Source organism: Amblyomma mixtum, chromosome 1, assembly GCF_055824585.1.
Source record: "Amblyomma mixtum isolate Tamu chromosome 1, ASM5582458v1, whole genome shotgun sequence".
NCBI lineage: Eukaryota > Metazoa > Arthropoda > Arachnida > Ixodida > Ixodidae > Amblyomma > Amblyomma mixtum.
In genome coordinates, this window is record NC_143012.1 from 322,934,092 (window position 1) to 323,005,624 (window position 71,533).

The window sequence follows — 71,533 nt, forward strand, 5'->3', positions numbered from 1 at the left end:
CGCGGTGGCGCATGGTTATGGCGCTCGGCTGCTGAGATGAAATGCGCGGGTTCGATCCCGGCTGCGGTGGTCAAATTTCGACTTAGCCGGCTGCAAATGTTTAAGAAAGCACATCTATGGACCATTCTGACTCATATAACGTATTCCGATAGAGGTTTCTGTTTTAGAGCATTTATTGCTCACTTGCTTTATTCACGGCACGCACGCGCAAGAGCTAGGGCGAAAGAAGCACAGAAAAGGAAGAAGCATATGCGAAAGCCAGCCCCTTAATGTGCGAAGGTCTCTTCTTATCCTTTTTGTGAGAAACTTTTGCCCTTTTATAGACAAGCTCTTAACGATCGCGGTTTTGTTTTTGTTTTTGTTTTTTCAAGACGGGCCTAAGAAACAACTTTCGATATCAAGGTGGTGTTCTTAGAGTTTGAAACACCGGGAAAAAGTCGTCCTAACTTCCTAGCTGGCCAAACTTTCAGAGAGTTCATATAGTAAGGGAATGTCGGGCTCCATAATGTAAGTTTGAAAGTTCGGGTTTCTTTAACCGTATCTGTATGCATGCCGGGACAAGTATGCTTTTTTAGCCGCTTAGAAACCGGTTTTGACGGCTTCTAAGCTTTGGATTTCGTATCTAACGAGGTGATTTTACAAAGTAAAAGAGAGTTAGCATCCATGCCGAGGCTGCCGAGTTCAGTAGGTGTTTTAGTTGCTTCTGCAAATATCACTCAGGAAATCTCTTATTCCTTAATAAAACTGTTGAAAGAAGCGAGAGGAAAATCTCCTTAATACGGTACCTTTCTGCTACAGTCAGTGCGGCGACGTCAGCACTAAGGAGCTCCTACTTCGCGAAACTGGTGCTACTACTGCGTCGTCAGCCGCAGTTTTCGAGGTGTTCAAAGCGAAGTGCAAGAGTTGTTGCGCTTCACATCCCCAGGTGGACCAGGAAGGTCAGCATCAACGGTCAACAGAGATGCAGCCTGAGCACGTCTCACGAAGAGGACCTGCAAATCTACTTTTCACAGACGTATATTAGCCACGTGAAGAATTCTATCAAGTCAGACTACGAGGAGGAAGCGCCACGTCGTGTTTCTCCGATTTCTCTTAGTGGAACGGCGGATAAAACAGACTTTCAGTTTGGGCCGAGATTACATCGCAAAGTTCAGCCCCAAGTATCCTGCAATATCATACCCTAAGCGCACAGCTTACGCGAACTTTCCAATCCGTAATCGAAATCCAAAAAGTGAACATCGAAAGCGATGCGCGGCTAAGAGCCGCGCCCAGCGCAGGCGACGCGAGGCAAGAGCCAGCTCGCACCATTTGTGCAGCAAATTAGCCACGTGACCAAAAGCAGCCAATGCGTTGCGGCGGCGAAGAAGAAAAAAAAAAAATGCGGTACTGTCGCCGCCCGAGAGTTAACGCTTTCATCTATAGTTGAGATCAAAGCGGTGACAAAACGAACCCGTCACTTGAGAGCCAGTTTGCACACTGACTCTATCCAAAAAAGTTCATGTGGTGGTCCATATGTAGCCTGGGAAGCAGGCACGTGGTGATGGCGTCACGACGACGACTGTGGCTTGCCGCTCACATTGGAGTTGATGATAAAATGCGCATGCGTATTCGGCCGCGATTTCCTTACGCGTCGTTAGCTGTCTACCAAGCGCAAAGAAATAGCATGGACGTAGTTAGTTCCCTGCACAACGTGCCCCTTCCGACTGGACAATAATAATTAATAACGCAATAACCCGTAGCACTCTCATTGAAAGCCTGGAGCAAGCAGACTGGGAAACATAACATTTGCGCATGGTTTGCCTTTCAAACGGCAGGGCCGCAAAGTTTGCTAATGCCGCCTTCGCAGCTGCGACCTCGACCCGGTTTTACGGACGTCCGCAAGCTCGAATACCTTGCGAATGATTGCGTGCGCAAGTGTTCAGTATTCACGTCAGACTGTGAGAGTGCTTGGCGCGCACGCATGGCAGACTCTGGCAAGGCGCATTCTCATTACACGGCGATGTCGCTCACACCGTCGACCTTATTACTTGTGTTCGTCTTTGCTCGGCATTGGCTGGGACGCTCTTGCAACGCGCGCAGTGTGTCATGGGCACTGCTGTCGCTAAAACCGTTTGCTATACCCTGACAGTGTGGAACCACTTTTAGGAATTGCTCTTCTACTCAAGAACAGTGGCAAGATAGAAAGTTGGGCAAGTTCGTCTACGCTAAAACTGACACGATCATGCATACAGGGATGCTAAGAGAAATTAACATGCGCCAGTTTTTGTATCCACGGTCCTATCCGTCCCCAGCTAGTTTCAGTATGAAAGTATTCTCTATGTGGTCGCTCATAAACGCACAAGACATTTTTTTTTTGTGTGTGTGTGAAACCCCTGCTCTCCAAATGTTCTCGAAGCTCGCTTCGGTTATTTGTGCTTGACTTTTCCTGACTCAACTACCGCGGTGGCTCAGTGGTTAGAACGCTAGGCTGTTTAATCTAAGGTCGTGGTATCTAATCACTGCAACGGATGCTGCATTTAAGTTGAGTGAAATGTGAAAGCTGCCGTGTGCCCTGCGAAAGCAGTGCACGTTAAAGAATGTCAGGCAGCCAAAACTAATTCTGAGCATTCCACATGCAGTCTTACATAGCGCACGAGCATATTTGGGACGTTAAAACGCCGCACCGTTTCCCTGAAACTGCTACCACCTCCCCGGCTGTTAACAAAACATTAAAGGAAGACACTGTCTAAATAAATATTTTCAGGAACTAATATTGCAGCGAACCTTTGGACTATTGTTCAAGCTCAGTGCCGCCGACAATCAGTTTTACCATTTTATTTGTGACACGAGATACGGCTAGACTTGTCTCGGATGATCGCAGCCACGGGCAACTGCTTCCACATAGTTCCAAATTGTTGTAGATGCTTTGCCACGTTTTCTCGGCGGTTCCTTGCCAGTTTTAAATTGAGGGCAGCCGAGATCGGCAGGCATTCTGTTCGACGACCTCTTAACAGAGTGTTCCTCGTTGCCTATGTCTTCGTCTTTTGAGCAGTTTTATTCTTTCTGGAGCTATGAACCAACTAGCCCGCAGGAATGTCTTACTTGTAGCTTTCCCAGATAGCACATTAGTATTTGATTTGTTACAAAACATAAGCAGCTCAAGTATCGTTCTTGTTAAATACGACCAGTCTGACTGCTACAAACGTTGCAAGCTAAACGTGGACCTTTTAATTGAGCTGCAAGCTTGCTGTTTCTCCAATGAGCAGCGAGGTTAACTGCAGTTAACTTTCATGCCCTGCATGTTTTACGCAAACCACATGATCAACTGCAATTGAAAAGACTTTTTTTTCTTTCTGGGATTGCCATAAATTGAACTAGTTAAATATAACATTCATTTAATATGAATTTATGAGCAATACCTCACGCAGCTTAACATTTTGTGAACATATAACGCCGCTATGTCAGGAATAAAAAAGACGCGGAGAATCCACTCACCTCTGAGCCAGTGCATACAGTGCACGCTTCGTCTAAGTGCGGTGTTACATAACTGCTCGCAGTGTCTGGCGTTCATGTCAGTCTCTCGATCTCAAAGGACCTTGGGTCCAAGGTCTCGCCCCGTTCAGCCAGCTCACGCTGTTTAGGATTAGATCTTTTTTGTTTATTTTTCTATACACTTCCGTACGTGCTGTCCTTGGCCTACACTGTTCTCTCCTCGTCCTCGATCTCTCCACCAAAATTATACACGTTCCGTGTTGTCTGACTTCCAGCGCATGTAATGTCTACGTGGAAAGAACAGCGAAGTTGCTGTCCGATCTAAAGAAAATTTTGTTATACTGTCTACACAGTTCTGTCCATAAAGCCTATAGACTCTCTGTGGACAAATCCTAGAGAACAGTCTATAGACAATACAAATGCTATATACAGTCTTTAGACCATCTATGTATTTATGACCTTACACTTTTAGTAGATTTCTGTCCATAGAAAGTCTATAGACTATGAATAGACACGAATAAATATTAATAGGAAGGTAATGGAGTCTGTAATAAGTCTATGGATTGTCTGTAGACCATTTTTATAAGAGAAGAGGGCGCTCAGACAGATTCAGAGCAAGCGACGCCGTGTTCACGAATATTAGAAGTTTTGTACTGCACTGACAGAGTTCCGTTCTTCCTTCCAACGAATCCGGTTTTGTGCCCCAAAGTAATAGAACAGAACCGTCGAGAATTATCGCAGTTGACAAAACTTAAGATTGACGGTTGGCTTTCTTCGTTTTGGGGGGGAAGCGACGAGTTAAGATGGGTCGAGGCATGGAGTTTTTAACATGACCCAATGCTCCGCACATGAGCCGCAAATGTCACTTATCCGACACTCATCATAACCCTCTATCTTCTCCTCTTTTCCTTCGCAAAGTAGCAGACAAAAAAATCATTGCTCAATCTGGCCTCTCTGCCTTCTTCTAAATAAAACTCTCTCTTATTCCTGGAGAAGGAATAAAATCAGATATATTTTATCTTTAATCATAAGTAGTCGGGCACGGACACGCGTAAGAAATATTCATTTCTGATCTTTGCTGTTGTTCATCTTTATTCACCGTGCTCAATGATATCTTGATATCAACGAGTAAGATGTTGAAAAAGGAAAAAGCAACAGGTATGTTGGTTTATATTGTAGCGTGCAACGCCAAAAAGAACACCCGCGCAGAGACGAAAAACCTGCGGCGGACACCCAGTAGTTCGAGCGCGTGCGAGAGAGCCAACTAACTTCTTCCTCTTCTAGCGCATGCACTACTTCTGTCTCTTCTTCGAATGCATGTATCACTGCCCCCCTCTTCTGCAGCATCGACACGATGCGGCTAGGAGAGAAAAGTAAGCGAAAGGGTAGAACACAGCTGCAGTGGACCGCAGTTCAGTCAGGTAGCCGGTCGTGGTAAGGCTTCATGCGAACAACGTGTACGACTTCAGTTCGGTGCGACCGACGCGATGAACAAGCTGTCGGGGCGGGAGCAACTGCATAAGTCACATCACTGATGCGGCGCACTACTTCGTAAGGGCCGAAGTATCGGCGCAGCAGCTTTTCAGAGAGCCCGCGGCGACGAACAGGTATCCAAATCCACACAAGGTCGCCGGGAGCATAACTGACGAAACGGCGTCCACAGTTGTACTTAGTGGCGTCAGCCTCCTGTTGACGGTGGATGCGCAGGCGGGCCAGTTGACGCGCTTCCTCAGCACGCTGAACGAAGGTATCTACGTCGATGTCAGCGTCAGAGTCGCCGTAAGGGTCGACGGGCAACATAGCATCCAACGGAGTCGTCACCTGGCGACCGAAGACAAGCTGAAAGGGGGTCAGTCGGGTTGTTTCCTGCAGGGCGGTGTTGTACGCAAACGTTACGTACGGCAGAATGGCGTCCCAAGTTCGATGCTCGACGTCAACGTACATTGATAGCATGTCGGCTAGTGTGCGGTTGAGTCGCTCTACCAACCCGTTTGTCTGCGGGTGATACGCCGTAGCACGTCGGTGGCTCGTGTGCGTCAGAGTCATCACGGACTGGGTTAAGCGGGCCGTGAAAGCAGTTCCCCGGTCAGTAACAACAACGGCGGGTGCTCCATGACGCAAGACAATGTTGTGGACGAAGAACTGCGCCACTTCAGCAGCAGTGCCTTTGGCAAGAGACGTGGTCTCAGCGTACCGTGTGAGGTAGTCAGTCGCAACGACTATCCAACGCTTTCCAGACGAAGACTGCGGAAATGGGCCAAGGAGGTCCATGCCCACTTGATGGAAAGGGGTATTCGGTGGATCGACGGGGTGAAGAAATCCGGCCGGTTTCAATGGAGGAGTCTTCCGACGTTGGCATTCACGGCATGTTTTGACGTAGGCCCGCACCGATGGGAGTAACCTGGGCCAATAATACTTTTGCCTAATCCGCGCGAGTGTACGACTGACTCAAAGGTGGCCGGCGGATGGTGCATCATGACAGGCACTCAAGATCTCAGACCGCAGCTGTGATGGTACGACAAGTAGGAACACTTCTTCGCTGTTGGCAAAGTTGCGCTTGTAGAGAACACCAGACCGTAAAGTGAAGGTGTGAAGCCCTCGAAGAAAAACACGCGGAATGGGAGCTTCACTGCCTTCGAGGTAATCGATGAGCGGCGCCAACTTCGTGTCCGCCCTCTGAAGCTGCGCCATTTGGGTGGTACTAACAGAGCCCAGGAAAGGAAAATCATCGGTGGTTTCTTCGGTATTGATTGGGATAGGCGCGCGCGACAGACAATCCGCATCCTGATGCTTGCGGCCAGACTTGTAAACTACTGTTAAGTCGTATTCTTGCAAGCGTAAGCTCCATCTAGCCAAGCGTCCTGAGGGGTCTTTGAGGCTCGCCAGCCAGCATAAGGAGTGGTGGTCGCTTACCACACGGAAGGGTCGTCCGTAGAGGTACGGTCGGAACTTGCAGATGGCCCATATCACTGCAAGACATTCTTTCTCCGTCGTAGAATAATTGGTCTCGGAGCGCGTAAGTGTTCGACTAGCATAACTGATGACCCGTTCTGCACCGTCTTGCCACTGGATCAGTACTGCACCAAGGCCAACATTGCTGGCGTCAGTGTGGATGTCCGTGGCAGCATGCTCGTCGAAATGGCCGAGTATCGGAGTGCTTTGCAGACGGCTGCGAAGCTCGACAAATGCAGCCTCTTCGTCGGTCCCCCACAGGAAGGGCGTGTCGTCACGGGTCAGTGCGTTCAGCGGTTCCGCGATTTTCGAGAAATCTTGAATAAAGCGCCTATAATAGGAGCACAGGCCTAAAAACCGGCGAACGGCCTTCTTGTCAGTTGGGCGTGGAAAACCTGAGACGGCAGCGGTCTTGTCAGGGTCCGGGCGAACACCTTGTGCGCTGACAACGTGACCAAGAAAGCGAAGTTCCTCAAAGCCAAAATGGCATTTCTCGGCTTTGATGGTGAGTTGCGCGGATTTGAGCGCTTGTAGCACAATGCGCAACCGCTCCATGTGTTGGTCAAAGGTGGGCGAAAATATAACGACATCGTCCAGGTACACCAGGCAGGACTGCCATTTCAAGCCGGAGAGGACAGTGTCCATCATGCGTTGAAAAGTGGCCGGTGCTGAGCACAGACCAAATGGGAGCACTTTAAACTCATAGAGGCCGTCAGGCGTCACGAAAGCCGTCTTCTCCCGGTCTCTCTCGTCCACTTCGATTTGCCAGTACCCGCTTTTAAGATCCAATGACGAGAAGTATCTGGCGTTCCGCAATCGGTCGAGCGCGTCATCTATCCTGGGCAGCGGGTAAACGTCCTTTTTGGTCACGCTGTTAAGTTTCCTGTAGTCCACGCAGAAACGCAGAGTATTGTCCTTCTTTTTGACAAGAACCACAGGCGATGCCCACGGACTGGTGGACGGCTGAATGACATCGTCTGCAAGCATCTCGGCAACCTGATTCTGAATGGCTTCTCTCTCCACCGGGGAAACACGATATGGGCGCTGGCAGACGGGTCGCGTAGTCTCGTCAGTGATGATACGATGCTTGGCGAGTGGAGTTCGGCCGACCTTCGAGCACGTAGCGAAACAGTCCGCAAATTCTGCCAAGAGGGCCGACAGAAGATCCCTCTCAACCGACGGCAAGGCAGGATTTATTCTGACTGACTGAAGAACGTGATGTGGGCCAGCATACTCCGGAGAGGGTCCTCCCACGGTGCACAAACCTGGAACCTCAGCAACGTCGTGGAGGAAGGCAATAGCCATGCCTTTGGCCAGGTGCTGATATTCGTTGGCAAAGTTAGTCAGGAGGACGTGGGTGCGGCCGTCACGTAGTTGGACGAGACCTCTTGCAACGGCAAGTCCCCGCTTAAGCAGCAGTGGACTATGGCTGTCCGCTAGGCCCTCGTAGTCGTGAAAGAGGTCGTTCCGCACGAGCACCAGAACACTGCACCGCGGCGGCACCGTGACGTCGTTCTCGACAATGCGCAGAGCGTTGCTGCAGGGATCGCGGGAGTCAAAGCGCGCCACGGCCTGTTTGGTCGAGAACGTGACACGTGCCTCCTGAAAGTCAATCACAGCGCCGTTCGACTGCAGGAAGTCGATCCCCAGAATCAAGTCTCTGGAACACTCGGGGAGTACGACAAATTCACCAACGTACGTAAAACCACTAATCCCAACTCTAGCCGTGCACTTGCCCACAGGGGAAATTAGGTGGCCACCAGCGGTGCGAATGGGGGTCCCCGTCCACGGTGTCAGAACCTTCTTAAGTTCTCCAGCGAAGGCACGGCTCATAACAGAGTAATCAGCACCGGTATCGAGCAGCGCGGCAATGTCAGTGCCATCAATTGTCACACGCAAATCGGATGCAGCGTATCTGATACTGTCGCTGCCTCTCTCTGTCCGGGTATCGTCGGCTCGAGGGTTCCGCGATGGAGGATCTTGACACGTCCCGACGTCAGCGGCCTTGCCTCCAGAGGTCGCTGATGTTAGTTTTCCCGACGCGGACTCGGCGAGCGACGGCCAGCAGAGCTACTCTGGCGGCCAGGGCTGGAAGAGCGATAACGGAGAGGCGAAGGGGAACGGGACTCGCGCCTTCCAGAGTAGGCAGGGTTCTGGCGTGCCCAGAGATGCTGTGTAATCTCATGCGGTCGTTCGCCGTTCTGAGGGCAGGGTGCGTCGGGATGGAAACCGCGAAGACCCACTTGGCGGTACGGACAGGCGCGGTAGAGGTGACCAGGCTCCCCACAGTGGTAGCAGAGAGGCCTGCGGTCCGGTGTACGCCACAAATCCGACTTGCGAGGGCGTGGCCCAGCTGTAGCAGATGCGGTTGCAGAATACGTGGCGATGTTACTCACGGAGGTCGACGGGGTCACACCGTAGCCAGGCACGCTTGCGTGACATGCGCCGATGTTGCTCACGCCAGGCGTTGGGGTAATGGGACCGTAGCCTGTCGTGCGACGTACAACGGATGCGTACGTGGGTCGGTCATCGAACCGGGATGGTGCTTCGGGGACAGGAGGTGCCTGCGCAGCCTGTCGCACAAGAAAATTATTACAATTACAATTATTTATTACAAGAATTTATTACAAGAAAATAACCGAATTGTTTATGTAACATTCCCCGATTAAAACAAATGCCCCTATGACGCGATAAAATATCAAAATGTATGTATATCATCATCAACAGCAGCAGAAGACTACACCTACACCTACTGCATGGCAAAGACCTCTCCCATGTCTCTCCAATTAATCCTGTCCTATGCCAGCCGCGGCTGCTTTATCCCCGCAAAATTCGTAATCTCATCCGCCCACCCAACTTTCAGCTGCCCCGCACTGCGCTCGCTTTCTGTTGGAATCATAAACGTTGATCAAGTCCGTTAGCCTAAATGACCATAGGTTATCTTGCCTTAGCATTGCGTGCCCTGCTCGAGCCCATTTCTTCTTCTTAATTTCGACTAGGACGTCATTAACCCGCGTTTGTTCTCTTACCCACTCTGCCCACTTCCGGTCTTAACGTTGAACCATCATTTTCCTTTCCATAGCTCGCTGCGTTGTCCTTAACTTAAGCTGAACCATTTTCGGTAAGGTTAAGGTAGTGATTTCTTTTTCTCTTTCTCTCTTTTAGAGTGGCATGCAAGTTCCTCCTACCGGTTAGATGAATCAGTGTGAACTGAAATGTCAGTCAGATGGTGGTGGTGGTAAAACTTTATTTCCCACAGTAGGGGTCCTGAAGGACACTCGGCTAGTCGCCAGGTGTAGAGGGCAGCTCCCACGTAGGCACAGAGAGCCCGAAGCTCTCCGCCGCCTATGTACCACCTCCTTACGAAAAGCTACCACCAATGCTGTCTTCACCTACAGTTTCCAGGCCCCAAGAATGGATAGCGGGAAATTTAGGGCTCCCTCGAGAAGTTCCTGACATTTTTAGGCTGATGGGAATTCTCCTCCTTACACCTCCGGAGCTCTGACACCAGTGAATCACTGCCCCGTCACACGAGTGTACATACCAACACGAAACAAATTCTGATGAAACGGAAACGCGTTACTGGTCTTAATTGGTGCATTTCGCCGATATTTTTTTCACGAGATCTGCGACTCTTTTCACCGACACTATTTCGTCTATCGGAATGTTCGGGTAGTTTACCCGAGGGGCGTCAAATTTTCGTACACGGAGGCAGCGAATCCATAGCCACCTGCTGTGGCTTGATGATGGGACGATATCCAACGAAAAGAGAATGTGTGAGTAGTGGTATCGATATATGGGAACTTGTAATCAAAAAGATGGAGAAATGAAAGGCTACATGAAGCAGACAGCGAGCTAGTCATGGTCAGGGTCCGCAGCTCTATCAGTTTATATCCGTTGTCGAGCCCGGATATAAAGAACCCGAATATCTTGAAATATTGTCTTTATCAAACACTCAAAATGTCCTCTTGAAAATGGTGTCAAAAAAATATAGGACAGTCGCTTTGTCTACCCCATTCCAATTGGGCCAATCATTCGATACGTCGAACAACGCGCCGCACCCATGCAAGTAGCGCTTCTCCTAATGTCACACTTCGATGACTTTTCGCACGCGGAGACGGGTTAGCTATGTGGCCTTGTGCGCCTCCTGGCAACGACCGCGGGGCGAGGGGAACAAGGGGTATGCTTGGGGTGGCCTTTGGTTCCTTGTACTCATTATCCGCGCACATCGCTGTCATTATCTGCGGCCCTATAGCCTGGCGGGCTTCGCTGCTGAAAGCACCGCGGAAGCCCAGTGTACCTTAATTTTAACGATGTTATTCTATTTATAGTGTATGATATGTTATGATAGGCAGTCGCTAGTGCCAAATCACACTCAGCTGTGACTTCGCTGCGAAGCAAGTTAGGCCTAGTAGCACATAACCAGCAGTTCGCTCCCAGCACTCCGGCGGACGGCAGGTCGGTGCAAGAAGCGCATTGCTAGCGTCGGTTCAATGCATTCTTGCTTCTGCTCTACAGATAAGCTAATCTATTGCTATTTTTATATTTCTAACTATCGATATATCAAACTATTTCGGGGTCTCTTTCCAGTTCGATATATCCGGGTTCCACGATAAACACATCTACATCTGCTGCGATCGCTGACACGAACAGCTCCGCCAATGTGCTTTTCTCAAATCCAAGGAGGTCCTGTGTGCGGCTGATAAACTTGTCAGCTTAATCTCGAACCGCGGTGGAAGTAGTAACAGACTACACGACTGGAGATCCACAAGACAAGAAAGACTTAAACGCGGTTAGCTTATGGCATTGTTTCAAATATTCAAGCCCTCGAGTAGCGCCACAGGTGATTTAGCCCCGTTAGTTCTAAGCTTTCCCTGTGGTGACGGCTGGAGAATTGCCAAGCGCCTTCTGGTGTCTCAATTTCTAACCGACGTTTACTGTTAATGCCCACCGGAAACTTGCTTTGCCGCTTGAAAATAACTTTCGAGGCTACCACACACTATTATCACGTCAACGGGAACAGTTCGCTGTAATCGCTTTTCTTTCTGAGTGCAACCTCAAATTTTCGTTTTGCTTAAACGGGCTGACAAGTCGCTGGCGCTGGCCTTTTTGAAGTTCGCTCTTACCTTGATTTGCTCTTAGCTATGGTATGCTGCCTGTTCTGTCAACATATCAAAGCGAAAGTTCGTGACTCTTGGTAATGAGCATGAAAATTCAGGGGACCACTTCATCTCTGATTACCTGTAACATTGCAATAGCTTGAGCCTCGTTGTGCGCCTTTAGCTACTGCCCGATAGCAGACATTGCACTAAGACTTTACACCCTATAAATCATGTCCACGACTTGTGTAATCGTGATCTGTCTTCATTCCTTATCAGATGACGTAACATGGTCCCCTGTGCCTGATTCTACGCCTGAAAGGGCACCGACTCATAGGACCCAACGACTCCTATAGGCGCCCACGTATGTCTTGGTTGACGGTCTGACATTATATCATTTCTGACTCAAGTTACGACTAGTTGTTTTGTACTAGACCTCACGCAGATTTGAACGCAACCAGGCCCCTACTTGTCCGACAGTATGGTGGCCCGCTATCTTTCTTTGTGCCAAAAATTCCACACCGAGCAAGGGTTGTGCGTCACTTCTCGGAGTGTAGGTGTGTGCATATAATATAAATATACACGAGCAGCCCAAGTACTCTCCGAGTTCTTGTCGATCAAACCACCCGAACTCCACTTTCCAATTCTATTTTAATTACAGTTCTGTTTTACTTTTCCCACGAACCCGTTAAGGCGTGATGACGATGACAATGGCAGACGCCGGAGTTTTGCTCCAACGAGGCTTCTATGCTATCGCTTAATTACGCAGCTCGCTAAAAGAGATCCAATACAAATAGGAGTGAACTAAATCCCCACAGTAAATAAACTAAGGACATTAGGCATGCACATACAGAGCGGCGGTAAAAATAGTTTCTACACAAACTAAACAGCAGCGTTTCGCAAACGACGGGTCTCATTAGGCGAGTCTCCAACAACACAAGGGCATGAAAGAAGACTACACGAGACGCCTTGTGCAGGCCTTCGTCATAAGCCGAATAGTATGCACCACACCCGACGCACACCTCGATAAGCGGGAAGAGGAAATAGACAGCCTCATCTGTCAGCCTTTAAATTGCCAATAAGCGCCGCTACAAACAAGTTAAAGTTACTAGGGATGCAAAACACAGCGCCATTCAAAGAATCTAATCTCAATTTGCAAAAGGACAGATTATCTAAGACCAAGCATGAGAGCTATCCAAAGCAGGGTAGGCTCGAATACAAGGTTTGACAAACGAAGATATTATATAATCGTACCTAAATTTCGAAAATTCTAAACATCAAACCTATCGCGGAAAACAATCATATCGAACATCGCAAAGAGAGAAGTGCAGCGAGAGCCAAGGCTCTATGCAAACACTACGGAAACAAAAAAGGACTGGTTTACACCGACGAGACAGAACGCCTTGATATAGGTGCCTTTTCTGTAGGCATAGTCGATATATTTTTTTTTTTTACGGAGACTTTCCATGTGGCATAAAAAGAGGCTGCTGATAAGATGAAGTAGGTAATCGGGGTTGTTCTATTCCAGAAACCGGAATATGCTCCTGCTCTTAGCGTTGTCTGTTAGCCACAAGGAAAGGTGTTCCTCCCTTGTTGCCGAAAAGTCCAACTCCCAGCAATCGTCTTGTTCTTCAGTCCTGCGTTCCTGTGCACGTCCATAAACGGTGCCGAAGATCCACCTCAGTGGCCAATGTGGAACATATAGGACATGTGCTGGGCACTACTTCCTGATATCCCCATCGGCACGTCACCGACCGGGTAAGGGCTGCCACAGCCCTTATCTTTCTAAGAGAACCTCCTCCAATCTAGTTAAGTTATGAGGGAGAAGAAGTGCGCGGGAGAATTAGGTCCAACCCACATGCCCGGCCACGGTCCCCATAAGGAGACCGGAAGACGCAGAAACTGGCGCAATAGCTTTAGGGATCGCGTCCACGGAGGCTGAAATTATCTTTAGCGACGCAAAAACTGCTACGAGAAATTTCGTAAAAGGGATAATATGATCTAAAGCATACCGAGTCCTCGAAAGAAAGAGCGAAACCAGACCGCTCAGACAGATTGAAATCATTTCGTTGTCTGTGACACCACCGATCCGGGAAACGCAGCCGACCGCAACTATGCCTGAGGACTTATCCGCCAGGCAATCGGCGACCCGGATCTCAGATCGGCGAAGCACCGCACAGTCACTTACCGTGAGACGTGTATGCGTTATAGAAACCATAGGACGCGACACTTACGCCCTACCTTAAGGGTATGACACGATAGCTTAAATGTGCAGTGAAGTGGACTCTGAACTCGTCTTTTTGCCGCGGGAACTCGATCTACAGGTTCCGAGCATTCTTAGAAACTTCGATTTATTACCCTGTGTGGCCGATTTCCCTAATTAAATCGGATTAACGTCCGGCTCCCGCCTTTTTTTTTTTTGAATTCTCCCCCGTACGGTGGGCGGAGTCGACCAACGCGTGGGGTGCCTTTAATCCAGACCCGTGGCGGCTTGCTGCTCTGCCATCGGCGGAGTAATACGTAGTAATCCGTAGAAGCAAATAGTCCGCGCGTATTTCTATTTCTGCGGGCTTATTTTGCGGCTATATGCGAATAAAACTATTTATTCACTGAAACCTAAAAAACAAAATAAAGTGAAAGCAAAGTCTCCACGGAGCTGGCTGAAAGGCACTCCACGCGTTGGTCGACTCCGCCCACCGTACGGGGGCAATTCAAAAAATAAAGGCGGGAGCCGGACGTTAATTTGATTTAATTAGAGAAATAGGTCCCACAGGGCAATAAGTCGAAGTTTCTAAGAATGCTCGGAACGTGTAGATCGAGTTCCCGCGGCAAAAAGAGGAGTTCAGATTCCTCTTCAGTGCATCTTTAAATGGCTTAAGCCCATATATGCGGAATTGGTGATGCTCAACTTCTCGTTCGTTCGCAGGTCCCTGGGAGTCCTCGCACCATTTCTGGCACAGTGGTGTAGTGGTTAAGCTATGCGTCGCTTCCTTGCGGTGGAAGGTATTGCCCATGGTGGGGCTTGCGCGATCCAGGTTGCTGTGTCCGAGCAACTTTTTGCACCCAATCATTAATGTAACTGCCCCCTGCCACTGTGGTGAGCTTTCTCACAATCTCGTGGAGAGTTTCTGGTGACACCATAAGGTCACGTGATTTATGTAGCCACTTAGGTTGCCGGAGTGCTCGGTTGCTCCGGCCGCTCCGGCTGCGAAGCTTCAACCGGTCACCGGCCAATTCTTTCCGGCCAATTCCGGCCAATTCTTTCAATTTTCTCCAACATGGGGGTACTAACGCTGGCATGTTAAAACTAAACAGACAGGAACAGGTAAGTAAGGCATGTTGCCGGGTTAGTTGGTTTAGCATCTTGAAACTGGGCGCCTGTCCGTCGTCTCCTCGTCTCTTTTGCGTATGTGAATTTGTTTGCGCCAAGGTGTTTTTTCCAAGTTTCAGGAACAGGTAACATGGAGGCAACCCAGACACACTACCCACCCCTTATCAGTGTTGTATTATAACCAGACGTATATTCTCCCACATGCCAGCCGTCACCTCATCGAAAAGTGCACATATATTAAAGAAAAGGACTGTGCTGCGCGCTTTGGAGGTCACAGTGCACCACCTCATGGAATCTGAACTCCAGTACAAAACCAGTCCTTAAGGGTACAAAGAAGAAAGGGTTGGAGATATTCCGCAACCGCTCGGACTTTTCTAACAACTTTATTCTGCCGATAATGAAATCTTTCATTCATTCATTCATCCAACTCTTCTGAAGCCAGCTTCACATCACATATGCACAGGCGTGAGTGGCATAATTGCAGCTCGCTAGCTGCGGAAGCCGCAGCCATTTATGTACTCGAAATAGTCGGTCGCATTTTGCAGTTCCTTGTGCTGGCGGCGATAATCGAAGTTCTCGTGCGTACCACCGAACTCAGCTTGTATACAATCGGGCGGGGGCAGGCCATGGAACGTTCGTGGGTCACTTCCCAAAAATCGGACCTGGAATAAATTAACGTTTTTTTTTTTTAGTATTCCAAATCAAAGCTGGAATCAAGAAACACTATTTTCTCTTTGTTGGTCGCTTTTGTGTTAGTCGGCGCATTCTCTTTTTCTCATACTTCTCTGCTGGAGCGGGTACCTTCAAGAAGTGTCCAATAACTGCTTTCAAGAAATGCGGGGACGGAAACATGTAATTTCGCCTCACCTGTCTTTGCTTCAGAAAGCGCTGGAACATGTGTGCCGTGCTCCTTGCTTACATGGCTCGCACAGAACATGCACGGCTTCTCTTTCTTCACGACCTCTTTTAACCAAACACTTAAGCTTCTAGTTCAGTGTCATATTATTCTGTCCTCTGTCTTCCTCCCGTATTGCGCATAGTTTTACCAACTATGATCACCCGCTACTAGCTTGTCCAACTAGCTGTACAGGGGCCGAAAAAAGCAAAGCTGAGCATGCTGTTGCCTTATAATATTTTTCATGCTTTGCCTAATTGGAGTTGTCAACTATTGTGTGCACTGTCTGATAGAGGACAGCAGTGCGCCTTGACATGGACAGACACAGCTTCTTCATTTCCTATGGCAAAGGCATGATTGCAATTATAATGGAATCGCATGCTCCGTTTACTTACGTCCGTACCTGTTTTTCTATAGCCGCTGTCAAAGTTCGCAAGGCTAAGAGTTCAGAGTTAAAATCTGTATGCGCAAAGGAACTTAAGAACTTTATCGCTTTTGCGAGTTTTTTTTTCCCCAAATCGGGCAAAAATAGGAGCAATAAGGCAAACATCCTGTTCCTGTTGGGTACACATGCGCCAAACTTAACCCTTATACCTTTCTACCACATATTCATTACTGAAGCCAAGAGTCTGCACTGGTCTGGTTTGTATGTATGTCTCATATGCCACGAAACTGTAGAGTGGTGAAGAAAGGACATTACGCAAAAACAGTAATGTTACTCCTTGCGGCCGAAGTAGGTCTCTAATTGTACTTACCCGTTGCAAGAGCTTAGATTTCAGAAAAGGCTTAATGATGTGAAACAGAATTTTATATATTGGAGGATTATTCGTCACGTAGATGGCTTTCAACCGTATTGGGTAACAGTCCTGAAAGAGAAAAAGAAAAACGTCTTTGGAAGCAGTCTGTTGCAAAACCAAGCGACTGAACTTTATCTCGAACCAGCCAACTAATACATCACAGCTTATTATCAACAAAATAGAGAGTACGCTCGTTGAATACTTATTGGCCGCATATTGTGCTTGAAAGCGACAAGAAAGCGTCCCATGCTGTATAATTGTACTTATGCTCCAAAAAGGGCTTCTTAAAATCAACATCCCCCTAACTGATGAAATTCGGCTGCATAGTAATGACGCCCGAATTATTGTAGCGATGTAATTAATAATTATTATTATTTCTTGGCTTTAAATCTTCGCCTAAATGGGTCGACCTAAAGCTTTGACTAGTTGCCAGTTACCCTTTCATACTCTATGTAATACCTGTCATACAAACTGTAAAAATGCGCATAATTTTCATTCCTGAACACAGAACTACACTAATCGCTTATATACTTCAAGCAACGATGCCTTTTCCACCGTTTTTATCAGCTCAAGTTGAAAGGTTCAGCTGCTAGAAATGCAGGATGCCTCCGGAAACGAAATTTCCGTAGCCCTTCCATACGGCGTTCCTCATAGCCTGAGTCGATTTGGTACGTTAAGGCCCCATAAACCGTAAACCACCCTGCGGAAAGATTAATTCATGCAAAAGCTAATCCCAACGTCACAAAGGTCCCAAACTTTCTGCTTGGGAGAATTCTGCTTTGGGAGGTGTCGAGCACTTCTGAGTTTTACTCTTTGTTTACTGTATGCTCCTACTTATGCTCCTTAGACATTTATAAATCCTCAAAATTGGCTACGGTTAGGTATACTGTTCTCATCTTTCTTGGATTTTTCTTTTCATTTCTGCAATGAAGGAGCCATTAGTGATGAAATCATGTAAGCTCATCACTCAGCGGACATTTTAAATGCGGGAGAATTGCAGTGTTAAAGTGTTGTGTTGTCTTTAACGTTTAGTTTCGTATAGACAGCCTTAGAAGAGCGTGCGCGTTATGATTTAACCGCTTTTTAGTCTCGCGATCTACAAAAAGCATATAATCGTTAGAAATTCCCAGCAAACTTCTGAACAATATATGTCACGCATCAACTACCATTGTATTTTGTTTTACTCGCACCAGTATTTCGAGTGCCGTTGTGCAACATAAAGCAGCTCGTAAAATATTATCCTGCTCGTGCTTTGTGAGAACCTCACTGGCCTTTTATCTCGGCCTCACGTTTAATGCGGTTACGCCCCGAGAGCGACCAGCGGTGGTATATTGTGAGTTAAAAAACTACCTGTTATTCTCTCTTTGCTGTTTGGGACTCCTTCCTTGTATGCCAGGCTGCCATATGTTCAGCTATTTCCTACCAGGTGCATTTAGTTTTTTTTTTTTTTTTGCGAAATGTCATCTATCACGGCAGCTTTGCTGTCTTCCTGCGAAGCCAGTCGGACGTTTCAGTAACAGCTCCCAAATGGGGCGGGAGACGAGTTAAATAGGCTTCGCTCAAAAGCAGCTGCATACGCTTTTTGATACATACTGTAATCATTGACTGCAATTAAGACATTGCAATAGGCAACCTTGGACCAGCAGGAAAACGATGATTTCTGAAGAATGCTAAGTTTATTTTTTTAAGAAGAAAACCTTTATAGGCGCACAAGTTGTCCCACCCTGCTGTCAAACTGATGACGTCATCAACATGACGTAGTATGTCGGAAGACGAAATAGATCGTCATACCTTAGCTGCCAAATTATTAAAAACTGATAACGTCATTAACATGGGGTAGTATGTCTTAACACGGTATAAATAATTATACTTAATTTTTCAAAAATTAAGCAACATAATTAGTAACATAATTGGTAAAAACTGATGGAGTCATCGACATTGTGTGGTATGTCGTAACACCAAATTAATTACATTAATTAATTTAAAATTAATAACAATCGTTAACAAAAACTGATGGCGTCATCAAATGCCGTAGTATGTCGTAACCGGAAATGTACTGCGCATGCGCTTAACGTCACCTATGCCGTCATCACCGCATAGGTGATGACGGCTGTTGCTGCGTAACAGGGGCAGCAACAGCCTTTCGCCTCATTGCACTTTAGTTAGCGCAGAGTGCTTGCTCCCCAGAACTTTTTGTGCCAGTAATTCAGTGCTCTAAGGACTGAGCGACGTGGAGTCAGACAGCGTCCACCAGGAAGCCGCACAGCATGATGAGAGTGGTAGATGCCAAGTACGAGCTTGTGCATCTCTTTAAGTATCTTTAACAGACACACCAGAGGACGCCACTGCACAGTTTTGTGTAAAGTTCACTCTTGCCTGTACAATGTAGGCCCACTTCTTGACGAGGAAAGGTGTAACATTGGCAGTGTGAGACAGGCTCAGGCCCTTCAGGTCGACCACGCACACAAAGCCCCGGATCTGCGTCTCTTCGTCCAGCAGCATCCATTCCGCCATCACCAAAGCTACCCTGACGAGGTCAGTTATCGAACAGATGCCACTGTGCCATGATCCTTAAAAGAAGGGGAGAAAGCAGTTCACTGAAAAGCAAAGTATTTTCTTCGTCTGCGCATACTGTTGCTTATACCAGGCGTTTCAGGGACGGTGATCAGTAATATTTAAAAATAGGGTTTCAGAGGTAAAGGACAGCTTCCTGCGGCATAGTGATACCAGTGTTGGCGGACGTCAAAAAAAAACAGGCTAGTCATGTTAAATAGTAAAGTGGTTAAAAATTCTAATAGTTTACTTTTAATTTTACAGGCACCTGTCTGCAATTACAGATTTGTTGTCGGCCGTTTTTAATAGCCATATCAATTTTTATAATTTCGAAAACGCGATTCACCTCAGTCCTGTGGTTCAGTAAAGTTTGGCTATTTCGACTAGCTACGTGCACTAAAGTGGTTGCTTTGCCTGCATGCTTTTTGAAAGCGCATGTATTTTGGCACAATGTAGACAGATTTATGTTGATTCAGAGTGGCGAGGGTCATCATCGCGTTTTCTAAATTCTAAAAACTGATATGGTTATTACTAACGGCCAGCTACAAATCGCTGTTTGCAATTCGGTGCCTATCTGTCATAGTTAAAAAGTTAGCTATTAGAATTTAGTTAATCACTTTAGCAGTTAACATGATTCCCCTGTTTTTTGACGTCCGCCAACACTGGTTTGCTACGCCGCAGAAGGCTTCTATTTACCTCGAAACACATATCTTTTTTTAATTAGTAATCAAATTCTCTGAAACATCTGGTATGCTGGTATGTGCTGCGGTGAAACTGGTAGGTGAAACTGGTGGTTCAGTTATGCTTTATTTGGGGAATATTCCCTTGTTCAGAGAATTTCAGGAGTAAAATTTGACGAAAAGGGAATTTCCACTTAGTTTCACTTCAACAGCTAAAATTACCTCACTTTTTTTGAATTGATATGGCTTTCAAGCTGCTGCAGGAAAAAGTGCCTCAAATAAGAATTTTAGGGCCTAATTCAGGGATCACTTAAAGCCGGCAGCAGAGAAGAAACAGACACAAGGAAGAAACACACAGAACTGGACGAGGCGTTTTAAGTGATCATGCACCAACTAGCGCAACAATCCACCTTATTAATTCATTGAATTTTTGGTTACCGCATGGAACATCATTGGATTAGTTAGGTAGCAGCGGGTTGAAGAAGGAGATAATGATTGAGTAAGAAAAAAAGCAAGAAGAGACAAAAACAGTATTGCACTTACATTTTCGTTCGACGCATAGAAACCCGTAAGAACAGTTTTTTGCTACATTCTATCAGTTTTAAGGCGGAAGCCTTTAATGCCTCATCGTTGTAAGCAGGAGTTGTCGACAGAAATGTCGCGCTTTTCAATTGATCGAAATGGTCGTGATGTCACAGTGCGCGAGTTTCAAACGGCGTCAATTGTGTTTTGGCTCTTAACCATGCAACCAATTAAAGGTTGCATTCTCTTGAAAAGGCGTTCTGTGCACTCCCTGGCAGCGTTGCAAAACGCTCTCGCGTTCTACTCTTAGACGCGAAGCTTAACATCATAACCACACATGACACAAGCAGAACACCGCGCTTAAGGCTTAAGCCTCACCGCAGTTTGGGTCAACAAAGTGTCTCCCTGAATTTTTTTGCAAACAGTATCGAGCTTTGTGTTGATGCTCATGGTGCGGAAAAGGCTGTCTTTGCAAAGCTGCACTGTGCAACAGTACGTCGCCTTTCCATCAGAGTTTATGCACACAGTGCAGGTAAAGCTAAAACAGCGGCCAGTTGGTTCTGCATAATTGGTTTACTGCGCTCTAGTACACAACACTGCTGATTATGAGAACAAATAACAGGCCAGTTTTCGAGTATTTTATGTACTTGACTCTTTATCTCATCATCAATAGTGTCGTGTAGAAGCGCGCAGTAAATAGGAAAAAAAAACACTTTGTAGTATGTTGTATGTGAATCGAGCATTGAACTGGCGATGCACCGTTTCTGTAAGAGAGGACGGTTCTAAAGCATGTTCTAACATACTTCCTGCCTTTTGTTTTCAATATTAGCTTCTGAAGTAGGGCAGTCGAGGCTTTAAAAAGGAAGCTTGTGATTATTAAGCTGTCAAACGGGACCCACCAAATTTTAGCATAGCAACAGCCCTTCCATAGGCGTCTCTGTGCTTGGACACCATCGTGAGATGGTTGTCGAGGATGACAGTTTCATATGGCAGGTTCGAAGGAGTCAGATTCTCGAAGTATTCTGGCATGTTCTTCCTCACGCAGAAGTATTTACGAAGAGTCTTGTAGGCCGTCTCCACGTTGTACATTCGAGCCCGAAGAAACCGGACCAGAAACTTCTCGTCTGTTGGCCAGTCCAAGGCACTGTCGGCTGCGAGTCGCGTGCAAACGGCGGTTAACGTCAAAACACAATCTAAAGCTTTCCCAAAAATGTAATGCGATTAGATGATGACAGTTAGCCAAGCGTCCTGGATGCCAATTTTGAACCAGTTCTCTCTTCGCCGACAAAATGAACGAACATTTGCGATGCCAACTTTCGCTTACTTTTTGCCCCCAGCGACAAACTGAAAATTGCAAAGAAGTAGTGCAGTTGATTGCCGCATATATCAGCCGTCAGTCATTCAGCGACATGATTCAAGGGTTCATCTGCCCCATTACTGCGATCATAAGACACTGATTCATAAAAGTGGAAAACTGCATATAATGAATAACAACAGCAGACTCGGGCATTATTCGGCGCCATCCACCCGACACCGCGGAAACATACAGGCTTGCGCATTCGACGAGAGGAGGCAGTATTGCCTCAGAAGTGAAGTGAAGAAGATGGTAGCGAAAGTGGCAACTTGCGTCAAAATAGCAGGCCTCTCTCGCGGCTTGTTTGTTACCACATGGCGTGTCACAAACGAATTAAGAACTATCACTTTTTGTGCTGCGAACATTTGCTGTTTTTTTGGCAGCCAAGCGGACTTTCACTTCTCGTCCCAGCTCTAGTATTCTTTTTTTCTAATTAGCTACAGCAGCTGGTTGAGTACAGTTACACCTCAATTCACATTTCAAGTTAGTGGCTTTTGCGTCTTCCTCTGCTCTTCTGCCCTAGCAAATGGAATATCTGAGAAACAGCAGGCTGAAATACGAGTAAATGGCGGGTGGCGATGTCTCTTTTTTTACCTTCTGTAATAATTTGCGACTGGCAAAGGAACTCGCATAGTTTTAAGTGGACGTTCGCGTAGTCACATCTGCACAGTACTGTAATAGCCCAGTAGTTAAAATATGACACCTGCGCTGATTTGCATAATATTGACAGTCACAGTGTAACGAGTAAAACCGGCTGCTTTCAGCTAACGGTAGCGTGTACCGAAGAAGCCTCTACAGACTTACCGGCCATAAGTTCCCGCAACTGCAACAGACATCTCTGCTTGGTTTCCGCTGTCTCTCCGAGTTCCGTTCGCGCCACATGTTCCAAATCAGGCAGCGGTGCAACAGTCACATCCTGTGAGTTGGACATGATGTGTCTCGACTGCGCTGCGTTGGAAAAACAACGCAGATTTAAGCCTTCCAACTGAAAAAGTTGGTAGCAGCCGTGCGCGCGCCGTGTCCTGTCATGTGTCAACCATTCGTACGGCACACCGCACAAGCAGTCGGGCAGTCGGCCACTCAACCAGCGTGTCAACTGCACCGAAATGACTCCACGCGCGGTTGGTCGAAATTTAAGAATTATTTTCCGGTAATCAAATGCTCCCTTAAAAAAAATTCTTTAGACAGTCTATAGACTGTTCATAGAGTTTTTCTATAAAGTCTGTAGAATTTATATAGACACATCCTTTAGACTAGTCTATAGGCAATACAAATCCTATAGAGTGTCGATAGACAATATATAGGTTTATGTCCATGCACATTTAGTAGACTTTAATAGACTTTAGTAGACTTTTAGTAGATTATGAATATTCAAAAGTAAACATCTATAGCAAGGCAGTAGCGTCTATAAGAAGTCTACAGACAGTCTATAGATCATTTTTATAAAGGCTGTCTCACATGCCTGCGCAGGGCAAGAACTAAATGAAAACGCGTCGTCAGTACCTCTGTGCAAAGAAAAGGGCACCCTGTTCACAATTCGCCAAATAAAAGGCATAGAAGATGAAAAGTTTTCCGCTTCAATTCACGCATTCAGTGCCACAAATTTTTAATTAGTACTTGACTGAAACTGAAACAAAGGAGAGAGGAGCACACGTATCTACAGGATGCATCCAGAACATAGGAATATCGTCTGACAGGTCTGTATGGATATTTCTTGTATCAGTATATTTGTCTTCATCGCCTTGATTAAGTTTTAACATGTTTTAACAGTACCTCTGTGAAAAGAAAAGAACACCATGTTCCCTATTCGGCAAATAAAAAAAAGCCATAGAAGATGAAAAGTTTTCCACTTCAATTCACGCATTAGGGGCCACAAATTTTAATTTAGTACTGGACAAATACAACTGCAACAAAGGCGAGAGGAGCATACGTATCTACAGGATGCATCCAGAACATAGGAATATCGTCTGACAGGTCTGTGTGGATATTTCTTGTATCAGTATATTTGTCTTCATCGCCTTAAGTTTTAACATGTTGAGCAACATTGTCAAGGCACGAGCATTTCCCGATAAAACGTTCTTGCGATACTTCTACTCCACTTTACGTGGCTCAGAAAAGTACAGAGTACATTGCACTGGATTAATTAAGTAAATTCTTGTAGCCTGGCAGGATCACTCACTCGGGCGGTGTAGTGTGCGCTGCGTCACCTTCCGATGAGCTTTCAGCGGCAGTCCAGGTCTTCGAAGACCGGTGTTTTCAGCTCTCGCCACTGCGGCAAACAGAAAGAAAAGTGTTCAGTACGCTTCCCATCGTCAGCACCGCTTCAGCAATCGCCAGCTCTATAATATAGCACACGGCCTCTCGTCTTTGAACTCCGAGTTTGCTAGATAATATTCGATATGAGGACGGCTTTTCATAGGTATGAAAACTACATGTTTCAATATATCTAGAGAAGAAGTTGCTTATACCTGGCACACCTACCACAGGCCACCTATCATGATGCATGTCGAAAACGTTCACAAAGTTCGTTTTTGTTTCTCTAATTCTTTTGTGTAAAAACAGAACAAAATGTACATTGCCAGCAAACACAATATCACGTCCTCTACGTACGTTTCAGCCCAGTATCCGCAATCTTCTATAGAGACGATGCGCATATTTTTCGCTATCCTACAATGGCGCCGTACTATGTTGTCAGAGTAGAAATAAAGCACGCGAAAACCTGTAAGACTGTTCGAACGAAACGGCGACGCATAGGCGGTCGGCTTCGAACGGCATGGGCCTCCGGTGCTGAAGCCGCCAACGCGCAGCTTCATAGCCGAGAGAAACAACACTGTTTTCCTGCGTACGCGATGGAATGCACATGGGACGCACTCTTTTCTTTTTCTATTTCTGTAACTAACCTAGACGGTCGCGTACACCGTTTTGCGCACAAGTGCAGAGGGGCCGCCGCCTCGTTAGCTGCCGCCTTTCCGGACTGCATGCTAAGTGAAGGCGGTGCGCCGAACTTGCGTAAGCTGTGCTTCGGCCTTCATTAGGATCAGACTGCTTTGCGTCCGCCACTTAACGGCTGTCGTGCGCGCTTTCATTTTTTTATTTTTTTTCTGCGCTCACTTCTCTCGGTGAAGATTGGATATCGTCGGTCAAGGCCGGCTGTCCGGACTGCACGTGGAGCACAAATGCACACGTCTGTATAGAAGCACTTGTTTGCAATGAAGTTAGACGACGGGTATGCTGTACGCTTGGGAATTAACCTCTCCGTAAGAGGCGAGGCGCTTGAAGCCGAACGCAACGCACGGTAAGGAGAATAGCTGTAATGGAAAGAACACATCTTCATCTGGTGTTGGCGGGTTGAATTCTAAAGTACTAAAACATACCAATCGCAATGTAAGCGTCATCTAAGAGTCATCTCGTGCCACCTATTTCAGCAGTTATTGTCATCAGGCGTGCTTTGAAAGTTTGGTAATGTTATTCCAGTCCCAAAACAAGTTCGTTCTCCTCCTTTTAACTGAACGGACGAACAGAAGTAAACTGCGGCAGTTTGTTTGATATGCATGTTCTTTTAAATGCACCGTCCCATATCCCTCACCAACATCTGTTGCAAACTGATGACGCGTGTCATGTAAGCTATCATCGCCAAGTTCTTGTTTTGGACAAATTCTTTCATCTTAGCCAACATGGCTTTTTAAAAGGACTTTCCTGCAACACCCAACTAGCATTGTTAACCATCCAAACTTCAACCATGATCTAAATACCCCTGTTGTTGCTCTCTTTTAAAGTTCTTAAAATGCATTCGTTTATGTTACACATGAAAGATAACGGGCCAAATCATGAAATGCTCCTTGCTTTGAGGAAGACGCCTTAAATACTGCTCACTTTTCTGCGGTTAATTATTAAATGCGCCTTATTAAACAGCAATTAGCGAGGATTCACTCGGAGCGCCTTGTTCTTGGACTAGGCGCAGCGTTACCACCACGGTTCTTTACCTCGTTGCCTGAACTGTACGCATGCTTCACTGCACTGCTCTACGATTTGCTGCTACGGTGGCTACTCGGGCGCTCAGTCCAAAATGGCGACCTCTTCCATGCTAGATTGCTAGATTTCGTATCCGCAGCCTGTGCGTTCGGCGACTTCAACAGATTTGCTTTCAGTGCGTCTGAGTTTGCGTATGGCGATGTGTACGCGTACCCATTTGCGACAGTGATGCACGATCATTCATTTCTGCAACTGCATTCAAGGTAGATGTACAGTGGTAGCATGGCTTGCATAGCAATCCATGCGTTCCAAACATGACGGCTTGTGGTGCGGAGCGTACGCCAACTTCCACGTGTGTGGACAACAAAAAAACGACGTCATAGCGTACGCGTCGTTTTGAGTGGAAAATAGATGCTCGAGCGTGTCGACGTTCAGCACGACACAAGAAACAAGGACAAAGAAAGGAAACACGAGCGCAGACTACAAGAATAATTTTTAATAGTGCTCCTTACGTCTTCCTTCGTTCTCGCCTGGTGCTTTCGCTCTGATTTTTAAGGCCTAGCTATTTCTCTTAATCCCTGAGAGGTACACCCGGCAAACTTCTTTTTAAGAGAGGAATATGAGCAAAGTTGACCAAAATTAAGAACATATCCTCCAAACAGCATGCTTATATGAGCACTGGAGGACGTCTTGTGGTGGTTCAAACTACACCAATTCACTCTTTAAGGACAACTTGAGGCAGAATGCGTTTGCGTAGCTTCATTTTTTATTCAAAACAAAGAAAAGGTCTCCTAAAGTGTGTCTGCATTTTGTAAACTAGGCACAACATTCTGGGGGGAAAAAAAATCTACTTTAAATAGTTCTTTTTGTAGTACACTGACGCTGGTTATTAGCGTTAAGCCGCCATAATTTGTTTTGCTGGTCGTGCAGCCTACTCTTTAGAGTTGATTTTACAAAACCTGGCGGTCTCTTGATGCTTTCTGAATACATCGCAAAAGCATCGGTACTTCGTTTCTCTTGACAAAAGCGCGCGTTTTGAGCAAACCAGTTTGCTATATACATATACACCAGGTGCATTTTGCAATGAGGTGCTGACAGCCATTGGCTACAACCTGATAACAAGGGCATTCTTTCGTAGCTCTGCCGAATTAAAGAAGCTGTAGAAGGTGAAGGAATGTATTTGTAAAGGCTTTAATTAAACGATGCTGAATGCTTGGGACCATGCTAATTTTAGGATTGGTGCTGCGCGGCCAAAGTAAAAAGGGCAACTTTTAAAGCGCAGTTTTAATGCATTTCATAAATTTTTCATGTCTAGCTTTAGAAAAAAAATTAATAAAACCCACAGGAGTTTTAAAATTACGCTATCCGATCGACTTAACTAGCAGAATCAGCATAGAACTAAAGTTCTCCTTAATTAATATCTTTACCACCGAAAAGTGTGATAAACTGAAGATTAAAATTCAAAATCCCCCCCAGCAAAAAAAAAACATTAATGCACAATTCTTAATGCATTAATGAACAAAAACATTAACGCACAAATAACACTGAAGTGAAATTTTGGTGGATGTAACAAATTATTTTGCTCAAGCAACGCCGTACAGTTGCAAGGCTATGCTTGTATCACAAAATGTATCACAACTTTTCTGACAACTGTCCTATCCAGCCTGCTCATCGTCCTTCAGCCCGCACAAGCCACCAAAAGGCCGTTTACCCATCTCCTGCTCGCACCGTGACACATCTTCCTTCCTTCTTCATCCAAACAGCGCGTGACTGGAACAGTCTTCCCACTAGTACCATCCTTCATACAAACCCGGACCATTTCAGGAAAGTCATCGAGAGTCGAAACACTGTGTCATTAACACCAGGTTGCTAGCCCATCCCTCAAGTAAAGCCCTCACCCGAGGGCCCTTGAGGTATTTGTAATAATAAATATATAGATAACGTTTCTCAAAGCTCTGCAGCACGAATATTGTTTGTTCTTTGACTTCAAGCCGGCCAAATATTTTTTAGTAAAACTTACTGCCCTTCCCGGAGAATTACAGATCAAAGATCCGGGCAAGTTTCTTGTCACAACATAAAATAAGAAACATAAAAAAAACCTTACCCACTCCTCGCGAGGGTCTATTGCTCCTTAACGGTATCACGGATGGCCAGCGCTGTCTGACGAAGCAGTGCAGTGAAATAGGCTGCATACAACAAGCACTTTGGGCATATGCGAGTATTCTTGCCCGTTTCTCTTCCTCACCTCATCATACGCCTACTCGGCCAATCCTTCAACAGTATCGCGCGACAATCGGCCCGTCGCTTTGTCAGTGCCTTATCACGGCCTGGAGCGGCGAAACATGGCAGAATAAGCGCATACTTAATCGAGAATAAGTGCATGTGTAACACATGCGCTTATTATCGTTTTCGTCGCCACTCCGCGCCGTGATAAGGCGCTGACAAGCTGGCGGGTATAGAGTCACTGGAAAATGTTTCCAGTGAAGATAGGCGGGTTGATGGTCGCGCGATACTGTTAAAGAACACTCCGGGTGTACATTATTAGAGACTTATAAGCCTCAAACTCTGAAAACTTCCTTTCCTTCGACCGTTTCCAAACCTTTCATCAGGCTTCCTTACCGCGAACAGCGCATGCGACACATGGCGGCAGTAACAGGGTTTGAGATCTCTTGGTCAAAAGCGCCAAAAAGCGTGAATGCTGCGGCATTCGGGGCAGCTCGAGATACAGACCTGTGTGATTTATGAGTTGCGAGTACGGGCTCTCTATAGCCGCATTTGCATGAATGCGAATTTTTGGGCTTGAAAAACAATTTACAACTGCACATGGTGATGGTCATATGTTAAAAACATGTGAATAATGTAAAAACAAGCATGACAGGATGGAAATAAGAAGGAACAAGTGGTTTGGCTTGTTTGTTGGGTTTGACGTCCTGAGCGACTCGGGCTATGAGGGACGCCATAGTGGAGGGCTCTGAAAATTTCGACCACTTGGAGTTCTTTAACATCACAGACATCGCACAGTGCACGAGACTCAAGAATTTAACCTCCATCGAAATTCGACCGCTGCGGCCGGGATCGAACTAACGTTTTTTCAGGGTCAGCAGCCGAGCACCAAAGCCACTGAGCCACCGCGGCGGCTTATAAGAGTATAGGTGAACATTAAAAGCAAGTAAAAGGATGCATATCTGTGACCAAAAAATACTTTACAGCCAAGCATAGGACATTAAACACATATAAATATATAAGAAGGCTTCTAAAAAACGGTTTCTTTCTGTGAAAGGGAAATAGCTGGAGTGCTGGCACAGTTTTCACCAGTTTTCATAATCCGAAAACCGGGAGGAAGGTAGTCGAAGTTTTTCACATTATGAAAACTTGTGAAAACTGTGTCAGCACTCCTTCTATTTCACTTTCACATAAAGAAATCGTTATTTTTTTTTAGAGGGCCACTTATAACTTTTTTTTTTACGTTTCATGTCCATTGCTTGGCTCTAAACTTTTTTCAGTCACGCAAATGTATTTTTACCTGTTTTTAATGTTCACCTATTCACTTGCTCCTTGAGACCATGCTATTATCCTATGACCATCGCTATGCGCGTCTGTAACTTGTTTTTGAGGCCCGAAATTTATTTTTTATCTGGTTTAAATGGTATCGTTACAATTCTTCCTTGTTGTTTCCATCAGGGTATGCTTGTGTTTGCGCGCTTCACACCATGCTTTTATCCTTTCACCATCGCTTTTATTTTTGTTTGCTGTTGTTTTCCATTCTACCGTCTGCAATTTCGCCTCGCGTTTTATTTTTCCCCTTACTCGCATACAGGTGATTGTTACTTTCGAACCTTGTTTTTCTTTTCCTTATGTTCATTGGTTTGAAGCTCTTAGCGAAATGATGTCTGGTTGCCCACGTGTTTTCGATCTGGCCTTCACCAATGATGTCATTTTGTTTCTTTTGTTTTGTTCACCCCAGGAAAGAGAAGGAAAAAATATGATCAGTGTGTACCATCTAATATGAGCACATGTGCAAATTGCCAAAGGTGGTTCCGTTCCTAGGTTCCGCTCTTATATAGCATGTGGCTGCATTAATAAAAGAACAGTTGCAAGTCTGAGCTTGTGGTGTACTTTTCGTTCCTATGTCTACTGCCTTTGTCTTAATAGCGCAGTCCCACCTTTTAATGCGAAGAAACCATCTGCCTGCCCCCTCTCTACCATCAGACGAAACTATTAGTCCAAGAATGCGGATTCCTCTCGCTTGTTTGATATATTCAAACATTAAAAAGCTAATGTCGTTTCCTGTTGTGATTGGTCAGCGGAGTAAAGGAGGAGGCCGCAGACGATGGCACATTATTAAAAACGGATGTTTATTTTAGCTCCATCACATCATAGGAAGGAAGTACGAAAAATACATAGCAATAAAGATTTGCGGAAATTGAAATCAGCTATCCGAACTTCAGGTGCAAAATAAAATATACAGAAAAGTAGCCATAAAATCAAACATATACCCGTATGAAACTTCGAAGACAACAATATATCTATCATTGTAACGCAAAAAGCATAAAAAAAATGGTCGGCATTTCCGGAAATCGCTAAACCTGTGACCGCGGTAGCTGTGATGCATCGTTACGGTATTCCTATCAACCGTTTTATTTCCACAGAACTTCTGTATTGCTAGCAACCACAGAACTTCTGCGCCGTCATCCCCCCACGGGCATCCCATGAGCACACGTGGTTGAATAAGAGCGGCGGCGCCGCTGCTTATCGAGACTAGTCTCTTCTCGGCAGATGGCACCACTGGTTCGCGCAGCTTAAAGCCCCTTGATGTTTTTATCATAGAGGGACTTCAGCGCAGCTCCCTGAGATCGAACTATAGCGCCATTTCTTCCCTGAGGTCGTTCACGAGGCTGCTGCTACTGCATTCACTCGCGCTTTTCATGTTTACTACAAACCGCACGAAATCAATTAATTCCGCCCAGGGGTTTGTATGATCGTTTTATAGTAGTATTTGACTTTCCGATACTGATGATGATATTGGCAGTTACCTGACTTGAAGTCTTGCGTGAGCTATCCAGGCGTAGGTTACTATAAGAAGGAATGGCTCTGCAAAAGAGAGGGACTAGGAACTGACACGTCATCATGGCTTATTCTCGTGTCATATAATGCCAGAATAGCTCACTTCGGATCACATAAGAGCAACCGCGAATTCACGCTTTTTTTTAACTTGTCATCGAAACAATGCTACTCTTCGTTCAAGTGGCTTGGCTGGCTGTTAGCCATGTTGTGCTTTCGGCTCAGCTGAAAACAACGGGACAACAGCCTATTTCTTGGTCTGAACGAAGAGCATGAACCACGAAGTTCGCTCGCTGTCACAGTCGGTGAAGCCGCCTGAAGGAGGCAGTACTTCCCTACTGTTCAGGCATGAGCGGTTCAGTATCTGTTCACTCCATCTGGAAGCCGAAGCGGTTGACGTACTGGAAGTAGTCGCTCTTGTTTTTCACGTCTTCGTGCTGGCCGCGGTAATCGAAGTCTTCGTGCGAGCCTCCATACTCGGCTGGAATGCAATCGGGAGGAAGTAGGCCGTGGAAAGTTCTTGGGTCGTTCTCCAGAAACTGAAACTAAAAAAAAAAAACCGCGCTTTTGTTGATACACAGCCCAAAGCTGCTACTAGGAAATATTATTTCCTCGGCTACAGATAATAACTTTTTAAAATCCGCGAATATAACTCGTTACTGACTGTTGCTCAGGAGTGATTATGAAAGAAAGGAGTGATTTTCCAAGAAAGCAATGTAATACAAGAATGCAACAAAGACTCGCAATAACACCGGGAAGTTTCACTTATACACAGAACAAAAGTAGATTGCGTTACAATTAAATAAAGACAACCGTGTCTAGTTGATGATTTGACGGCATACCGTCTGGTCAGGAGTCATGGTTGATGAAGATCACTGGTCACTGACCATGGTTGACATATTAGGTTAGCCAAGCCGAACAAGATGCGTCGTCTTCCCCACATTCCCCCGGTGGCCGATGTGCTCTTTTTGAAATTCCCATAGACAGTGCGCCAGCTTTTTCTCTATGTAATATTGAGAAACCATGTGGTCTATACACACAAAGCTCGCAGAGTACTGCCACATCACTTATAATGCAATCCCGCACCTCCATCTCCGGAAAAGCTCAAGAATCATCAAGGAAGAAAATCTTTCTGTCGACGAACTTACAAGAAAGCTGACTGAAGCAGGGTGACTGCCTCTTTCAAATGAAATATGCTATCTCTTTTGTTACTTGATCGTACTGGCAGTGCAAGACAACGAAAGATACAAGAAGGCCATCATTTCTTACGTTCAACATGCAATGGAAAATTTGAAAAAACATGGAAAGATGTTTTCAGGTTGACGCCGTCTTCCCGTCGCCACACAAGTTGAATTTTTTGTGCCGTGTCCTAAGGGTTCGCCTTGGCAGGGCAGATCGCCGCAGCACAATTTAGATCCCAGTTTCATGCAGCTAGACTTGATGATTGCGAGTGTGTCTTTATTCCTGAGCTTCTTTTATCAGTAGAAAATGCGTGTGCCTTTATAAGCTAGCTTCTTTTTTCAGTATAAAACTCTACGTAGAGAAAAGCAGTCCTTGATTATTGGCCGGCGACAGCACGTGAAACTGCTGACGGCATCAGTGTACTCCCACCTGTCATACCATTGCCCGAATTGCAAGGAAAAGCTCAGCTCACTGTTTCCCAACAGAAATGTCTAGTTCCGCCACCGCGATTATGCAGCAATGAAAATGATGAAAGTATATTAAGAGACAGTCACATTACGTCATCTATGCATCTATGAGGCTCGTTGATGAAGATGTTTTCTACTTGGATGTGTCTTGGAGCTTTCCAATGGTGTGGGGGTGTTGAACAATGAGTTATATGACAGTAATTTATGAGCTTGGCATGTACCTCTGCGAGCACATTTGAGATAGGGAGACATGCAGCCCTGATGAGCTCAATAAAGGATGCACTATGACGACCAAAAGAACACAGGACGCAATGGTGCGGGTAAAAATATCCCGTCGCCTGAAATATATCAAAGTATGAGAGGACGTGCGTGCTCTATCCGGTGGTAAGCATACCATGTGCCCAGGTAGTGAGGAAGGGCTATAATGAACTTGTTTTCGGAGGACATGCGTCCCCTAAACTTTTGATAGCGATAGTACGTTAGCAATGCTCCCAGTCTCTTGAAAGATCGCATAGCCCGCGGAGTAAAACTTTTTTTTAATACCGTAAGTTCGTGGTAAGAACCTGGTAAGACTCAATCCTGGTAAGAACCAGGATTGAGTCAGCACTCTTGTCCAGCTAATCATGACCGACATGTAACTTCATCCTTAAAATGAAACACAGTGTGGCAAACCAGAAAATGCCTGAAAAAAAACTAGGTATAATTTCGACAATATATTTACCCGTTGTAAAAGTTTGGACTTTAGGAAAGGCTTGAAGGCATTGAACAGAAGTCTGCATATCGGAGGATGATTGATCACGTAGACGGCTTTGAGGCGAACCGGATAGCAGTCCTGCCAAATAAAACACGAAGACAAAAATTATGCACCGAGATAAAGGAAAAGTAAATGCAGCCGTGCGTAGTAGGGTAGGCTTCACTTTTTAGAATAATGTGCTGGAGTGTGCGTATCGCGACGAAAGTTTTTATAGAGGAGGTCTATCTCTTAAATAGTTAATGTGGGTTCCATCGTAATTGCAGCACTCCGTTAACTTCTATCACAGGCAATCAACCCCAACGCACTGTCCTGCCGTTCCTCATAAATAGCACACAACGCTTCATTGTTCGAAGAGCGCGCTTTATTCCTCTTTGCTGGCCACACGTAATACTTGAAAACATTATGGGACTGTAGTTGTCTCTAGTAAATATGGGCGGCTCGAATTATGGACAATTTTTCCGAGGTCCAAACTTTGTCAATACATTTTCGTCTCGTTAATATGAAAACTCGTTGTCCGGACAGTGAACAGGGTGAAAGTACTGAGAGCCAATTTGGACTCGTGTATTTGCCTCATTAATAAGGGAAGCGATGAAAACAAGCCTCGACTCCTCCAGCCAGATATTTATCTTTGATTTTTCCTGTATTTTATGTCTAGAACGCCAACGAAAGACAGTTCGAAAGGCTCGGTGCCTGCATAATAGCCTATTTTTCTGTTGTGGCTTCGCGCTCTACATTGCCGAGGTGTAGAAGTGGAGGCGCACCACCGTCTGTCGTGTTACATCAATGGGTGTGAAGAGAACGCTCTTTGCAGCTTGCGCCACGGTGACAGCCCATTATTATGCATATGTGATAGCGGTCCATGGGATCTGAGAAATCGAAGCAGGAGACAAGCCATCGCTCCGTGAAGCGCCACCATGCGTCTCATGGGCCACTAGGAACCCCGTACTGCATCAAATTATTTTAATTAAAGATATCTACTAGGATAATGGTATGGTACATAAGATTTAACGTCCTACGGCGACATGGGCTATGAGGAACGGTGTAGTGAGGGGCTCCGGATTAGCTGCGACCACCTGCGGTTCTTGAACGTGCGCTCGCTTCGCACAACTCTGCAGCCGCAGCCGAAATTGAACTCCCATCCTCGGGCCCAGCAATCGAGCGCCCTGTCCACTAAGGTACCACAACGTGGCTAGGATAATGATCTTGAAGCTCGCAAAAATTTCTCTCATTTCCACCTCACCGACGGCCAGTATGCTGACGACAGTATGCACGGAAGGAAAGCTTAATCATAAATTGTTTTGTAGTGATTTTTCTCTCTTTTTCTCCACGGTTGCTATTACCGACAACTTGCTTTAAGGACCGTTTTATAGACATATGACCTGTTCAATTAAAATTTCTTGCAAAAAATTCATTGGTTATCTCGGGTCCGTTACTTGAGATGAAGTTAATTTATTGTGTAAAAAAAGAAAGTGCATCTGAAAGCGTTAAACGAATGTAGTAGTAGTAGTAGTATGTTTATTTGGCCATATTATATACAATATGCCCTCGAGGTGAGGCTAAAGGAGGTAGACCAAGCATGCCTCCTGACAAGGCCTGCACCCCGATCACACATCATGGAAACGGGGGCCGAATGGACAAAAGATAAAAAACAATGAGCAAACATGATAACAATAGAAAATAGTTAATGATAGGCAATAATAAATATCAATTAACAATAAACAAAACATTTCATAATATGCACATTCAAAAAAAAGCAGAACACAAACACACACTCAAAAAAAAAAAACTAAGTATACAGAATTAGCTAAATTTAACCGAGGGGGAAAAGAATCGTCAGTTTTTTCTTGAATACAGACACACTATAACTTTCTAAAGCAATCTGAATAATAGACTGGTAGGCATTACACGATGTTATAATTTGATAATCGGTTGTTTGTTTACCATAATTTGTTCTGGGTCTTGCACTAGATAGGGTAACGGAACGTAGACCATACGCAACGTTTCTTGAATTATAAGTATTAAAAAAAGAGCTAAAGTCATGCTTGACTTTATAAAAAATGTGAAGAGCCAAACTAAAATTGTATGAATGAAAGAAATTGCGAACATGAAATGTTTCGAAAGGATTTGCTTCAACAGATGAACTTGAACTTAATAAACGTAGAGCTCTTTTCTGGAGCGAAAGCAATTTGTATGAATCAGTTTTGTTGCATGTACCCCAAACTAGGTTGCAATACACCAGGTGAGAATGAACAAGATCAAAATATAACTGTTTTTTAACTTGTAGTGGGAGGAGATGTCTAACACGATAAATGACATAAACAGATCTGGCCATTTTTAGTCTAATGTAGTTTATATGATCAGTCCAACCCAAATCGCTACGAAAAAACACACCAAGGAATATGCATCATCTTAAAAGCAGCTACACGGAAACAACTAGCACTGCTTAATATTAACCCTCTTGTCATTGCATGGGTTAAAGATTTTCTCTTTTCCAGGTCTCAATTTACAACTGTCAATAACCACAATTCGTCTTTCAGCCAAGTACACTCTGGCGTCCCACAAGGAAGTGTGCTTGGCCCCTTACTTTTCCTAATATTTATCAACGATTTACCGGATTCCATTTCTTCCCATATCAGACTTTTTGCTGATGATTGTGTAATTTATCGCAAAATTTATTCTAACACCGATTGCCAATCCCTTCAATCTGACCTGGATTCAGTAACAGCATGGTGCTCAACCTGGCTTATGCAACTTAATCATTCAAAAACTAAATTGATGTCTTTTACTAACCGAATGTCTCGAATTCAAACAGCATACTCCTTAAATAATACCTCACTCGAGCTAGTCACCACGTATAAGTACTTAGGACTTCACCTTCATTCAGACTTAGCATGGAACCACCATATTAACCTTATGCTTGCATCTGCTAATCGGTCATTAGGTCTCCTAAAACATAACCTAAAGCATGCTCCTCCTCACCTCCGTGCTCATGCCTATACCACTCTAATTCGACCTAAAATTGAATATGCCTCGGCTATTTGGGACCCTTACCAATCTTACCTAATAAATAACATTGAATCATTGCAGAACCGCGCCGTCCGTTTTATTTACTCCGATTATTCACGTAACACCAGCGTCACAGCCTTAAAGAAACGCGCAGGTCTCCAGGATTTATGTCTCCGCCGTAAAATTGCACGACTGTCACTTTTTCATAAACTTTATCATCATCCATCACTTCATAACGACTTTTTTTCTTTGCCTACTTCGATTTTTGACCGCCGCGATCATCCTTTTAAAGTTAGACGTTTCACGTGCAGAACATTTATCTATGCGCATTCATTCTTACCACGCACAATATCTGACTGGAACACTCTGCCTTCACATATCGCAACCACCACTGATCCTGATAAATATTTTAAACTTATATCTTCAATAACTACTGCTTAACTCTTCGCATACATTGTTATTTTATTTGTTCATGGCTTCCTTTTTTGCAGGGTTTGTGACTAAAAAGATTCATTGTATTAGTGTTCTGTTTGTATAATTTTAATAATGCAGTAATCTTCGTTCTTTGCCGCGCTGCCATTCTTTTGATTCTTTTGCTTACTTATATGTCATGCAAAGTGTCTTATTCGTGCTTTGGTTGATTCTTTTGCTTACTTATTTCATCCAGTGTGTCTTATTTGTGCTTTTGTTGTTTGTTTTATATTTGTGGTTTTTCTTTTATTCTGTTCAATTGCCTGTGCCCCCCCCCCCCCCTATGTAATACCCTCTCGAGGGCCTTTAGGGGTATTCTGTATAAAAAAAAAAAAAATTCTCAGGCTGCGGGTATCAGCGAACATACCAGGGCCGAAGAGAGTAAGCTGCGACCAGCGAGAAAAAAGCAATTCTGGAACCACCCCATATTCAAAAGCTTGTGCAGTGAGAGACAGAATAAGCAGAGAGTAAGGAGGCCTGAAAGTTGAGCGGGCATGTGTGCGGTTGGCTGCCACTGGAGGAAAATACAAAGAGCCGAAAAGATGAAGAGGAGGGACAACAGAGCACACAAAAAAGTAAACACGCAAGAGGTTCCATCGTACACTAACGCAAGCGCTGCCAAAAGCAGCTCCAAAAGCAGCGCCAAAAGAGGGCAGGTACCCAGATTTGGTGGGTACGTCTCCACAGTACTGCAATGCCTGTTATAAATTTTAACTGGCACTCTAGAAAATGTCCCTGGACATTTTCCAGAAGTGCGCTCTCTTACCTGCACAAGGTGGGCCACCTTCTTGAGGATAAAAGGTGTCAGGTGGGCAAGGTGGTATATGTTGAGGCCTTTCAGATCGTACACTGCCACGACGCCCCGAATCTGCGTCTCTTCGTCCAGCAATAACCATTCACTTGTGATCAAAACCGCACGGACCAGGTCGGTGACCGAACAGATGCCCGTGTTCCACGCTCCTTAAGGGGAAAAAGGAAACAACTGCGTCATCATCATGCTGGTCGTCATCATCATCATCATCATGACCAACAGGTAGAACAGGTAGAATACGTCGACTGCAGTACAAAGTCTTTTCCAGCTTATGATCAGTTATGCCTACGCACAGTGGTGAGCAGCCTTGTCTACAGCGCTCGGGCGGTGCACTTCCTTGCAAACAAATCCAGATTTTGTGGCAGCCTCTAGGGTCCAGCTGCAACGCTTGCACGGAAGTAGCGCCAGATAGCCTCGTAAACAAAGCAGGCACGAAAACTTTGCCCTGTAATGAGGGGCTGCTCTCTAATTTCGGTTTTTGTTACCAAGTGCGCACTGCTCAAGCGCTCTAGACAAGGCTGCTCACCACTGTACTTAGAAAAGACAAAAGACGAGGTCCTGTTTGGCGGCAGGGAAGGGAAAAAAAATATGATTCAAGAAAACAGATGCGAAGCAGTGTAGCGAGCCACGACAGCAGTAATGCGCATAGTATTCTCAAGAACCCATTAGTTCAGAAGGTGGATTAGTTCAGGAGACAGTCACCCTAAGCATGCACGCTAACAGTGCATGGACAGCTGTCCTGGGCGATCACCATCGCTAATGTGTAGATGGTAAGAGGTAAGATTTCATTCACTTGGACGCGACAGGGGTAAAATGATTCATTCTGATTTAACTCAGATTCCGCAGGCAACCGCGGCGTACTGGGCGCGCTGATGCTTGCCTCTGACTCCATGCTAATATGCACATAAATTATTGAAAATAAACGCGTTTCAAATACATAGAGTAATCCGTTTAGTAGAAGCTTCAAAGTCGGTTTCTGTTCTTTCTCTTTTTACCTCGGTAAGTAGTTTCTCTCCCGCTAGTGTTCGCTACGGCCTGCTACATCAGGGCTCGTGGGTAGCAAGCAATGTAAATCGCCCCCTTCAGGCGATACACGAGAGCTCCGCCATAGTTCTAACGCTACAGACGCGAGCGTCGAACAAGCTCAGCAAAAACTTCTCAGCGCCTGACAACCAGCTGTACTTTATTTTATTGTTGTTCTATAGAAGGGACACTATCGGCAAATATTACTTGTCCTGTGCTGATGGAGTACCTCGGTCTAATCACAAAAAGATCACTTACACCAAAAGCGGAGCTTTTAAACGCTAGAAAAGACCCAGGAACCAAATACAGGAAATGCAGGCGCGCGTCGGCCCCAATTTTTGGGCAAGGACTCCAGAAGCTACGCTACACCGCCATTAACTTCTAAACAGTGGTAACCGGTCTTTTTCGATAACCGCATCACGAGTTTGAATCGACCGGCGAGAATATTTTTAAATCCAATATTCTCGGCGAAAAGGCGTCCTTTACTGCTCCAAAAGCGTCAACATAGTCAGAGAGAGCCCGAGAATCATTTGTCATTGAAAACAATAACGGAGTTCTCCTCAGAGTCCCATTAATGTTAGGGTAAAGTGCGCTTCGCACTCTTTCTTGACGCTTTGTTCATCTAAATTCTGGACAAAGTACCGAGGCTGAGCCTATACGCCCTTAATGCCAACTATGCCAGAGTGCCACAAGTAGCACAGCGCAGTCAAATACCTCGAAAAGGTTTGATGACAATGTCAATGGTACGGCGACCTGCCTAGCTGAGCAAGCTATTCCGCTGCTATTCATATTTTCTGGCCCATTTTTGTGCTAACACAAACTGGATTTTATATCATTTTAATTTATTTTGGGGCTATCTTGGCTGCATTCATGGAACCGGTTTTAATAAGAGTATTTTTTTATCACTCCGAAGTCAGCAACAAGCAGAGAAAGTAAAACTTTCATTTATTACGCCTTCGGTCTGATATTACAAGGCTAAAAACAAAGATATTGCAAAGCAATCTCAGATGGTTCCTCAGAATCCTATTGGATTAAATGGTGAGATTCTCGTTCGTTCTGCAAAACTAAAAGTTCACTTAAAAGATGACAACATGCTTCAGAAGCGATTGCTAGCTCAGGCTAACATGAGATCTTGAATTTAGATATCTGCTCAGTACGACTGGTGGTTAGCAGCTGCCACCTACGAAGTTGGCAGCTGTGAGTTGCCCACTCGTAAAGCGTTCCGGAAAGCCTGAAACTTTTGGATTCAGAAATAGGTAAGCGGGCTGGCACTATCACTTCAGGCTGCCATGCGCTTATATTAAGCATGACATTAATACATGGCCCAAGGCGAGGAAGACTCAAGAAGCCACCGAGAGAACATAGGGCAAAGAGCACGCGCCACCAAGAAACTTCGTTCACATACTCGTCCTTCGTATTATTCGTCACGGCTTATTTCACTTCCCTTAATATCCCTTAGCCAAAGCAAGCAGTACATCCCTGAGTTTGAATTCACTTACTTCTCTTGCACATCTGTACGGCAAAAGCAAGTCTCACCTATTGACCAAATGTTTAGGGGAATCCCCCAAGGTGGAGTAGATTTCCAATAAGGGAGTAATTACTCATTGACGTGCACCCGAGCGCAGCCATACGGTCCCGGTTAGCTCAATTGGTAGAGTGACTGCTCCGGTGAAGCGGTTGTCCCGGGTTCGAATCCCGGACCAGGACGAATTTTTCTTTAACTGCGAGGTTTCTGAGAAATCTGTATAGCTTTCCTTTGTAGCCGTATGGCTGCGCTCGGGTGGATGTCAATGAGTAATTACTCCCTTATTATAAGTCTCACCTAGTTTCAGCATGCCAACAGCCCTTCCTTGGCGGTCTCTCTGCTTGGAGATCATGACGAGATGATTGTCGAGAACGGCAGTTTTGTAGCTTGCATTGGACGGTGAGAGATTCTCGAATAATTCAGGGGAGTTTTGCCTCACCCTGAAGTACTTTTGGATGGTTTTGAAGGCCAACTGCACGTTGTACTTCCGGGTGCGAAGAAATTTAACCAGGAACTTCTCGTCTGTCGGCCAGTCCAAAGAACTGTTTTCTGCAAATCACGTACAAAGGGCGGTTAGATGTGCACAGAACATGACTTAAAGCAACTGCTCTCCAGGATATGCAGGGCGATCAAACGGTGGCTTTCCTCCAAGCATCCGTAACCACTTTCCGAACTATTCAGCTCAGAGCCTCATTGAGACTAAGGAGATAAGAAATAAACCTTCGCAGCTCTTCAGATCAGAAACTTGGCGGCGGAAGACTTGTTCTTCGTATTATGCGCAGCGCCTAATCAAACGCTAAAAGAAGTATTACATTCCACAGCCGAACCGCAGCCGAAATTAACACGACGGTTTACATATGGGTATGTATCCCTACCTCTCATTTTTGTACATGACCCCACCCGCTGTATATGCGCGTGTTTGTGCAGAAGGGGGGGGGGGGGGGGGGATGGTGATCAATTTAAAAATGAAATGTACAAGCAATACTGCAAACGAATATTTGTCTACTGCTTTATGTTCTGCGTCAAATGTGCGTGAGCCAGTTACACTTCTCGAACGTGACCGTCCCACAACCACCTATTCCAATGTAATCCCTAAATCCCATCAGTACATCTGCTAGATTTCTACCACCCTCGAATTCGGCGTGCTTCCTGTGGTGTCCATGGCGTCGCTTGTCAGTCAACCAGTGATATGTTACATGCATTGCGTATGTCGTCCAAATATAAGTGACATTTTGGGACTTTATCTGAAATGGACCCGAATGACACAGCTACATTTCATATTCTCCACTGCGATCGCGTATGCTATCTGCGCCTCTTCTCAATAAATGGATGCACGATCGGTGTGCAGCCTTCGTCTTAAGCAGAAGCAGAAGCAAAGCGCACCTTAATTTATTGAGGTCATTCACCTTTTCGCCTGAGGAAACTTGCATAGTTCGTAGGGCATAGGTCAAGTAGCGTATTAGAACTTACTGCAGTAACTCACCTTTGATAAGCTGCCGCAACTCCGACAGACATCTCTCCTTGGTTTCCACCGTCTCTCCGAGTTCCGTTCGCGCCACATGTTCCAAATCTGGCAACGCTGTACCCATAACCTCCTCCGAGCTCGTCATGGTGAGTATCGGTCGCGGTGCGTTGTACGAGTGACCCCTGTGGGAAGCAACAGTAGCGAACGCAAAAGAGAGAATTAGTAAGCAAGCGAAAGCAACAACGTGACGGAAATGTAGATACCATTTTCAAGAGGCCGTTTGGTGCCTATCACCGTTCTCTGTTCTCGCTTAGATTTGTTTAGTTATTGTTGCTATGCCGTTAGCTGGCGCAACCGGCCTATCTCTGGAGTTCCCCCTCTTTCCATCTACATGTTTGCCCTCGCTCCCATTCTGGGTCACTGACACCCCGACAGCGGACGCAACTTCGAGCACAGAACAAGAAGCGGCTCTCGAAATCCGATATTAATTTCCGCTCTGAAACTTCAAGCTTGGCTGTCGCGACAAGAAGGGGTATCCATGCGCCGCTTTTGTTGATCAGATGGAGCGCGCAAGGCGAATGCTATAAGGAGAATAAATAAGAGTAAACATATATATCACCTCATTCGTAAGGCTGTTTAGGCCTGTTTCTGACCTTGGTTAAGCAGCTCGTGATGCAGCTCATGAAGCAGATTTTTGTTCTTATCCTTGCATTCATTTCTGTAGAGAAATAACTGCTAAATAAAGTATAAATAAAGTCTAAAAAATAAATAACAAGTAAACATGCAAGGCGATTACATCTCTATACAGCGACAAAGAACAATTTCAAACTATCAGAGGTTGGTTTTGACGAATTGACCGACGAATAGTGGAGGTAATAATGGAGCAATAGACGCGGAATACATTCGTTGTAATATTGAGATCCAGGTTCTCAGTTTGATCTGTGGCCCTGAAACTGTATCAGCCAGGGACGTCTTTCTGGAAGGATCGGTTACGAGTTTGTATGATGACAAAAAAAAAAGTTGAATATAAGTTAAACGCAAAAATGAAAATATATGCAAATAATACTGGAACAGTCGCAACGCCGATTCTGTGTAAGTGCGAAAGACAGAGAGCGATGTTCCATCATCAGTTATCCTGTAAATCAAAGATTTTAAAACTGTGCTCACAAATAAATCTGCCAGGTATGTACAGAGGGCAAAACGCATGTCTAGAGCACGCTCTGAGCGTGTTTCGGGCGTAACACGCGATAACTAGCCATAAGATTTGGTTAAAAATGGTCTGGATGTAAACATAGGCTGTTAAACTCGTAGAATTTCATCGTCATTTTTTGCTTTCTTGGTCGCAGCGGCTTTGGGAGCTCCGGAACACACAGTTTGGTTGTTCTAGGCATGCGTTTTGCCCTCTGTACAGATACTAACACACTGCCTGCTGCTCGTCAGAAGACTAAGGGGAATTCCACTTATGAAACAGCCGCCGCGGTGGCTCAGTGGCTATGGTGCTCGGCTGCTGGCCCGAAAGACGCGGGTTCGATCCCGGCCGCGGCGGCTGAATTTCTTTGGAGGAGAAATTCGAGGCCCGTGTACTGTGCGATGTCAGTGCACGTTAGAGAACGCCAGGTGGTCGAAATTTCCGGAGCCCTCCGATACGGCGTCTCTCATAGCCTTAGTCGCTTTGGGACGTTAAACCCCATAAACCAAAACAAACTTATGAAACAGGGATCCACAAAAAAAATGTTTCGAACACGTCTCGGTACAGGAAGTCGCGAAGGATAGTGTTCCTAAATTTTTGTCGACGTACTGTTTCCTCTCATCAGCTACACACCTGTTTATTAGAGTTCAATATTCAAAGTGGTGTGTTAAGTATTTCTGTCGCATTTCAAAGCTACTAGCCGAGGCTTAATCGACCGGTTCTACTACAGCACAGCAGTGGGATAGCTCATGCATGAGAAGTGCCTGCACAGCTAGATTTCTGCCGTTCTTGTAAGTTAGCTGAATGGGCACCTCTGACCCCCGAAACCCGAATCCTCCAATGACAGTGCCCGCCGCGCTTCTTATGTAGATAATAACCAACACCCAGCTAACTCGGCATGCAGCCTATCACAGCGCACCGAATCCAGGTGTTCAGAACGTGAGGATTACCCGCCGCGGTGGCACAGTGGTAAGGCGCTAGTCTGCCGAGCCGGAGTACCCGGGTTCGAACCCGACCGCGGCGGCCGCGTTTCGATGGAGGCGAAACGCAAGAGGCGCCCGTGTGCTGTGTGATGTCAGTGCACGTTAAAGATCCCCAGGTGGTCGAAATTAATCGGGAGGCCTCCACTACGGCACCTCTTTCTCTCTTTCTTCTTTCACTCCCACCTTCCATTACGGCGCGGTTCAGGTGTCCACCGAGATATGCGAGACCGATACTGCGCCATTTCCTTTCCTCCAAAACCAATTACAAAAAAAACGTGAGGACCTGATCACTGACACAGAGTACAACGCAACCAGTGGCATGGATGGCGCTGCCGGAGCCTGCCGTCTTCAAGGTGAATTTGCACGTGATGACGAATAGAGGGCCAGTCACATTGGAAAACAGCCTGAACGGCATGAGCGCAGCGTGGGACAGCGATGCCTCTCCTCTGCCCTCATTGCTCAAGATTCAGAGAACGAGGTTACACGTCTTGGTGGTGTTGCCGCTGGGAGGTACTTGCGAAAGCCGGATCTGGCATCAGTATGCAACGCCATTTAAATTCAACGGTAACCAACGTATAATGTGTCAGCTTAGAAGGTCATTCGCTGTATACTGGTCTATTAAAGAAATATCCCTTTACCATATGTTTGTACATATTTCCCTCCATGTAGCCGCACGTTTAGCTGTACAATATTCACTAATATGCTGTGAAGAAATACGTCCGATCAAAGCTAATACAGCTCAACATGACTGTTTTGGCTCTATTTGGTGAGTTTTACCCAACAAAGAAGCATTGAATTTTAAATTTGGAAGGAACATAAAGGAAGCGTTCAACAGACAACAAAAGTAACATATTCACATAAAGCTCCGCAGATTTATTTTTTTCTTGTTAAAAGCCTCGCGGGCACTAATGGCTTGACCAGAAGGTTCATTCATTCATTCATTCATTCATTCATTCATTCATTCATTCATTCATTCATTCATTCATTCATTCATTCATTCATTCATTCATTTCCAAATACTGTTAGCCCTTCCGGGCTGTTGTATGGTCGGGAGACTACATTCAATCAATACAACACAGTTCCAACTCTTTTTTTTAATGTTTCTAGGGAACTACTTTTATCATCCTGAACATGCAGTGCTGGCAGACGAGGGACAAAGGAGAGACGACAAACACAGGGCGCTGATGTCCAGCAACACACCAACTTGCCCAGCAACACACCCTGCTCTAGTTTTATCAAACTTGCCGATCAAGCTTATTCCGTTCTATAATTGTTTTAGGCAGAAAAGAAAATTTATAAGGCACAACTCTTGTCACTTACGACACAACTGCAAAGGGATGATTTGTACGAGATTAAAGTCTTCTAGGTGGCCGGGAATCCATGCTGGACCAAGACCTTAATTATTGCGATAGAGCTGGTAAAGATACTTAGCCCTGGCAATTTTTCTACGCATTGCAACTGCTGGTAAGTGTGCTCTTGAAAAAAGCTCTCTTACGGACTGCGTTCTTTGGTAAGAGGGTTGGGTTGAGGTTTGCGGATACTGCCTACTAAAAGGAGCCAACCTAACCTTCAGTTTAACAGTTTGCTTTAAAAGCTTGTAACAACTACATGGAAAGCTCTCTGCTTAGTGTGACTTCCATTCACAATCGAATTCAGGTGCTACGGCGCTCTGGGAAGTAGAAACGAGATTCCCCGCAGCATTAAGTTTTCATGTCACGAAACTTTAGCACTCGGTGTGCGGCTTCCTAGCATCTTCCTCTTCAGAAATACCTGTTCGAAGCAACTGTCAACAGAACAATAGCCAAAGCCTCTTCTACCACTATTCCACGATAGCTTAGTGAAGTATTAGCGGATCGACTAATTTGTGATGTAACTGGTTTTTGCGTGCACTGGAACAATTCACAGTTAAATACCTACGCCTATCAGCAATAATCCTGCAAAACGCGTCTACCAGAGGCCGCTGGTTCCCGGCAGAAATTGGTAAAACGTTGTACATACGTTTCCAGTCAGCGTCCGTAACCTCTGCTGGCGTGTGTGTCCCGTTCTTTTCGTTATGGTGCACCAGCTATGGACTTCGATGACACAAGAGAAACAAAACGCGTGAGAGTCTGTAGAACTGCTCGAACGAGACTCGATGCAGGAGCGATGAGTGACGCGGCTTCGATTCCAGATGCGCCGGAGCTGATGGCTACAAAGGACCTTTTCGTGAGTGAGAGGGAGAAAAATTGAGCAATTATTTCCTTCTCATTAAGCTTAAAGTTTTCCTCCACACGCGCAAGTGCTGACGTGTGGGGTTTTTGTTTTGAGTCGAGACGAACGCGGCGTGCAATTGCTCCGAGGTCGTCCTTGCTTAGCAATTTACCGCCTTATAAATTTTACCGCCTAAAGCGCCTCATTCTCCAGCGCTGCCTTTGTGGGGGGGGGGGGGGGGGGGGGTGCTCGAACTGCTGCACATGCTCCCACGTTGGCCATATCGCATACTTTTTCCGTTTTTTTTTTCTTTTCGTCTCTTTAATCCATTCGGCACAGGTTCATTATCGTCGGTCAAGGCCGACTGCTCCCCTTACTCGCCTGAGGCGCCACCGCGCAGGCTTCTATAGGCATTTGTTTACAACGGATACGGACGGAAGCTGGGCCTCTATTGAATGAACTTGTTTACAACGGAGGTAGGCTTACACTTCAATCCCTTCCAGTGCTTGTAAGGGGACAGCGGGTTTGTTAGACGCTTGGACGTTAACACAAACTTTGGAGGCGAAACTAGCGCTTACGAATGGAAGCTCGGCACATTTTAGTAGAAGGGCAGAAAACAGTTTAGCCCACAAGATCAACATAGCGATTGTAGAGCAAAAAGCAGTGGCCGCATATCCTCTTCATATTTTTTTCTAAGTTGATGACAGTAATTACAGTGCGTACTGCAATGAAACAAACTTACACAAATCAAATCTCCAGCCTTTTTAAGACGATGATTCTCAGAGCCGAGAAAATATCCTCTTTAAACATCCATGCTTCCGCACTTGGAGAAGTGCTGAGGCTAATTTTGCGTCTCATTTCGAGGAAATGCTTCGTTAAATAAATTGTGCTGACAAAGTATGATGATATGCCATGACGGTGCCGCACTCTATTCTCTAAACGCTTTATCCCCTTGTTTGTAGATGCTTCACTGTTATTTGCGTTCCTTCAACGCACGAAGTGCATCGTACAAGAAAGCGATTGAGATTCCTGAGCGGCTGTGCGGTAACTCGGAGGCAATGTCCTTGCGCTGCTGTGCTTGGTACGGCATGATACGCTGTGGTTTGGAGGATTTAACGTCCTGAAGCTGCCCATGAGATATGAGAGACACCGCAGCGGAGGGCTCCGGACTAATTTCAACCACCTTACACTGAAACCGAGCACCAGGAGGCGTTCTTGCGTCATGACTCAATTTAAATGCGGCCGCCGCGGCCTTCGGCTAAACAACTCAACACCATAGCCATTACCCACAATACCGGACCACTGTTGAGCCGCAGGCTCATCACGAGTTCGTAGCTGTAGATGGCATCAGGCTGCCACACCCATCCGCAAAGACGCAAAAACGCTGACTACCGGGATTTGATTGGCCTCTGAAGAACTCAAGGTGGCCGAAGTCATTCTGCAGCCCTCCATTGCGGTGGTGCGCTCAAAACATGCGTTTAAAAAGAGAAAAAAAAGAACATTATTTTTGCTTCGCATGGATTGCGCTTGGTCGGACTTCTTGTAATGTGCCCACAACTGTGTCCCCCCGAACGCAATTATATATTGCCAGCTTTCTCTTCCCATATCTTTGCGTTGCATTGCTTCCTTCATTATAATGTTGCTCCTGCATCGATATCCCTCTTTCGTATTGCTAAATGAAAATTAGTCTTCTCAGAAGCGTTCATTTCAGCCGGTAGCTAGCGTACGCGCTGTTCCATTCACACGTGCAGTCTGCAGTTCTACGCTGCCGTTGGTGACAAGCAAACAAGCCTAACGCGCCGGTTTTTTTTTTGTTTTTTTTGCCCGTAAGTGCAGAATGAGAGCCGAAATTGTAATAAGACAGGAAGTCAGCAGTTACATGCGAAGTAAAAGAAAGAGTCAGGACTAAGACGGAACTTAACTGCGCTGACAGCAAAGTGATACGAACGCTGGCTCACCTTCCTTCACACTGTAGGAAACGATGTGTTCCGCGCAGTGCGGCGCAATGTCCAAGAGAGACTGCAGAGAGGCTTCGAGTGTACTGATGGTAATCGTTTGACGCCTTCGACTCAAGGTCTGCTGCGATGGATGTGTGGTTCGAGTATTCCTGGTTGTCCTCGTAGTAGCTCGAGTATCCTTTACCTTTTTTTCATTCAGTTCATTCTCTTCTATAGTCTGTTTCCCATCGGCCGATAGATTCAGATAAAACCTGTCTACAGGCAAGCCTTGAGAATGCTTCACGGGAAAGTGAGCTCCGTCGTTTGAAGGCCACGCGTGGAGTCGGGTGCCATTTAAACAGACACTCCACCGGGTCACTGAGAGAGACAGGTGTAAATATGTATTCCCACTACCTTTCCCACAACTAATATTCCCCCTACCAATAATATTCCCAGTCTAGATAAAAGTCCCACTGCTTTTCTTAAAATGTACGCTCAAATAGTAGCCAAGTTTCTTACAATACTAATTAAAATCTCTTGCATCATATATTGTACCAAACGAATGGAAAATTTCTCATGTGGTTTAGATTCTTAGAAACGGCAGCTGACTGGAAGTTCATCAGATCTCACTAACTTCTACCTGCTGCAAAGTGCTAGAACATGTACATATGAAACACCTCAACAACTTTTACAGCATCCAGAAATAATAACTAGCGCTCGACATGGCTTCCGACGAGGGTTCTAAACTACAAAACACCTCGTGGACACTACTTTCCAAAGAGCTTGATGGTTGTGGTCAGGTCGATATGACTTTTCTGACTATTCCAAAGCTTTTGATAGAGTCCGACATAATACTAATAACAAAATTAAAAATTATAGGCATTCTGAATCAAATAATTAATTGGCTCACTTCATATTTATCAAAATGGAAGCAGTTTGTCGACATCTATGGAGCCAATTCATGTTTCTCAGAGGTTTACTCAGGTGTACCAAGGTATCAGTTTTGGGTCCAGTACTGCTTAATATTTATATAAATGACCTCGCACAACCTCCTGAACCCTCTGTGTCTATTAGTCTGTTTGCTTATGATTGTGTTATTTGTAACACTATCAAATCATTGAAAGGTCAGCTTGTTTTGAACTCAAATCTACAACTACTAGCAAAATGGTGGGACTTTAAGGAAAATGGTTACTAATACAGACAAAATAGTATCTGTTTCCATCAGTAAAAATTCAAACAATTTAATTTTACGTACAACATAACTAATAATTTACTTAGACATGTAAAAGAATATAAGTACCTAGGTGTCACAATACCTTCCCGGCTGAAATAGACAAAACGCATTTATAACATATGCTCCTCCGCCCGCAAATAGCTCGGATTTTTTGCTTCGGACGGGCCGTTACTTCAGTGCAGTAAGACTGAAGGCATGTGCATCCATTGTAAGGCCCAGCCTCGAATATGCCTACATTGTATGGGGTTCCTTGACACAGAAAACCTCAAAAACATCCAATTACTTGCGGCCCACTCAGTCTTCAATCGCGATGGGCGCCTGTACTCTCTCTCGCCATGTTGTCACTCGTAAATATGGAACGGCTGGTAGAAAGAGGAAAGGGAGCCCATCGCAACTTCTTCCAGTCATTATACTTTTCCCGACTTGGTATCTGACCCGAAATCTACATCGTCAAAGATTTCACACGAGCCTCCCGCCATAAGCATAGCTTTAGCCTTAAAGTTATTTTTGCACGGACCAGTATATATAAGTTTTCCTTCTTCCCAAGGACAATATCCAGACGGAACGCTCTTCCTAACAATTCCCTCCTTTTTTTCACCCTTCTTTAATGATGTGCTGTTAGCTGGGCAGCTGTTTGTGCAGTCTCATTGCGTTCTCCAATCGTATTATTGTATTGTTTGGTTCATTGGTTCACAGAAGATATGAGTTGTAAAGGTTTATGGGGGTTTAACGTCGCAAAGCGACTCAGGCTATGAGGGACGCCGTAGTGAAGGGCTCCGGAAATTTCTACCGCCTGGGGTTCTTTAACGTTCGCTGATATCGCGCAGTACACGGGCCTCTAGAATTTCGCCTCCATTGAAATTCGACCGCCACGGTCGGGACCGAAGCAGCATCTTTCGGGTCAGCATCCGAGCGCCATAACCACTAAGCCACCGCGGCGGCTATTGTAATGTGTTGTGTATTTTTGCAGTATATGTTTGCCATCTTATTCAGTGCAGCTGTATAGGTCGTACAAAAATGCTTGCCGGCTCTTCTGTTTCCTGATGCCATAATCACTGGCATTGATTTAAGTATCTTTCATTCTCCTGCTTGGACATGCAAAATGTCCGCAGTATTTCTTAGATCAATCATTCTCGCTGTATTGCCCCTCGCACATTCGGGCTCAAAATGTGAAAATATGTGGCATTTAACTGTGCCCATTGTTCGTTACTAACTTTGAGTGCGGATTCTTACTTGTTTCAGCAGAATGAATCAGAAATAAGCGTACCTGCGGAGACAGCGGACGGGCACGATTCATTACCAGATGCAGGAACGTCATCTGTCAATAAGGAGGGGGAGGCGGGGGCGAAGCCGCTGTCCAGCTTCAGGAGGTTTTTGGCCTGCTGCGATACAGCGTGGTAAGATTCCGGTTACTGACCTCTTTCCGGTGTTGCTAGTTTAGCTATTTGTTGGGTAAATCTAGCTACGTCTGAAAGCGACTGGCTACAAAAAATTTCCTTCGGCCACGAGTTGCTAATCGTGCTCTTTTTGCAAGATCTAGCTAAAAATCTAGTTATCTTTGTTTATTCTACTTTTATTCTAGCGAATTTTTGTTATCTGCTTCCTTCTATTTTAATTATCAGAAACATGAAAGCTGCAGAAACCTTAATTTTTTTAATTGCCGTCGGCCACCGCCACGCGTGCTACGTCAGCGAGCAACCTGTCGCTGACTGCAATAACACTTCTTCAACGGCTTAAAACGCACTGAAGCATTCTATTGCAGGTGTTACCTAGTGAACCAGAACCCTCTCTTTGATATCCCAGCAAAATGCATTGTGTCCTGAAGAATACTTGGCGTCGGCGTAGTGTCACAAAGTAAATTCAACGCAGAAACGTTGGCATACCCGGCCTGCCGACTGAGATTGGTCTAGGCGAGGCGCTTGGTGAGAACTGCGGTGTCATCCCTGCTTGCCTGGCTTTTCTCAGCATACCGCGGTACCGATTAATTTTGTCGGCATTTATAAAAGCGCCGATATGTACAGGATGTGTGCGAGAGCAGGTAACGCTGCAGTCTGTGCGTCTCAACTTTTGGGACCCACGTGAGTAGGGTTCCATGCTCTCCCATAGTTCGGGCGTCTTAGGAAAGTAGGCGCTCAGGAACCAGAACCGAAATCGCTCGATATAAATAATGCAGTGTTTAATTATTCGCCGCGCATATACGAATCCGGTGTGTGTATAGTGAGTTTTGAAGATACATACATACATACATACATACATACATACATACATACATACATACATACATACATACATACATACATACATACATACATACATACATACATACATACATACATACATACATACATACATACATACATACATACATACATACATACATACATACATACATACATACATACATACATACATACATACATACATACATACATACATACATACATACATACATACATACATACATACATACATACATACATACATACATACATACATACATACATACATGTGTTCTGCATCTTTATGATTGCAAACTTCAAAAATTCTCCAGCCTCAACTGAAGCTCGTTTGCAGTGAAACCACACCTTGCGTATTAATGTAACTTTTGTCTCGTGCCAAGTTTGACAGCGATACTTACATGGTTCCGCTGCTCATGATGAAAAAGCGGAATCGTCTGCTATAAAGATCGTTGGACCGAAAACCGCTAACACCTGGTTGCCGCCCAACAGCAGCGGTGGCGCCATCTGTTGGCAGCAGGAGAAAGCGTCACAACGCGATAGGCACAGAAGCGAGCGTTACAAGGTGCGCGGTTCCTTTGATTGAGCAACCACCGCCCTTCGACGCCGACCCGGCGTCAGCGGCTTTCGGTTCGTCGATATCGTCGCAGACAATTACGGGTTTGCATCATGCATCATAAGCAGCCAAATCAAACAAGTGCCGTTGTCAGAATTACTGTGAGGAAAACGTTACCTCAAGCTTTCTGCGTGGTTTCACTGCAAACTGGCCTCCTGTTGAGATGAGAGAATTTTTTAAACCTGCTATGATAAAGTTGCAAAACACTGTATATGCTTCCCTCTATTCAAGGTAAATCATCTTCTAAGAATATAGGCTGGATGCCACATAAAACGGAGCTGTCATGGTCCTGAAAGCGGTCCACCATAGCGTAGGTATACCTTCTGCTCCCAAGTTCTATTTGCATTGTTGGGACCAGAAAACTGACGCAGTGGCACTTATTGGCTCTTCCATCTCATTATAGTCGGAGCAGCTATGGAAAAGCACTCCTGACATATATTTTTATAACAAAACTGCCGACGAACCATTCATAAACTACGGGGTATCGCACGTGGAGATCAATAGCAGACTAGTTCACCTTCTCCACAGCGGAGCATCGATTTCTTGAAAATTGCCAGTTTTATGCGCATTTCTCCATAACCTGTTTGTTATGTAATTAAATAAGCAAATCTCAGTGGCCAGATGTTATTTTAGATAATTGGTACGAATTAACAACGAGAAATCTACACGCAGGATCCAGACGGAGGGGCAATATTGTTCCCGTTTCGCCCCTCCGTGCTTTTGTGTGAGCTAGTGTGAACGAACTACCTCCGCACGCACCTCTGAAAGTAGCCGAGACTATTTTGGATTACGCTTCAAGTGATAGCTTGAATTAGCACAAAATTTGACATCAAGTGACATTTGGGATGGTGATGACATTGATGATGATGACAAGTGACATTTGTGGATGATGATTCCCGGCTATGTTGAAGACAACTGCTGAAACTGCAGATACAAAATAAAACAAATAAAAATGACAATAAATTACAGATGGCGCCAGTGGTTCATGCCCCTCTCTCCGGTCGTTCAGGAGGCTGCTGCTGCACACGCTCGCGCTGTTGATATTTGTTACCAACACACACGAGACAATTTCATTTCGTCCCGGTGTTTGCACTATCGCTTTATTGTGACCTATGAGTGTGGCACCCTGCGATGGCACTGGCAGTCAGCCTGGTTTAGATAACTAGAAGGAATGTCTCTGTAACAAAATGCCCTGGCTTAGCTTATGGTTAAGCCTAGGATGCGAAGCATACCGCCGGCGGAGGCTGCGCGTCCGCAAGCGAGCGCACGAGTTGAGCCCCAGCTTTCACAGCTGTTGTGACGTCAGCGCCCCTAGCGGAAGGAGCGGGAGTTAGGCCGCCGGTGGAGGCTGCGCGTCCGCAAGCGAGCGCACGAGTTGAGCCCCAGCTTTCGCAGCTGTTGTGACGTCATATCACGTGGTGCGCCGATGTAGGTCAAGTGGTAGCTACGCGGCCGCGCGCGGCGCAGCAAGGAAGAGCTCGGTTGTGCGGCTAGTATGTTTCGCATAAAAGAAAATCAGGGACGGACACGTTGCCATGTCTTCTTCACCGTTTCATATGAGGCCAGTGCAGTTCACTTCGGATCGCGCAAGGGCAACCGTGAATTCATGTTTCCTTCTAACTTGGCTTCGAAGTGGTGCTTCTCTTCGTTCAGTTTACTTGGTTTGCTGCTAGCCATGCTGTGCTGTTGGCTAGGCTTAGAACAACGAAACAACAGAGCCTATTTCTTGGTCTGAACATAAAGTACGGCCGCGAAGAGCCCTCGCTGTCACAGTCGATGAAGACAGCTCCTGTAGGCAGTACTTCCCCTCTGGACAGGCTGTTCAGTTTGTGTTCACTTCCACCGGAAGCCGAAACGGTTCACGTATTCGAAGTAGCCGCTCGTGCTTTGCACGTCCTTATGCTGGCTGTGATAATCGAAGTCTTCGTGCGTGCCGCCAAACTCGGCTGGAATGCAGTCGGGCGGAAGTAGGCCATGGAAAGCTCGTGGGTCATTCCCCAGGAACTGAAACTAAAGAAAAGCGAGCTTTTGTTGGTACACAGCTAGAAGCTGGAGACAAAAAAAATATTTGCACAGCTATTCATCATCAGTCAGAGCATTTCAGCGCATTTCAGAGCATAAGTCAGCGCATTTCGCAGGTGTAGGCACAGTTGCGCACGAGTGATTATACACACAACTATATCTATACTCAAAAAAGCGATGTGATATGAGAGTACAACAATGGAACACATTAACACTGCAAAGTTTTCTTTTCTGCACAGAGCATAAACAATGAAAGTCCATTTTATCCTATCTGCCGCAAAGATGTCAAGGATTTCTCGACGTGCATTAATATTGTGTGGAATATTGTAAAACACTTTGCGAAAATGTTGAAGGTTACAGTCCAATCTTTCAATGCATAGATAAAATTTTTCTTTTAAAGTTTGTCCTTCGCTCGCGTCGAGTGGTTAAGACTGCCATCTAATACCAATGGGGGGACATTTTTGACGACAGCATAAACGCTAATAGCAAAAACCTACAACTCTACCAGGGGAAGATCTGCGGATATAGTATTTGTAATACTGTAATCTTACGATATGAAAAAAATTGCGTTCATAAACAATTTTCCGTTTAAAACGCACCTGTCCAGAATTTCTGGTTATGTTGTGAATTGTGGGGTTTAATGTGCCGAAGTGACATAACGGTTAAGAGGGACGCCGTAGGGGAGACCTCCGGTTAAATTTAGACGACTGTGGATTCTGAACGTGCGCTGGCATCGCAATGCACACGGCCGTCTTTGTGCTTCGCCTCTATCGACATACGGCCGCCGCGACCGGGACCCAACCCGTGACCTCGTGATCTGCAGCCAAACGCCACAGCCGCTCAGCCACTGCGGCGGGGAATCTGTCACAAATTGCGTAACAAATAAAGAGAACAACTCATATTATTACGTTGATGTGCGCATGCGCCTTTCATTATTCACTTACATATGCATAGGGAAAATGAGGCAGAAGGCTTAAACAAAGATTCACACTGAAAGTAGGAGAGACACTTGGGCTCATCAGTATAATTGTGGACGGAACAGCTGAAACCAACATGTAGTTTCGGTTTCTTTATACAAACTTATCAGGGCTGCGTGTGGAGCCGTTATGAAGCCTGCCGCCAAGATTCACATCAAGCTTCTACAGTACTCCCGCATCACCGATAGTTCAACAGCTCGCCCTCTCTCTCTCTCCAGACGTATAAAGAACATAAAGAAGAAAACAGCTTTGCCGACGAGCGGTACAGGTGGCTGAGTGACGTTTCCATCAGCTCCCTTGTTGCTGGATCCCAGTGGCAGAGCAAGAGAAAGAAAGATAAAAGGAGGCCATCGTTCCATTCCTCCATCGTATAGGGCACAATTTGAAAAATGTGACAGGACGTTTTGAAGTTAGCGTCATTTTTTCGTCGTGACTGAAGGTGAGCAGTTTATGCCCTGCAATGTAGAATTGTCAAGCCAGGGCAGAACACCGTAACTCATTTCAGTGCCCGGTGTCACAAAGGTCGATTTGTGGATTTGGTGTCTATTTATTTATTTCTTTATTCAGCATACCCCTAAATTCCTTCTTTTGAGGATATTGCATGGGACTAGGGTTTAGTGTGCAGTACAATATTAGGAGCCTAGCAAGAGAACAGCAGTTCGCAATAGGTAGCCAGGTGCTGGAAGTAGTAAGAGAATATGTCTACTTAGGGCAGGTAGTGACCGCGTATCCCGATTATGAGAGGGAAATAACTAGAAGAATAAGAATGGGGTGGAGCGCATATGGCAGGCTCTCTCAGATGAATGGTAGTTTACCAATATCCCTCAAGAGAAAAATATGCAACAGCTGTATCTTACCGGTGCTCACCTATGGGGCAGAAACTTGGAGGATAACAAAGAAGGTTCAACTTAAGTTATGAACAACGCAGCGAGCAATGGAAAGGAAAATGATAGGTGTAACGTCAAGAGATCGGTAGAGGGCGGAGTGGGTGAGGGAACAAACGCGGGTTAAAGACATCCCAATTGAAATCAAGAGGAAGAAGTGTGCTTGGGCAGGGCATGTAATGCGAAGGCAAGATAACCGCTGGTCCTTAAGGGTAACGGAGTGGATTCCAAAAGAAGGCAAACGTAGCAGGGGACGGCAGAAAGTTAGGTGGGCGGATGAGATTAAGAAGTTTGCGGGGATACGGTGGCCGCAACTGGCAAAGGACAGGGTTAATTGGAGAGACATGGGAGAGGCCTTTGCCCTGCAGTGGGTGTAGTCAGGCTGATGATGATGACAATATTAGGAGCATAAGAATTATAAAAATGTGCAATAAGCCGGCTAGTTACAACATGAAAGTGCAACAATTTTTGAGACTGAGTACACAAACACATTAGACTGGCATCATTATATTACCAATCCAAGGTAGGCACTAAGGAATAAGGCATTACAACAATAGAAGAATGTAACAGTCAGAAAAAAAAACTAAAAATGCGTCCAGCAAAGAAGTAACAAAAGATATTTAAACAACAATCTCACTCCCCATTAAATCAAGAAATTTCAATGCGTTAGGCTCAATGGCAGGCACGTATTCAGGGGAGGCGGGGCAGTCCAGGATTCCTCTCTGTACTCCTGGCAGTGCTCAGCCAGCTGCCAACAACGTTAGCCCCCCCTCCCCCCCCCCCCCCCCCAACCTTCCCTGCCTGCTATACGAAATTACCTTGGGCCCCACCAGAAAAAAATTCTTGGCTACGTGCCTGTTCAATGGCTATGTGCGTGGCAAGTTGTTCCACTCGATAGTAGATGGTATATGGATGATTTCACAAATGCAGATGAACGGCACTTGATACCTTTAAATTTGTGTGGATGGTCAAGAAGTGGAAAGAAGTCTGACGGTGACTGGTAAAAAAAAACGTGGTGTGAAGACGGATTGTGAAAATCTTTATGTAAGAGCGCTGGTCGCGAAAGTTTAGAACGTTGAGATAAGTCTTCTAATTCGGAACGATTTTTTAAGGCAGTGATACTGAAGGTATGTGAGTAATCTGAAATAATTAAATGCACAGCATGGTTCTGCAAGGACTCAATATTTACTACGATATAGACTTAGTCAGAATCTCAAATGGCTGACAAATTTTCGATGTTTGGACGAATGAGGGATGTAAGCAAGTTTCTTCAGATGCGGAGGAGCCTGTTTGGGGTAACGCTTTAGGAGACCGAGTGAGCGGTCAGCAGGTGCTAAAGTTAAATTAACGTGACGATGTGATGCTCGGTCTGACTGCAGGTGAACGCCGAGGCATATAAAGTGGTGGCAAAGTCGACAGAATCGTTTTTATAAAACAAGTCTTGGACATGAGAGAACTGCGAATGAAATACATAAGCTTTGATTTAGAAGTACTAAGTGGCATAGGACAAGACCTGTACATGTATTTACTCCTCTCGGGTCAGGTTGAAAACAATGATATTTAGTGTGTACGGCGGGACTTAACCCTCTGGTAGCCGTCAGAAACGCAGCAGTGGTTTTCAGGTTTAGCAGCTCGCAGTCTGCGGAGCAGCCACACTTCTCGTCTTCGTCTGCCCCTAGCCGTTTTACTCAACTTATTCACCACAATCTGGCCCCCACCGGAATGGGGAGCCATCCTGGAGACTCAAAGCGACGAAATGATAGCGGGGTCATAATAGGGCTCAACAAGGGGAAGCTTTGGGCCAGTTGGTCAGACATGTTGGGGAGGAGGGATAACCGCAAACTTGACAGGACTGAAGATCGAGAAGAGGACAGGACGAGCGGTCATAATAGGGCGCACGTTACCTTGTTCCGACCTCTTTCTAATGTGACATGACTTCTCTTTATAAATCTCTGTTTTTCTTAATACAAAACGTTGTGCATCGACACTCGTCAGCGCGTCTTCTTTCTCCTACCTCTTGTTTCGCGCTGCTCTCTCCATGAAGAATGCTTTATTAGCATTTTGTCCAGAGGGTCCAGCCTTCATCAGGAAAACAGAAATGCGACCTGATTAAGGCCGGTACCGCCGCAGGAAGGCCAGTAACTCGGTCTTTTTCCAGGCTGGTGCTTTTTCATCTATGTGTGCAACCAAGCCCAAGAAAGCCTTGCATACACGTATGCAACGTGGCGATCAAAATTAAGCTTTACAGATTTGTTAAAATTAGTCATTATGTTCTACGTGTAATTTGAGTTTGCACATAAGTTATGCGACCATCAGGCTCTAAATAACTAAAATATATTTAACTTTTTAGCCACTGCGGCTAGGGCGAGCGTTTATATTGGAAACCGCGGTGTTCCAATTCTAGACTACATCATTTGGTACAATTCTTCTAGCGCACGAGTGTTTCGAGATATTCGCCTCCGGAGTTTGCTCTGATTTCGCGTAATTGCCCATGCAAGGCGGTGACACTCGACGAGAAACTCCTACCTGATGTGACAAAGCTATTTGCGTCGGGCGTCTCTTCCACCTGGATAGCGGGAAGTGAGAGGGAAACAATAGCTACACCAGTCGCTCTACGCCGTTGGCAAAAGAAAGGCCGCGTCACACCGGGTCGAGTTTCGCGCCGTTGGATACTGCCCTGCTTGCGCATTTTCGCGGATTGAGTTGAAATTTGAACATGAATATCTCCGACCCATGCGTGCTAGAATAATTCCGCCAAATGGAATTGTGTAGTAATGCGATTTCCTCTTAATTTCCAATTTAATTATGCCCACTGACTGTACACTTAAAGTTCAGTAATAATTTTTAGATGTTGTGTACTTGATACAATTATCTTCTCATTTCGCGTCCCCTTGGCTGCACATGTTGTATGTAGAGCGGATCGTATACAACTCTCAGCGCCTAATTTTACGAAATCTGTGAAGTTGAATTTTGATCCTGTACACGTATAAAGTACAAGAATTCATGCAATTTTCGTGTCTAGGTAATCCTGACCTATATGTAACAGAAACACAGTGTGACAAGTCAGAAAACGGTGGAACAGTTTAGGTATCATCTTGGAGAATATATTTACCCGTTGTAAAAGTTTGGACTTCAGGAAAGGCTTGAGGGCGTTGAACAGAACTTTGTATATGGGAGGATGATTGGTGACGTAGACGGCTTTGAGACGAGCTGGATAACAGTCCTACAAAATATAACATACAGAGGAAACTTATACACTGATGCCAAGAAAATGAAAATTTAAAAGTACGTCTTCAATATACTGTAATATCTATATGAATTGTTGCAGATACTTAAGAAAATGTCAGCGAACGCTTTCCAGAGACTGACTGTTACCTGCACAATGTGGGCCAACTTCCTAAGTAGGAAAGGCGTCAGGTGGCCAAGGTGATATAAAGTCAGACCCTTGAGATCGAACACACCGACAACTCCCCGGATCTGCGTCTCTTCATCCAGCAAGGTCCACTCGGCCATGACCAAAGCTGCCCTGACCAGGTCCGTGACCGAACAGATGTCCGTGTTCCACGCTCCTTGAACCAAACAAAAAAAGCATTTCGTAATCATTATCGTCGTGGTGATTATTTTTACCATCTTAACGAGTAGTTTGCATACGTCGACTGAAGGATAAGAGCCTTTCCCATTTATTTTCAGTTCTGCCCACGTTCCTCCTTGTGACTGAAAGGTAACGAAGATAATGCCCCGTTTAGCAGCATGTGGAGGAAAAAATGTGGATTAAGGAAACTGATAGGAGGCAGTAAGGCGCCGAGGATCTCCAAAACACCCACAAAATTTTCTTGTGCTCGCAATGGGTTCGTTCGTAAGACCATCGCCCTATGTATGCATGAAAACACATGGACATTCAGTGATCGGCATGGCCTGTGCGTAGTTTCCTAAAACGCGAAATTTTATGCACTGGGAAAGGGTAAAAAGATACATTTCGCTTAAAACACGGCAGCATGCTGCGGAAGCAATAGCTACCGCAGAAACTTTCACGGGGGCGAGCACTTATAGATCTGCTCACATATGAGTTCAACTGGCGATTTTCTGGCGCCTGTGAGGTGTCCAGGCCCAATAAGTTTCCCGTTCATAAAGCGCTGAGGAAACCAAAAAAGTTTTCCATTCGGCAGCCGGTTACCAGGCTGTCACTCTTGCTTCAGGCTACCATGCGATTATATGAAGAATGACATATTCCAGTTGGACGTCACGGCTTATTTCCCTTCAGTAGGCAATGAAAGTATTGAAAGCAAGTGAAGTTTATTTCCTTTATTTCCATTACAACAAAGGACGTGGCTTGGGTTAAAAGCCGCTCGAATCGCAGCTTGACAGGGCCCGAGCTCCAAGTTGGCAGCCGTCAGCAGATGTGAGTTACGCTAGAAATTCTCATAAACGCACGTCACGTTCGAAACTCGTATAGAACTGTTACAACATAAAAAAGAAAGAAACAGCGTGTGGTAGGGATGCTGGTTTGAGAGGGTATTGAGGGCATGTTGGCAAAGACAGAGTTCACAATTGCATAGCAAATCGAATAAAGCATAAATAGCAGAATAGAGCACCGCTATGTAAAACTTTGTATATGTATGCTCCAAACTGTTCAGTGTTCCGAGACTGTAGTATCTCCCAAATAAATAAATAAAATAAATTCTTTTCAGTAAGCGTCTCTCATAGCCTTAGTCGCTTTGGGACGTTAAACCCCATAAACCATAAACCAATCTTTTCAGTAATTCGTTGCAAACGCATGGTTTCTTTGCTTTTCTGGTTAGCTTTACAAATTAAAATGGGAAGTGCTCGTTATAAACGCAACAAAAGGTCTCGAGAAACACTGTAGGTAGCATTAGATGAGCGGTTTTCGTACACTTCCTGCTAATAAGTATCCCCAATAAATTGTTTCAAGGATTGAAGCTTGTGCACTGTTATCATGCAAGTTCGGAATGTTCTGTGTAGATGCTTATAATATATGATGGCTTTGTTAGTAAGGAGAAGTATGGGTAAATTATCACTAATGACGCGTGTGACCACTCCTCATGGAGATATCTGATCGGGCGAACATTTTTACATGAATAAATCTAGTAAACTAGTGCATTGTTTGTTATTCTCGCAGGGCTATTGACCGTACATTGGCACATCTGAAAACTTAGGTGCAAAATAAGGATTCAACATTTTCAGACGTAGGTCGATGTAGAGCAGTAAATGTGTGGTCTTCACACTGTACACAATGCATTTCAAATGACTCGTTTTGTTGAGCTAAGTTAAAAATTGCACAAGAATTTCCAATTCACTTCTTTTGCATGTCTGCAACATGAAGGCAAGTCTCACCGAGTTTCATCATAGCAACAGCCCTTCCGTGGGGGTCCCTCTGCTTGGAGATCATGACGAGATGATTGTCGAGAATGGCCGTTTCGTAGCACGCATTGGACGGCGTGAGATTCTTGAAGAATGCCGGTGAGTTCTGCCTCACCCTGAAGTACTTCTGGATGGCCTCGAAGGCCAACTCCACGTTGTACTTTCGGGCACGAAGATATTTAACCAGGAACTTCTCGTCTGTTGGCCAGTCCAAGGAACTGTTGGCTGCGAATTACGTACAAGGGCAAGTCAGATTGGTTCAGGACACACATTTAAGTTTTCTCTTCAAAATATGCTTGGCGATCAAATTGTGGCCTTTCTTCGAGCATCCTAACTAACCACTTTCCGAACTACTCAGCACAGCGCCCCAGTAAGATCAAGCAAATGAAGAATCAACCTGTTCACCTCAGCAATAGGTGGATGGTACTGTGGGTTCTTCCGGCTATGCGCAGCGGCGAGTGAAACGTTAAAAGAGGTATTACATTTAATAGCCGAATGGCAGCAGCCCTTAACACTCCGGTGTTTTCTTGATACCAGCATAAGGTGTGTCAGTGCCAGTGCTGTTGTCAAAAGAACCGTCAACAGACACTCGTTCGCACTGCGATTATCTTTTTGGAAACGCTGATACAAGGAATATCAATAAACAAGGAATCAGGTCGTATATTATGTTTGCTTTCTTTTTCACTGCAGGGGAAGGTATGGGTTCGTGAAATGGCTCACCTTTGATAAGCTGCCGCAACTCCGATAGACATTTCTCCTTGGTTTCCGCCGTCTCTCCGAGTTCTGTCCGCGCCACATGTTCCAAATCTGGAAACGCTGCACCCGTGGCTGCCTCCGAGTGCATCATGAGTCCCGGTCGTGCCGCGCTGCACACGCGAAGCCGATGTCAAACGGAAGTCGCGCACGCAAGAAAAAACAACAAAGAAAAGCAACTAACTGACGCAAACGATGATAGCATTGTCAAGAGGTGTGCTTTTCGCGTCTATCGCCACTTTCTGTTCTCTCTCATATTTTTCACTGGTATGCCGTTCGGCGGAGCTGCCGACCTATCTCTGGAGTTTATTCACTTTCCATCCAGATGTCTGTCCTCACTGCCATCCAGGGTTATTCACCTTCGCTGGCCGTCGTCAAAACAGATAACACGACACAGCTCTCGGAGGCGCATACTCGCTTCCCCTCCGTAATTTAAAGCTTGGCTGTCGCGACAGGACAGGATGTCGTTCGTCTCCCTCTGCTTCTAAAATAGAGCTCACTAAGGTGAATGCTAAAAAAAAAAAGGTTAAAGTAAAACAAAAATGGCTTAGCTAAGGTTACGCCTAGTCAGATGCGAAGCATATTGATTTCTAGGCTTGGTAATACATGGCTTTCCTTGGTTGAATACTTGGTCATTTTAATACAACCACTAGAAGCCTTCGTCGTGGGGGAAGACAACGGCATGGCTACAGCGGAACGCCGACTAACCCCGAGACGCGCGTTGGGTGAGCGCCTGGATTGCCACGGAAGCCGCGTCCGCCTGCCCGGTGGAGCGAGCGTTTCACCTACACCGAGTGTGAACGCGCGTTCGAAATGCGCGGGAATGCCGCTCGAGGACATTCCGGCGTCTGTGCGATGGCATCGTTCTCCCTCTCCCAGCACGTGACGGCGATCTGTCGTGACGTCATCGTGTCACGTGGTGTGGCATCATCGTGTCGCGTAATTTGGAGGCGCACAACCACAGCGACGGCGCGAGGTGGGCCCCCGTTTCTCCACTGTCGTGACGTCATCGTGTCACGTGGTGTGACGTCATGTATCACGTGATTTGGAGCCGCATAACCACGGTGAAGGGCTGAAGTGGTAGCTAAAGTAGTATGCTTCGCATAAAAGCACATCGCATCGTTCCTAAGGCTGTTTCGTGCCACGCATGAGAGACGTGATGACATCCTTCTACAGTGCCAAAGAATAATAGCAAATTACAATAAGCTGGTGATTGCTTGATAAAGAAACAATATCTGCGATTACGGAATGGGATAGCAATGAATGAGGTCGGGGCCAGTAAAAAAAAAGTGACTGTTTTTTGTACACCTTATGCCATTCTCACGTACCATCTGCCACGTCGATTCTGGCAGGCCTCGGTGGCAGCGGCGGTGTGGCTTTGCATAAGCCATTAACGGATGTCGGGAAGATTCAAAATGGAATAAGTGCGGAATTCAATCGTTGTGATATTCAGAACCATATGTTCTGGGGACCTGCGGCACTGAAACGGATTATAAACCTGGAGCGTCTTTCTGGTAGAATCTTTGACGAGTTTACGTGAGGACAAAACAAAACTCATATATGTTAAACGTCAAAAAGAAGACCTGTAAGTGATACTAGAATAACTGCATCCTGGTTTGCTTAATAAGCATGAAACACGGCGATCAAATTCGTATCGCAAGTAATCCTGCGAAAAAGAATCCAAAATCTTACTCGCGAATAAATGTGTCAAATATATTCGGACGCTAAAGCGCTTCTGACAACCCGTGAGGAAACGGCGGGAAGTCGCACTGACGAAACAGGGGTGATTATGTGCCATTGTTACTAAGAGGCAAAGATGCATCTGGTAAAGTTTCGAGGTGTCGGTAACACAAGTCGATATGACAAGTGTTCCTGAATTATCTTCGCCAAACTGCTTCATCTTTACCTTCAGCCATACAATGGCTAATTACAGCTCGATACTGAAAGGTATACGTTACTCCTTTAACATCAGAAGGCTAATAGCCGAGCCCTGAGAAGAGAGCCCATTCAAGACCACTTCTTGCGCAGTGTCATAACAGTGTGACAGCTCACGCATGAGAAGTGCCTGTACAGCTAGATTTCCCTCGTTATTTAAATGAGCGTCTGAAAAGAAAATGAAGAAAGAGGAAGACATCGTTCGACAGGGAACATAAATAGCACAGAAAAATATAAAGTTCCGGAAGTATATATATTTTTTTTTACTAACAGCCTAATTCACAGCGGTTGCATGATCGAGGTTAACGTTTGCTGAAACAGCGAAAAAGGCTCCTACCTAACTTTTTTACCGCGAGATGACAGGTCCCGAAATTTTAGCTGTCTCTGGCTTCTAGACGGCGTCCTTTTCAGAAACACCAGTTCGAAGCAACTGTCAACATAACATCACCCGAAGTCTTTCCTGCCAGTATTTCATGATAGCTGCCTATTAGAGCATCAGCTACTTGTCGAGGTAAGTGCCATCTGTGTACCGAGTATACGGTCATGCACACATCAGTTGTGTTGATTTTTTTGTTGAAGTGAATCCCGACGCAGGGTTCTTTTTTTCTTGTCGGTTTGGACATACACCCATAATACGGATTAAATTCATAAAACTTCACATATAGAAGAGCTACAACAACCCCTACGTAGATCCATCCAGTACAAATGCGCTTTATAAAAGCATAACGCTGAACTTATAGCAATGATTTCAAGAGAACTTAGTCAGCTTTCCGTACTCCGAAAAATTACATAGTTAAATACGTACGCGTATAAACATTCATCTTACACAACGCACCTACCCGAGCCTGCAGTTTCCGAATTGGTAACACATTCTACGTACGTTTTCAAGCAGTATCCGTAATCTCTGTCGACGTCGGTATCCCCTTCTCTTCGTTATGGTGCAGCAACTGTGGAGTTCGATGTCACGAGAGAAACGAAACGTGTGAGAGTCTACAGGGACTCGACGCAGCGGTGGCGAGCGGCAAGGCTCCGGAATCCATGGCCGCCGGAGCAGACGGCTTCGAAGGGCTGTTTCATGAGAGAGGGTAAAGCCTGGACGTTTCCGAGGTACGCGACTGGTTTGTGAGGTTCTTTAAGTCGAGACTAACACGGAACGTGCGAATGCTCCGAGGCCACTCTTGCTGCCGCCTTACAAATTTTACCGCTTTCGACGTTTCATTCTCCAAACTGCCACGAGGCGGCGCTCGAACCGCTGTTTGTACGCGCTCCCGACCTTCCCAAGTGTTCTTTCCGCATGTTTTGTTTTCCTCCGTTCATTCCGCTCAGCGCAGGTTTGTTGTCGCTCAAGGCCGACCGCTCGCCGCACTGGTCTGGGGCACCGTCGCACGTGTCGCTCTGGGCGCTTGTTTACAACAAATAGAGACGGAGGCCGTGCTGTACGTTTGGTCATTAACCCCAGCCATGCCCCGACCAAGGGAACTTGTTTGTAACGCAGTTAGACGAAGGATATGCTACGGGCTTGAACATCTATCCCTTTCTGTGAGCACTTGTACTGAGGAGGCTTGTTTATAACGGTGCAAGACGGCGGGTTGGTTGCACGCTTGGGCATTAATCTAAACTGAGGCTAAGCTAGCGGTTAAGACTGGAAGCCCAGCACGTTTAAGTACAATGAATGCGGTAGAGAGAAAAGCCTGAACCACATTTCGACATGCCGACTGTAGAGCAAGAAATGAAGCGGCTACGGATCCTCTCCATATTTTTTTCTAAAAGTGATTGCAGCAACTGCAGTACTCCTACATTACAGTACCTGGCAACATCGGCCCTCTCAGGTGACATACTAGTCTAACACATGCCATGACGCCGCGACTAAATCCGATCTGAAATTTACGCACGTCGTCCCTACACCGCTTTTAAAGCGAAGATGTTTAAACTTGGCAGAAAATTTTAAGCGTGTTTCAGCGCTTGTAGAAGCACTAAGCCGAATATTGCGGCTCATTCGTGCAAACGCTGACATAAATCTTGGGCTGACCACACTTTTGTGACCTTTGACGTTATACCATGCCGAGGGCCGCACACTTTTCTCTCCAGACTTTACCACCTTCTTTGTAAGTAATTAACTAAATTCCCTCCGTCCTTTCGGTGCTTGAAATAGATCGTACGAGAAAAAGATTGAGATTTCTGAGCGGCTGAGCACACTGAGTCAGTAACTCACAAGCAGTGCCTATGTGCTGCTGAGTCTCATACGATCCGGTATGATATGAGGGGTTTAACGTCTCAGAGCTGAGCGTGAGATATAAGAGACGCCGTAGTGGAGGGCTCCGGATTAATTTTGGCCACCTTGGGTGGCCAAAGTTAATTACAGGCACTAAGATTTGACTGGCAAATTTTTTTTTTAAATTGTGCGTTAGACATTAGCATACCTCCATCACCCAGCGGTAACTCCCTTCGACATTTAATAATTTATAATTAAATTTCTTCTTTATATGCTGTTTCCGTTTCAGTTTTATCAATTGAGCAATGGCTGTGATGTCAAATGTGGTTTTCGGTCACGTGAGGAATTAAAAAAAAAGTACAACATAATTGCTTACACGTAGTTTTGAATTCACACAATGCTTACGCCAGCACGCATCAAGACGTGTCAACAACAAGCGACAACAAGCGACGTGTCAGCGATCATATTCCATTTCCTTTCATGCCTCAAGTGACCCAAAAATACCGTTGACATCACAGTCCACGCAGCACCGAATAATACAATACTGTTCTAAAAAGCTGTGTAAGTTACAGTGACATTACTTATTGGACTGGAACGTTCCATTAACGCTAAAAATGAACAAAGAACGTTATATGTTATACCGAAAGCATTTGTTTAACATTAAGTTAAAGATTATTGTAATGGTTTGATTTAAATGCTAATGTGTTAAAACTAACAAATAATGTTATATTTTGTAGCATAAACACCAGTCTAACGCTCCAAACAAACATTATTTTTTGGTTTTCTGAAGGTCAACATAACGTATTAATCGTAGCTGTAGAACTGCATTAAAAATACCAGGTGTTTCAGGGCCAAAATACATGCACTTTAGAAAAGTATTCAGGCAAAGCGATACCTCCAGTGCACGTAACTAGTGGAAATAGCCAAGTTTCGTCGAGCCACAGTGCCTAGGGTAACCATTTTTTGAAACTCCAAAAACTGATATGGCTATTTACTAACAGCCGATTACAAATATCAAATTGCAATCAGGTACATATCTAGGATAGTTAAGAAGGTGACTATTAGGATTTAATTATTCTCTTTACTAGATGACATCATTTGCCTGTTTTGTTTTTTGTTGACGTCCGCCATTATTGGTATTGCTATGCTACAAAAAGCTTCTCTTTACTCTAAAACTCTATTTTTAAAAATTAGTTAACACCTACTCTGAAACACTTCGTATATTTCAAGCACTGTGTTCCAGAGCGTTCCCCACTGTTCTTATACTAACAATGTTTTTCAACTTGCAAACTGTAACTAAATCTCTTTGATTGTGCCCGCGCAGTCCCATTATTGTATTGAAAAGCTTTGCTTAATACCAATACGCCACAATCACTCACGGGACATCCCTCAGTACAGACTATTTATGCTTGCCCCCAGTTTGCAGTCGAAGGTGAGTGTGTGAGTTGCATGTTGGGCTGTATTGTGGAGCTGAACCGTTGGCATCGTTGTTGGTTAATTATTGCTGATCTTCTCTCAAGTACCCAACGCCCACTTTTAAGGCGAGAGCCTTTGATGGCTCATACTGTCGTCCGTTAACAAAGCGTGTCATGCGCCTTTAACTCGGAAACTAGAAAATATAGAAGAAAACCCATGGTTGCATCAGACAGAGGAGGAAAAAAATAAACCTAGAAGCCAAGTTTCATGGCTGTAGGTAAAGTAGTTAATTAATTATAGGAAAAAGTGTCGAAAGTGCGTCGAAATAGCGCGGACGTCGATATAGCCACGGGAATAATGTGACGTCACATCCACCGGAAGTCGTCACGGCATAGGGAAAAATATTCACAGAATGGTCGGAAAAACATCGGATTTGAGTCAAATTACATGGACAAATCTGTAATTCAGCGTAATTAACACTTAATATCCCCGAAAGATGTACAATTTGGGTATCGACATAGCCACAAGAACGGTGCGATGTCACATCCACTGGAAGTCGTCACGGCATAGTGTCCTCGGCTTTCGCCTCTCAACACTTTGGTTGTCAAAGCGTCCACTCATTTTTTTACCTTCATAAGCACTAGCAATCGACTCATTGCTACATATTCGACATACGGCACTCGCAAAACGTGTCATTAGAAAAGCCGTGCACATGTAATGCCACAATAATCGATTTCATCGAAGGGGAAGACAAAAGGTGCGCAACAGAACTGAAGTGATGCACTGGTTAAGACCTATCTGCACTCTATTATAAGCCACTAGGAGCTCACACGATGAAAACAGGCGCTGCTCCCAACCGTTTATGAGCCCACTAGGAATTGCAAAAGCACGACCCCGGTCCCCTCCCTTTTGTAGTCTCCTGCAGCACATCGACGGTATGGCCCATTGCACGGCCAGACATACAGTTTCTCAGTGTTACCTAGAGGAAGAGATAGCGCCACCGTCTACGCGAATGTCTTAAAGAGCACTACATACACCGTGGGAAAGCCGGGAAGACGAGGCATGGAGGTGAATCATGGAGTAATTCTCTCCTTCCTTCATGAGGTCAGTCGAGGTTTCTTAATTATTATTTTTTCTACGGAGGTAGCGGCTCCTCGCGTCATCTGCTGAAGACGTAATCTCGTCTTGCTTGGCGCTGCCTGGACGAGAGGGCGCCGCTGGTGCAGACCGGTAAATCAACTTTGAATGCATGCGCCAGCACTCGAGCAATCTGTCTCTTTCTCTGCATTTGACAGACAAACATCTCTGTCTGACGGTGTACCCTAGCATGACAGTTTACCCTCGAAGACAGGCGAAAAAGAAACGGTTCATAGTCTGTTCAAACGCGTTGGAATAACGCAAAAGGACCATTCGTTCGTACTTCGTGACGGCCCGAGAAGTTTTTGCTTTCTCCTCCGAAGTGCGGTATAACGGGCAAATGGTTCCAGTCGGAAGACAGAATGAATTTATTTCACATGATGTTTTAGTGATAGAAAAAGAACATACCTCGCAAATATTTTAAAGGTTCGTAATTCCCCCGGTATCCAACTAGCTAACTTGTTTCCGAAGCCTGCCCGCAAAAGGTGTCACCTTCACACCCTCGCCAATCTTCCTTCAGCGATGATGCTATTTTGATGCAGCGTTCGGGCATCGCTTTTTGGGACTGGAATGTTCCCCAGCACCCAGCAAGATCATCTTCTATGATCTATTTTCTCGCGGTCACGCCGGCGCCGTTGCTCCGTGTAGTGCAATCCCGCCCGCTCGCGGTCTTCGGTAAACTTGAGAACCCACAACAAACAGCGGATTCCGTTGCCGTCGCCGCATATATTCGACCTGCGCCGCCGCTGCTCAGCTGCTGCGCCTCGTTCCCTTTAGTCCAAGCCGCCGTGTGTCCGGACAAGGTCAGAATGGAATTTATTTCTGTCATGCCGCGGGCAACTGGCCGCTGACAAGACCACGTGCACACCAACGCATACACCCACTCAGACCTCATGGCGCCAACTGCTCACGTTGCGGAGGGTTGGTCGAATCCAACAATCGTCATTTATTAGAGACCTTCGGCATGCCGTGTACCACGTTGCCGTTACCGTTACCCCAGCACCAGTGACACGAATGCGCATGCGCGATTTTTACTGAAGGCAACCACGGTGCCGGGGCCCAGGACCCACTTTTTGGCGTGATACCGTGACGACCGACGGCTTACGCCTTTATTCGAGTTGAAATTCGCGCTTTTCCTCCTCTCACTTGCGTCGTTGGCCACGAATCCTCATGTTTCCGGTGAATTGTGACGTATTCTCTGATCGAAGGTACTCCTTCTTTGTGTAATTTCAAGTACTATATCACGTAAAAAGCAGCTAATGCCGTGCGTAGCGCGGCGGCTTGTCACGATATGCACTTCAACGAAGACTGGCAGACCCGCTCCGTGCAACGACACACAACTTAAGCAGTACCTTATCTACGTACTGCACTCACGTGCTCTAGTTACGGCAGTGTGCACAGATTTCCGAAATCTTCGAACGTGCAAATGCGCTCCGACAGTCGACGTTGGCACGGTCCGACGGCAGTGTTTTACGCCGGAAACTTCAAGAGGCGACTATTTAAGTGAACAAGCGTTCTCTAAACAAGGCCGGAAATGAAGTTTAGTACGATGATTACGTTAAATGCACAGCAAATAACCCCTGAAAGGGCTAAAATAAAGCAAAATCCAAACGGTGAGCGCATATAGTCTTTCATCACAATAAAAAGGGTACGACGCGATAGCGATAATTGGTTAATGCCCAAAAATGCGGAATTGGGCATTCTCTACCTTCCATTCATAGATGCCTGGGAGTCCTCATACAACTCCTGCTGCAGTGGTGCAGCGGTTAAGCGATGCGCCACTACCCTGTAATGGCTGGTGCTGTAACCAGCGTGACTCGTGATACAAAGGTTGCTCTTCACGAGCAACCTCTCGCCACTAATCATTAACTCCCACCTGTCACGGTAGGCAGTTTGCTCACAATCCGGTGGGCAGGTTGTTATGACGTCACAAGGTCACATGACCTAGGTGGCCCACCTATAGGCTGCTTCGCTGAGAATTTTTCGTTGATTTTTCGCGCACCATCAACGGCGCCGACGACGACGCCAGCTGTTCTGCGACACAGCTCCATAACGCTACCGTATCAATAAAGTAAAATATCGGCAGTTCCTTGCCCTGACGTTCTAATCGAGGCGTAGAATCCTCGTCTACTGCCATCTACCTCTCGAAGGTCAGCGGTTCGACACTGCCGTTTGCAAGATGTTTTTATCTTTTCTTTCTATGTTGCCCTTGCTTTTTTTTTTCTGCTTTCCCATTAATTTTACAGAACCGAAAAAAAAGGAAAACGCCATCCAATCTTATTTTCTCTTTTTGCGCCGCGTAGTTAGGGTTTCATTAATCATGTACTGCCAACGACAACGCCGCGGTAGCATCTTCACCGCCGTCCTAAAACAGCGGCTTCCATGCTGTTGCTTTTGGCTCTCGGTACGATAGTGTACGGTGCCAGGTTACGGTATGCTAAAAGGCTTTTCGGGTGCGTTTAGACGGTACGCGGCGGCGTATGCGCCGTCTGGCTATATTAGGTGTCTCAGCCGCCGCGGTGGCTCAGTGGCTACGGTGCTCGGCTGCTGTCCCGAAAGACGCGGGTTCGATCCCGGCCGCGGCGGTTGAATTTCTTTGGAGGAGAAATTCGAGGCCCGTGTACTGTGCGATGTCAGTGCACGTTAAAGAACCCCAGGTGGTCGAAATTTCCGGAGCCCTCCACTACGGCGTCTCTCATAGCCTTAGTCGCTTTGGGACGTTAAACCCCATAAACCAACCAACCATATTAGGTGTCTATTACTCGGCTCTAATAGGTGTCTATTACTAGGTGTCTATTACTCGTCGCTATCACTTAAGCTAGGGGTGGCCCGTGAGCCCCTTTTTGTTAGAGTCAGTTCCACTTGAAGAAAGGCACTGAGTTAAGTTGAGTTGCGTTCCGGTTGTAGTAAGTTACTGCTGGTGCTAGCCATGCGATTATTCGGTCAGCAATTGCTCCGCCGTAGCGACAGCTAATACATGGTCTGTTCTGAAAGTAGTAGGACTCATTTTTTTAAACAAAATTTATTCAAGAGAATAGTAC

General features: G+C 45.5%; 3 protein-coding genes across 3 annotated transcripts; all 3 read right to left on the reverse strand.

Moving 5' to 3' along the window:
• Nucleotides 1-15,341: 15,341 nt before the first annotated feature.
• On the reverse strand, nucleotides 15,342-22,596 carry LOC149372734 (alpha-tocopherol transfer protein-like). Its single transcript, XM_089582473.1, has 5 exons — nucleotides 22,459-22,596; nucleotides 21,200-21,451; nucleotides 18,922-19,115; nucleotides 16,504-16,614; nucleotides 15,342-15,515 (listed from the first exon to the last, which is right to left on the reverse strand). Exons 1-5 carry the CDS (start codon nucleotides 22,583-22,585, stop codon nucleotides 15,342-15,344), a joined length of 858 nt encoding a protein of 285 aa, XP_089438599.1. The 5' UTR covers nucleotides 22,586-22,596.
• Nucleotides 22,597-30,054: 7,458 nt separating this feature from the next.
• Nucleotides 30,055-45,735, reverse strand: LOC149372735 (alpha-tocopherol transfer protein-like). Its single transcript, XM_089587131.1, has 6 exons — nucleotides 45,562-45,735; nucleotides 41,410-41,573; nucleotides 40,224-40,475; nucleotides 37,334-37,527; nucleotides 33,058-33,168; nucleotides 30,055-31,232 (listed from the first exon to the last, which is right to left on the reverse strand). The coding sequence occupies exons 2-6, from the start codon at nucleotides 41,534-41,536 to the stop codon at nucleotides 31,056-31,058; spliced, it is 861 nt and encodes a 286-aa protein (XP_089443257.1). The 5' UTR covers nucleotides 41,537-41,573; nucleotides 45,562-45,735; the 3' UTR covers nucleotides 30,055-31,055.
• Nucleotides 45,736-53,227: 7,492 nt separating this feature from the next.
• Nucleotides 53,228-64,933, reverse strand: LOC149372736 (alpha-tocopherol transfer protein-like). The gene is made up of 6 exons (XM_089587122.1): nucleotides 64,608-64,933; nucleotides 61,760-61,905; nucleotides 61,013-61,264; nucleotides 59,036-59,229; nucleotides 58,773-58,883; nucleotides 53,228-53,787 (listed from the first exon to the last, which is right to left on the reverse strand). Exons 2-6 carry the CDS (start codon nucleotides 61,884-61,886, stop codon nucleotides 53,611-53,613), a joined length of 861 nt encoding a protein of 286 aa, XP_089443248.1. The 5' UTR covers nucleotides 61,887-61,905; nucleotides 64,608-64,933; the 3' UTR covers nucleotides 53,228-53,610.
• Nucleotides 64,934-71,533: the final 6,600 nt, after the last annotated feature.

Excerpts from the sequence above, each read along its gene's own strand:
- LOC149372734 (XM_089582473.1), bottom strand. The coding sequence starts at position 22,585 with ATGTCCAACTCACAGGATGTGACTGTTGCACCGCTGCCTGATTTGGAA. Across the intron at positions 21,452-22,458 it reads GTTGCGGGAACTTATGGCCG|CCGACAGTGCCTTGGACTGG; the intron begins GTAAGTCTGTAG and ends CGCGACTCGCAG. Across the intron at positions 16,615-18,921 it reads AGTGGGCCTACATTGTACAG|GACTGTTACCCAATACGGTT; the intron begins GCAAGAGTGAAC and ends TTTCTCTTTCAG.
- LOC149372735 (XM_089587131.1), bottom strand. The coding sequence starts at position 41,536 with ATGACGAGCTCGGAGGAGGTTATGGGTACAGCGTTGCCAGATTTGGAA. Across the intron at positions 40,476-41,409 it reads GTTGCGGCAGCTTATCAAAG|AAAACAGTTCTTTGGACTGG; the intron begins GTGAGTTACTGC and ends CGTGATTTGCAG. Across the intron at positions 33,169-37,333 it reads AGGTGGCCCACCTTGTGCAG|GACTGCTATCCGGTTCGCCT; the intron begins GTAAGAGAGCGC and ends TTTATTTGGCAG.
- LOC149372736 (XM_089587122.1), bottom strand. The coding sequence starts at position 61,886 with ATGATGCACTCGGAGGCAGCCACGGGTGCAGCGTTTCCAGATTTGGAA. Across the intron at positions 58,884-59,035 it reads AGTTGGCCCACATTGTGCAG|GACTGTTATCCAGCTCGTCT; the intron begins GTAACAGTCAGT and ends TATATTTTGTAG. Across the intron at positions 53,788-58,772 it reads AGTCCAAACTTTTACAACGG|TTTCAGTTCCTGGGGAATGA; the intron begins GTAAATATATTC and ends GCTTTTCTTTAG.